The sequence below is a fragment of the Impatiens glandulifera genome, chromosome 6, assembly GCF_907164915.1.
Source record: "Impatiens glandulifera chromosome 6, dImpGla2.1, whole genome shotgun sequence".
NCBI classification, from domain to species: domain Eukaryota; kingdom Viridiplantae; phylum Streptophyta; class Magnoliopsida; order Ericales; family Balsaminaceae; genus Impatiens; species Impatiens glandulifera.
Window position 1 is genome coordinate 13,059,594 of NC_061867.1, and position 72,089 is coordinate 13,131,682.

Below are 72,089 nucleotides of genomic sequence, written 5' to 3' on the forward strand. Positions count from 1 at the left end.
TGAGATTTGGTGGTTAGTTTGTCGAGTGATAAGAGGCCGATAATATTAGTTTTCCAAGGATATGAGACTTGTGAAAGTATGGTTAAGATGTGGTTTGTCGAGGGATACGAGGCGTGTAAAAGTGTGATTGAGATTGGTGATTGGTTTACCGAGGGATAAGAGATGTGTAAAAGTTTGATTGAGATTTGTGGTTGGTTTACGAGGGATAAGAGACGTGAAAGTATGATTGGGATGTGGTTTGCTGAGGGATAAGAGGTCCATAACAAAGGATCGTGAGGTCACAAGATTAGAAGTTGATTAAGATTGGTGGTTAGTTTACCGATGGATAATAAACTGGTAATATTGGGATTGAGATGTGGTTTGCCGATGGATAAGAGGTCGATTGAGATTTGGTGGTTGGTTTTCTAAAAGGGATAAGAGGCAGATAACATTGGTTTGTCAAGGATAAGAGACTTTTGAAAGTGTGATTAAGATGTGGTTTGTCAAAGAATAATAGGCGTGTGAAAGTGTGATAGAGATTCGTGGTTAGTTTGTCAAAGGATAAGAGATGTGTAAAAGTGTGTGAGATGTCGGTAATAAAGGATCATGAGGTCACGAGATTAAAGGTTTTGATTGAAAGAGATTAGTAATATGAAAGATTAATTGGAAAACAAAAAATATTAGTGATTAAATATATGAATGAGATTGTTGGTCTGTTGAAAAAGTTAAGGTAAAAAGGTTAGTGATATGATAAGATTGTTGGTTTGTCAAAAGTGAAGGTAAAAGATGTTGGTACTCTTGAGATAGTTGAGTGCATAAGTGAGGTTACAACATTATTTATATGAGATATCTATTATATAATAATTAATAAATGATATTTTTAGTTGACCGAGAAATGAGGGTAAAATTAGTGAACTAATGAGAAAAAAGTTAAATGAATGTATCTTTATCAAATTTGTTATCTTTTTTTATGAATAATAAAAATAACGATTAATGAGAGGAATAAGACGACCACTATGTTTTAATGCGAAGTTCTTCAAAGACAATTGGTCGGTTGTGGATAAAGATATTACTGATGGAGTTTTAGAGTTTTTCAAAAATAGGAAGATGTTAAAGCAATGTAATACATCGGTTCTGACCTTGATCCCCAAAACTACGGTGCTCGAAAAAGTACAAGATTTTAGACCAATTTTCTATTACAATGTGGTTTATAAAATCATTTCTAAACGTTTTAAAATGTCATAGGAAAAATAATAAATCTTAATCAATCTGTATTTATCCCTAGTAGAACAATCTTTCATAATATTCTTTTTCATGCAGAGCCTTCTAAAAGGCTACGAGAAAAAATATCCCCGAGAGTCGTTTTCAAAATAGATATCAAGAAAGCTTTCGACTCTATTAGATGAGAAGTCATTCGTGATTTTCTAATTGTATCAGTTTTTTCTATGATTTTTATTGATTGAATTATGCAATGCATTTCTTAATCATATTTTGTTGTTAGCGTCAATCGAGTCCACGGAGGTTACTTCAAGGGTGAAAACGGGATAAGGTAAAGGGGACCCCCTCTCTTCTTACCTTTTCGTAGCTATCATGTCGATCTTTGAGAGCATCTTCGCGATGTTCCGAAAGAATCTTCCATACATCTTTCACCCTTTTTGTGAGATAGAGGAGGTAACCCATTTATGCTTTGTTGACGATTTATTCACTCTAGCGCACACAGACGTTGATTCCATTAAAACTATTAGGGTTGCACTAACGTTTTTTTAGGTTACATGTCTTACTATTAATGAAATAAAAAGTGTTGAATTTTATGCGGGAGTGAAGGACGAAACAGAGTTGGACATATTCAACATCATGGGCATTGTGGAAGTCAGTTTTCCCATAAGGTACTTGGGGATTCCGTTAACCGTGAAATAGATCGAGATCTCACACTACAAGTCGCTGATTGAAAAGGTAAAAAACATGATATCTAGTTGGGCGGCAAAGAAACTTTCTTATGTAGGGAGGATCGAGCTTATCAAAACCGTAGTCATGGGCATAATTGGATATTGGGTGCAGTAGATGGTCATTCCAAAGAAGGTAATGAAGGAGCTATACACGCTAATGAGGAACTTCATCTGGGGCAGTAGTGGGAGAGGAGGAAAGAAAATCAAATGGACTGCTCTCTGTAAGCCAAAAAAGGAGGGAGACATTGGCTTGAAGAACTACGTCGAGTGGAACAAGACTCTAACCTTCAAGCATCTGTGGGCATTGGAACGCAACCAGGAATCATTATGGATCAAATGGGTACACGCGCGATTTATGAAACAGGAAACTAGTATTTGGACGTGTAAAATCAATGAAGGTATGAGTTGGTCACTAAATAAAATTCTTAAACTGAGAAGTGATATTGCAGACCTTTATAACATTCGGCTAGGGGATGGGAAAGATACTATGTTCTGGCACGATCCCTGGTTTGAAAACCATCCAATCATTCATAAAGAGGAGTTCAAAAATACACGTATCAAAAGGGATTGTGCAGTGGCGAAAATTAGAGACGTAAAAGACGAAGACTAGGACTCGCTTTTGAGAAGAAATCCAGAAGGACAAAGGATACTAGATCACATCAGTAACATGCAACTCCGAGACAGACCCGACATTCATGAATGGAATGCAGAAGACAATGGAAAGATGGTCTCAAAGAGAATATGGAAGGTAATCCGAGAAAAAACATTGAAAGTAGAATGGGCTCCTCTTGTATGGTCAACCAAGATCATTCTTTCACACCAGTTCATCCTCTGGCTTGCCTTCTAGGAAAGACATCACTCGTGACTGTATCAGCAAGTATATGAGCATCCATGACGTGAGCTGTCCTCTATGCAATGAAAGTGAAGAAATCATTGATCACCTGATTAGGAAGGAGCTGCAGTATAGTATTAGAAATTTGGGACAGATTTTCTAAAAACCTGGAGCTGATCAGTTTCCCGAAGGAATGGAAAGAAATCAAAGAAGCAGCACTACTCAAAGCCAAAGGAAACAGATTCGCAACAAACGTATTTAAGTGTGGGTTTGGAGCAGTAGTTTATAATATTTTGTAGGAACGTAATGCGAGAGTATATGGCAGAATCCATAGAAGTGTTGAAGAATTATGAAGATACATAGTCTCGGATTGTGGCGCACTTGCGGGAACGTGGAGAAAAGTTTCAAGTACAGAGCAGAATTGAAATATCAACAGGAATTGGAATTTACCGTTTACTAAAATTATTATAAACGAAAACATTAGTTCAGTTACGTTTTTGCTTTTATTCAGAATGATACGACTTCAAAATCATTTTAGGTCTGTCTAGAATGATCTCTTAAATTCGTGGGTTTTTTTTCCTGTTTTTTAGAATTTTTAATGAAATAACGTTAAGTCGTTTTTCAAAAAAAAAAATCAAGTAATATCAAATATTTGATAACCGTTGATGAAAGTCAACTACTCTCCTAAAATAACCGTATTTAAAATTCCACACAATTTGTTTGTCAAAATTTTTGATATATAGTTTATAGAAAGATAAAACAAGACTAATGAGTTCGAAATTTTAATATCAACAGTATCAAGGACCTTCCGAATAAGCGCAATTAACGTAAAATTCCATCTTTTAACAAACAATGAGAACCGATAAAAATGTTCAATAGTATCCATTATATTGTCCATAAGGAACGTCCACGCCTTCTTAAAATAGGCTAGAGTAAAATTGTCCCTAGTTATTTGTCACCACCACATGTCTTGGTAGCCTCCTCATTTACACAATATAGAAACGAGCTATGAAGGAGACCTTCTGATCTAAACTAATATAATATATATATAAAAAAATTAAGTCCAACTTAGGTATTACTTTGAACTATTCATAAAATAAAATAAGTCATTGTAAAATTTAACAATGTTTGCAGAAATGGTCGGTTTATGATCATACATAATACTCTGAAACCGTTATCGTTAGCAACATTCACCTCGTGTAAAGAAGAATCAATTGGCGAAGAAATATTGACAGTTGGATGGATGATTATAATGACATGTAGAAACTTACATCGAAGAATTTACCATAGAAGATTAAGCGATGCTAAAATGATAAACATGGTCTAAAAGAGAGGGAGAAAGAGAAAAAAAAAACACTATAAAATGTATAATAAAATATTCTAAAGATATAAATGTATAATAAAATTATTATTTTAAAAAAAAAATAAGAAAATGCAAAATGTTATAGTTACTCATTTATGTATTAAGTTTGAAGTAATGGCTTCATTTATGCATTCCTGTAGAGCTCTTATTTCTGAAAATGGTACAAATCTGATAACTCGAATCTAGAACAACAAAAGCTCCAAAAAAACAAAAAAGGGGTCAATTTTTATTTTTATATCTCTTCCTAATTTTCTTGATTTAATTTTGATTTATTAGGTTGTTGGGAAAACATATTTTATATGTATTTAGCTATTTTGACCAATATTAGTTAGATTGTATTTTCTTAAAAAAAATTTTAACAACTATTATTAAAAAATATTGTTTGATCAAAATAATAGAAAGAATTTAAGCATAAGAAAAACTAAAATAAGAACCTAAGAAATAAAAAAAAAATGTTACCTAGTTCTAAGATGATAAGTGATAAGCGGAGAGAAATTTGGGAAGGGAATGATATCACATAAAGAACATTTCATTAGCTAAAAAAACGAAAAATTACAAGGGGAGAGAACGAGAGATATTTTTTTTCATTCTCTATTCAAATTCACTCACCCTATCATTTCTCATATAAGATACTAAGTCAAGCGGCATCCAATTAAACATATGAAATAACTATTTCTTGCGATTATACAACATTATATTAACCAAAATAAATTTCCAAAATTCATATTTAAACAACTCAACACGAAGATGTAAAAGTTTATATCTCGCTGAAAAATCGTTAATCATTTTTTATTTACATATAAATTTGATTAAATAGAGTTGATGGATAGGATACACATAAATTGTGTAAACTTTAAATGACTTATGTACACCATCTAATCATTCAATTTACCTGAAAATTGTACAATTAATTTATCTCTTAAAATAGAAGTATAACCCGAACCAGTGGAATATCAACCTAAAGATCAATTGTACCACCAACACAATTTTTAGGCTTACCTTACCATTTATAATCTTCAATGAAAAAACGACACAAATTTAACTAGTAAATAAAAACAAACCACAAAAATACAATAACAAAGAGGATGAACAATAAGATAGATATGCTCATTGTAATGTAAAATCGTCAAGATCAACTAGTATATGGGACATTCCTTGGAGCTTGACTGATTGATATACAATTAGTTATGCTAGAGACTATTGTTGTTGTTGGACGTCTAGCTTTGATTGGTGTGGCTTGGAAGGTTAGCCTAAAACATTGGGTAATTTGATCGTATATTTATAATCTTCTAGCGGACTATCTGATTAGAAATAAACTTAGAACCCGTATGGTCCTCTAGGAGGACCTCTCATATCGGTAGTTCTTTATACTTCCTCACTTTTTCATTTCCCGACTTTCTTCATAAGTCTTATTTCTTTCTTTTGTTACACAATAATTTTTCTTTGTGCATAGCCATTTTCAAAAGAAAATGAAATGTAAATTCATCAAGAAGGTCAAAATAATCAGATAATTGGCTAAAAAAATGAACCACTAATTAATTTTTAGTGTAACATGGTTCCACTTCTTTATCAAGAGAAACACCTTTCCCCATCTAATACAAAGACTCCCAAGTTCGATAATGATATTTTACATAACCAAGTCCAGATTGAGCACATTTCTCAACAACCATTAAACATCTCCAACTAAGGAACATTGAAGCGAGATGTGGGCCGTGAATTCGTCGTACTAAAGAAGTGATAACACCTGTTTATCAATCTAAAAATATTATCGCTTGAAAAATCTTCGTGGTGATTTTGCACTTTTGATTTTGTTATTAAGTTTATGAATTTTCTTTCTTTTCTCTATTTTTATTTTATTTTTCTTCTGCATTCTTCATTCATGTACATACTCTTGTGGTTGTGCACAATAATCTTTTTTTATGGACCATTTTCAAAAATGAAATATATATATATATATATTATCACTTAAAAAATCTTATATTTGTTTTCTCTTCCTCTTTCTAGATCAATTTTCATCAACTAATTTGAAAATAATGCCCACTGGTCCCATCCTATTTACACATAAAAAATACAAAATTATTACATAAATTCCTGGAGAAGACCAATCAGAATATCTTAGGCTTACAGCAAGATTCATTTAGTACTGGTTCAACATTCTTTATATACCCTCACTTATCTACAAACACACCAATATATATATATTGGGTATCAACAAAAACTCTCAGAGCTATCTATCTAGGTTAAACATAAGATCATGAAGGTACAATTCTGTCAGAAGACTGGCTTAAAGAAAGGTAAGTGGAGTCATGAAGAAGATCAGCAGCTCAAAGCTTATATCAAGAGATATAGAGTTTGGAACTGGAATGAAATGGCAAAAGCAGCTGGTAATTAATTACCATGCCCCCTTCCTTTTTTAATATAATTTTTATATTTTCTCTTATAAATAGTTTGATAGATCATGTTATGAGTTTTAATTCATTGTTTGATTGATTCTTGATAGATTTGCTAAGATCAGGTAAAAGTTGTAGACTTCGCTGGATGAATTACTTAAAACCAGATTTAAAGCACGGTAATTTTACTAAGGAAGAAGATGAGATTATTGTAGAAATGTATAATACCATGGGAAGCAAGTAAGTTCACTCATTCTACATTAAATCATAGGCAATATGAATGTAATTGACTTCCACAACTTGATAAATAAAATTGACTTTTACAGCTTAGGGCATGAAATAGGTATGTTCATTTCATGATGAAATTTATTGTTATATTTGATCATTTCAGATGGTCTAGAATTGCAAGTAGACTGTCAGGAAGATCGGACAACGAAATCAAAAATCACTGGCACACCAACTTGAGAAAACATGGAGATCGACACAATAAAATTAAAAAGAATCATCAAAACAAAGAAAAGATAACCAAGTCATATTATGAAGACCAACAAGCCTCGAGATCAGAATTCAACATCGCAATGGAGAACAACCTGCCTTATAATATATTTGAAACAAACTTTACCTCGGTCGAACCATTTGTCATTGAACAACAACCTCTATCGGTGGAAGATTACGATATTGAAGAATCATGGAATATAGTTATTGCAGATCACACCCTATCCTCATCTCAACTCGTGTATTCTAGCAGCACTTCTTCGTCGTCAATTTCCAATAATCAATATGAGGAAGAAATATGCGCTTCTACGACAATTCAAGAAAATTATGAAAATAGTTATTGGGATACAATGCTCATGATTTCAGGAGAGGAGCTTCCACAATTTGAGGGGACATTGCATGAAATTTTCAATGATTGGGAGTTCTACATGCAAGTTTGACAATATAGAGATGAAGAGTTCATAATTAGTAACCTATTGGTTTCTTAGAATTTGACATATATTGGATTATTTGTTAGCAGTTGATCACTTGATCATGATAACTAGGTTAAAAGGATTTCTTTTTAAAAAGGTTATACTTTTCATTAAGGTATCTTTTACCATATTACAATACAACAAACACTAAATTAAATATTTGTTCAAATCAAAGAAAACCAAATCGCTCCAAATGAATAACACAATGAAGAAAACAATGACTACCAATGACCTTTGCAATTGATCGCCTACCACTGAAACTCTACATTTCATTATTGAGTTTAGGTTCTTAATTATTTTCGTTGATTATTGAGTTTTGAGATTTTTTTCTTCTATTCACTTAGTTTTGAGTTATGTGGATCTTTGTTTAGTTTAGTTAATTCTTCTATAATACTCTCATTTTTGTAGTGTGGATTGAAATTAATTTGTGATAAATAGTCAGAACTTCTACTTATTTGTTTTGTTGAATTTTCTCTGATCTTTGCTGACATATATTATATGGATTAATGAAATAGTTTAGTCTTTTACAATAATTAAGTAGACCCTCGGAATTTCAATGATATTCGTTCTGTAACACTTAAAGCAACTATGAAACATTTGTTAAAAAAGTCGAGCTTCAAGTTGATATTTGATTTATAACACAAAAACCAACTATGAAACATTTGTTAAAATAGTTGAGTTTCATGTTGACCTAGCCTCTTTTAATTTATAAACAATCATTTTTAAAACAAAACCAGTACCATGCGTCAAAAGAATTAATTTTGCATTCCAACATATATATATAGGTTCATTGTTTCGATCACATTTCACGATATACTTTTATAACCAAAGACGAAATGAAATATTTATGGGCATTCAAAACATTTGGTATTCTCTTTATCTAAATGAGATAACAGTAAATTTTATTCATGCTAACTTAAAAAAAAAAAAAAAAAAAAAAAAAAAAAAAAAAAAAAAAAAAAAAAAAAAAACTCTAATAAAAATCTATTTGGTCAAAATTCTGAACATTATGGGATAAAAAAAATACTAATTACATCTCTACTCAAGCATTTTGAGATGCCTATTGGCTTTGATGAGATATGAATAGAGGAAGACTATTTTATTTTTTTGGAAGCTCTTGAAGAAATGTGGATCAATTATGAAAAGTTGTTTCTTTCAAAGACAACTTGATAAATTAACTGGCTTTTATTCAAAGGATTAGATATTGATGTAGTCATTCTTTTGTAGCTATTAATTGTAGATTTGCCACCAATATATAATTCTCCGTTCCATTTCTTTTATTAATTGTAGATTTTCCACCAATAGCTTCACATCCCATCTTACCTCATTTCCCCCCTCTCTTTTTTGTTGCTTAATCTCATCTTCACCCATTTGACATTTGACATTTGTGTGTTTTCAATAAAATAGGTTAGATTTATGATTTTCTTTTCTATGGTTTTGAGATATTCAACAAATTGAGTATATTTTATCAAGTTGATGTGGACTACTCTTTCTCATATATAATGAATATATTTTGTTTCTAATTGTTGTTTTTATCACATTAGTATATAACATCTCATTTTCTCCTATATACAAGTTTATTTTCTCTCAAATACAATATATTTGAAAATGTCGGACTTTATGTCATGAAAACCATTATCGAACTATAATTTTCTCAAGAACCTTCCAATGACCACGAACTTGACTTTCTTCCAATATTGTTTTGTTTTTAGAAACTTTTTAAAATAAAAATTGATTTGTTGATTTTTGAAACAAATATTATGAATATTAAATCGAGAAACATAAGCGTGATTGGATCGTGCACATACCTCTAGTCATTGTACCTCAATTTGTTTATCCTATGAATATCATCTTGAACATGATGTTCAAGCTTTAGAGATTTTTTTAAATTTTTGTCTTCCCTAACTTTCAAATTCGTAATAGTATAAACAAGTCTTATTTGTAGAGTTATTAATATCAAATAACTATAAGAACTTATTTGTATAAATATAATCTACCTGGACCCTATTTTATTTAATTCCATAGGAAGATTATTGTAACTAGGGCTGCAAATGAGTCAAGTCGAGCTTAAGTCAGTTTGAACTCGAGCTCGACTCAATTAAGTATTTATTAGCTTAGCTCGAACTCGACTCAACTCGAAAAGCTTGAACTAAACTTGAATTTTCAAGTTCGAGTTTGAACTCAAATTAAAATTTATTTTTAAAATGAAAATATAAAACATCAATACATATTCAACATTCAAAAACTAATGAAGATGCATTAAGGAATATGAGCAGCCTTATAAATTTTTGAAGAAAGAGAAGAAAAAATATTTGTTTTAAATTTTAATATTAAAATAATAATAAAAAATATTATGTATTATGAGGGTCAAAAAATCTCGACAAACCATCGATGAAGTATTATATAAGCTCCAACTCGACTCAAATATTAAACGAGTCGATTCAAGTTCGGCTCGAACTTAGTCAAAGTCAAGTTCAAGTCGAGTTTTGACCGAGCGGCTTACGAGTCGCTCACGAACTTGACTCCTTTACTTTCCTAATTGTAACCATGCATACAATTTAATTAAATTTAATTAAAATATATTAAATATCATAATAGAGAATAACTTTCTACATTCAAAGTGTTCCAAAAATTCAAACTTAATTTGTATACATTATAAAAATAAAACAATTTACCCTTGAATGTGTATTTATTTTTTTATTTGCTACATGAAATTAATACTTACATTCTTTCATTTCTAGTACTGTCTACGTTACCATTTGATTGTGATGATTAGTATTTTGTATATTTATTGTAATCCCATATTTTAACGAAAATGGATAATCAACACAAACGATCACGATCTCATCGTTGTTTTGGAAGAAAGGTGTTTTTAATATAATTGTAAAGAAGTGTTCAATTATTTTCACATATTGAAGTTTTCTAATGTAAAAAAGGTTTGTCAAGATTTAAAAGTTTTTTCTAATAATAATATGGAGTTTTTATTTTCAAAAACAAATTATCTCAAATTTAAAATTTTTAAAATATGCAGACATTCATTTTAAAAATAACCATAAAATATTAAAAAAATTAGATTCGTTTTAAGCATAACGAAACAAATATGACGTTAAAAAAAATTAAAATATATAAAAGATAATAAATGAATAAAAATAAAGATTGTAGGTCACGGATATTAAAAAGGATTAACATGCACAAAAGTTTTTAAAAAATGTGATGAACTCCCCAACTGACTCAATAGGTTTTCAAGGATGAATTAGATAGTGTTATAATAATAACATTATGAATTATACGCATTATTGAATATAAACACTAAAAATAGGATGATTCCTTTATATATAACCAAATAGTTCATCAAAAGATAATAGATATAGTCGATTCAGACTCGCTATATCAATTGTCTCGATACAAATCGTCCAATAACTATCGAGAAACTAAGACATCACTCACTTAATTCTAGTCATGTTTCAAAGAAGACTCCAAATATCTGTCACCCCACGACAATTAAAAATAAGGTGAGACACTAATTCAACCTCCATAAGACAAATCAGACAACGAGTAATCATAATAAAACATTTTTAAAGATTATTGTTGGGGATCACAAATATTTGGAGAAAATCCAATTTATGCAGACGGGAGATTCTGAGAATTATGTTCAATAGGACAACTTAATTGTACTTACTTGCAAGATTATTGTTGGGGATTAGTCCTATAATGAAATAATATACATATTGACAAGGATAAGTATATCGCTTTTAATGATTATTTATGAGCAAAGAGATCACTTATATGAGGGAGAAGTGGACCCGTTTCGAAAGAATTGCACTGCTCAATTGTATACCTCTCATAGAACTAGATGTGTGTTCCATGGTCAAAACGGACAGAACCATGAGAGTTTTACATGTATCAAGAAGAATTCTATGTGAAAGTGTGTAATCATTTACACAAAATTTGAAATAGTTTAAGGACATCGAGTTTACAAATCAGCTAGTAAAGTTATAGACGTTCATCAGGGAAGATTCAAATTGTTCACCTACTTATCTTATGTAAATCTTTCACTGGGTTAATCTTTCAATTTCCATTAATGTGAGGATTATTAGAATTCAAATAATTTCATTAATTAAACAGAAAGGAAAATTTTGGTAAATAAATTAAATGAAATTTAATCCAAATAAATATAAATTCACACCAAATTCAAATATCAATTTCTGGTGAAATGTTTATGCTAATGGATAAGATTGAATGACAAAAGACAAGATAAAATTCTAAGAGTCTAGAAATGACAACCGTTTGATTAATTACTAGTCGTTGGATTGATAAATGAATTTGCAGTGGTTTAATTTCCAACTATATATATCACTCCAACTATTTAAATATATCTCTTTTTCATCCATTTCATTATCTCTCTAGAATTTTAAGAGATAATTCTCTTTATAATTTTTCTACAAATTTGGTAATCGATTCATGTTCTTTGTCAAGTTTACTGCGTAGTAATTTCAATGCTGAATCACTACTAAATATGTTGTATCATGAGAGACAGTCATCTGCTATAAACTCTAGTACAAAGGGAGACGATTAAACTGTTTTAAGGAAATGTGTTAGGCACATGTCTCAAACCAACCTCTTAAGTCGGTGACGTCGTTCTTTATATATTTTACTTTATTTATTTATTTGTAACATTATATATATATACCTATTTTCAATTATCCAAGACAAAATATATAAATAAAAACTATTAATTGATAAAGTGATAAGATAATGGAATAATAATTTATTTTCCAGTATTATTTTAACATTATAGTTATTGTAGCTCAATATTGAATTGAATCCAACCATTTGAACCAAATTACTTAAATAAATTAATTTTTATGTCAAATAAAATTTTAAATTAGGAATTAAATATGATATTTTACGAAATATTTGACTAATTTTGTCTTTGATAATAAGAAGGGGCCTTCTATGACAGGTGATCATGAGTTCCATCACTATAGTTCATGTTTAGGTTTGATACCGAGCTTCAATTTTCAAGAGGGTCTTGTCAAAATGTTGGGACTCCATTAGCCTTTGTCGCCATTTATGAAGCCATTTATTTGGTCCATATCCATATGCTTACACATATTGTCTTGCTTTTACGTTATCAACACTAAAAAAACGATTAAATTGCAACATATAGGTAGAAAAAACAAATTTTTTAACTATATTTTCATCAAAAACGTGTTTTTATCGAAAAATAATTTGAAAAATATATATTGCAAAATATATCACTAAAATAGAAAATGTAATATTTTTTCTAAATTTCTATAAATATATAACTAGTAATTAAAGAAGCCAATGAATAAAGCTGAAAATATCACTAAAATATATTGACATCAATGTTTGCAAAATCGTTTTCTAATAAAATATATTTCCATTAACTATTTTAACAAATATTATATAAATAAGGCTTTAATTATTGCAAAATAAATTCTAAAGTAATTAGACTAATTTTGATAATGAAATTTGTTATATATATATATATATATATATATATATTGTATTAAACACAAATAAATAATCTATTCATATTCACAACTTGTACTCTGCATTTTTATTATAATGTATTACTAAAATTATATTACAATTATATTTAATAGTTTTATAAATATTTTTCAAAATATTCATAATATAATAGTATTAAGTTAATGGTATTAAGTTATGCATTAAGTTTTATATGTAATCTTTTCACAACTAGTTCTGCAATGATATGATATAATATTATTGAAAATTACATTACATAAATATTTAATAGTTTTAAAAACATCGTTTGACATATTCGTAATATACTAGTATTACGTTTTGAATTAAACATTATATATAATCTCTTTGCAAAAAAAAAATATGTAATTGTATGATATCATATTGTTGCAAACTACATTACAATAATATTTAATAATTTTGAAAACATATATTAGTAATCTAATAGCAATACGTTTTGCATTAACAATTATAGATAATATTTTAACATTATAATGTGTATTAAACTATATGAATTTGTACATAAATCATAACTTTTAAAATATTAATAAACATTCAATGCAAAATTAGTTACGGTTCATATTAAATTATGTCTTCTCGATTCTCGTTTTACCATAATTTCGGTCAACCACTTGTGCCATTTTGTCTCTCACACGTCATCAATATATCATCCCATTGATTTTATTTCATCACTCTCTTTAACTTATTTTCCCATATGTTCAAGATTTTTTATCATATCAAACAAACTTTCTATACAAAAATATCATTCTTCATTCACTCTCTTCAACCCATTGTTTCTTATCAAATCCTCATCATGGTTTCTACTCGTTCTACACTTAATAATATTTAATAATTTTGAAAACATATATTAGTAATCTAATAGCAATACGTTTTGCATTAACAATTATAGATAATATTTTAACATTATAATGTGTATTAAACTATATGAATTTGTACATAAATCATAATTTTTAAAATATTAATAAACATTCAATGCAAAATTAGTTACGGTTCATATTAAATTATGTCTTCTCCATTCTCGTTTTACCATAATTTCGGTCAACCACTTGTGCCATTTTGTCTCTCACATGTCATCAATATATCATCCCATTGAATTTATTCCATCACTCTCTTTAACTTATCTTCCCATATGTTCAAGATTTTTTATCATATCAAACAAACTTTCTATACAAAAATATCATTCTTCAATGACTCTTTTCAACCCATTGTTTCTTATCAAATCCTCATCATGGTTTCTACTCGTTCTATACTTAATTGATAGCTCCTCCACTCCTCGATTAGTTTTATATGGTGAGGATACTTCATGCTACGACTAAACCTCCGATAGTGAGGACCAAATGACACTAGAGGTTGACATATCCTCTAAAACCACTATGCTCCAAATGGTGAAGGCGGAATTTGTAGCAGCTATTTCCAAAATAGCAAGTCTACAAGCTCAGATGGAGGCTATGAAGGTTAATGCCACCGAAAATCCAACATCTTTTTAATAAATTGCGCATTCTACAAGGGATATGCGAACAATCAATAATACAACTATTTGGGTTGTCAAAGAGATGACCACAAATGTATTTCATTTGCAGATCTTTTAAATTCTTTATGAATATGTTACCATATTTTAGTTTTGATGAATATTTTTTTATTTTATTGATTTCATAGATAAAAAATGTGTTATTGGTTGAGAATAACTTGATAGATTATGTGGTGGGTTCCTTGGATGCAAAGAAGATTGAAAGGAGCATGGATTAACCATAAAGCTTAGATGGAGGCAAGAAAATAAAGAACAATTAATGGAATTTAATTTTTTTTATTGATATTTTTTAAATTCTTGAATATTTGTCTTTTGATTATGCTTGTTATTTTTGGGTTCCTTAAACATGGTGCTTGTTTAATATTGAACAGTTTATGGTTATGATTATTTATGTTTTTTAGTTTACATAATTTTTTAACCGTTTACACTTTTTTAGGCATATTTTCCATTGAAATTATTGCGAGTAATATTTCTAATCGATGTCTAGTTTTGGTAATATGAATGTGTAATAACTTTTGCATTAATCTAGGTTCATCGCCACATTGTTGTAATTTTACAATAACAATAATACGTATTATTGCATAATCTATTTGGATCGAATATCATATTTTGTAAATATTTTTTTAACTCTTGGGTATTATTCCCCTGTATGAAAGTGCAATAATCCACGTTCATCGTCAAATTGTTGTAATCTTTGCAATATCAATAATACGTTTTATTGCGAAACCTAGTGCAAATCGAATGACATATTTAATAAATATTTTTCAACTCTCGGATAGAAATTCTTTTTTGAGAGTGCAATAATTTTTTCACTAAACCTTGTTCAACGCCACATTGTTTTAATGTTTGCAATATCGATAATACTTATTATTGATCGAATGACATATTTAGTAAATATTTTTCAATTCTTGTATAGAAATACCATGTTTGAGAGTGCAATAGTATCTGCACTAAACCTTATTCAATCCCACATTGATTTAATATTTGCAATATCGATAATACTTATTATTGTGAAACCTAGTGCAAATCGAATGACATATTTAGTAAATATTTTTCAATTCTGGTGTAGAAATACCATGTTTGAGAGTGCAATAGTATTTGTACTAAACCTTGTTCAATCCCACATTGATTTAATGTTTACAATATCTATAATACTTATTATTGTGAAACCTAGTGCAGATCAAATGACATTTTTAGTAAATATTTTTCAACTCTCGGGTAGAAATCTCATGTAGTTTGAGAGTGCAATAAGTTTTGCACTAAACCATGTTCATCGTCAAATTGCTTTAATGTTTGCAATATCGATAATACGTATTATTGTGAAAACTTGTGTAGATCGAATGACATTTTTAGTAAATATTTTTTAACTCTCAAGTAAAAATCCTTTATATGAGAGTGCAAATAACATTTGCACTAATTCGTGTTCATCGCCAAATTGTTGTAATCTTTATAATATCAACAATATGTATTATTGTAAAACTTATTGCGGATCTCTATTTCACGTTAAAACTAATTAAACTAGTAATAATTTTAGCGTTAACAAAGCATTTAATATTTCTAACTACCACCAACTACCAATGTACTTGTGTACTTACTTCATTCACTTCATCTTTTGCATTTTATACATTTTAATATCTCTCCATTTTCTATCTTCATCTTTTGATCAAAAACATCAAGTTTTTCAATTTATTACATTTAACATCAAGATATATATCTCTATCTTTTATATATATATATATATATATATATATATATATATATATATATATATATATAAATAAAAGAATATTATATTCTTATTTTCATGTATGTCTCCATGATGTATCATATTTTTTTGGAATTTGTCATCCTTTGATCAACAGAGATTAATATATATATTTAATATATTTAATATATTTAATATATTATTCTTATATTGTCTTTGATTATATATATATATATATATATATATATATATATATATATATATATATATATATATATATATATATATATATATATATATTTTGTAGATTACAAAATGAGAGAGGATCGAGTTTTGATGTACAATAATAAACCTGAATGCATTGAAATGTTTTAAAAAGGTTTAAAAGAGTTCATTTCATTTACCACAACTCAACTTTCTTATATGGATGGTTAGAAAATCAGGTGCTCTTGTCAAAAATGTTGTATTCAAAGATTCATTGCGTCTGAATTATGCCATAATCATTTGCTAAGACTTGGATTCATAAAAAACTATTATACGTGGGCTGCTCATAGGGAACCAATTCAAAACTCAAAGGTATACAACTATCAACGTAAACGGCCTTTGTTAGGTTACAATGAAAGATTAAATTATTTTCCCAAGAAAAGATCAAATGCGTATGAGTCAATGATATATGACATGGTATCAAGTTACCAACCAAATGTGGGGAATGAAGCTTCTACCAATTTAAATAACATATTTAATCTCAAAGGTTCTAGAAAGTATTGATAGCAGCACATCAACCAATCTGGCCTGGTCATCAAAGTGAGAGTAAACTATCAGGTACGATAAAACAACTTAATATGAAATTCGAGAACAATTTGTCCAAGCATTCAATAATCTTACATATATATTATCTTATTATCTAACATCTCTCCTCAAACTCGAGATGGAAAACGCTTGAATAGCTTGAGGTTGAAGACGAAATGATGAAATGTTGATGTTGTATTCTTCAAGCTTCAAAAACTCGTGAGCTTCATCCAGTTACAGGATGGCAGTGTGTTGATGGATAAACCAGCGAAGAGTTAGAATCCCATGGAAATAGAATGCTTGGATGAAACAACAATCGAATGAACTCCGAAGTTATTCGCGAGTCTCAAAATCCATCCAACGACGGGATGGTAGTGTGTTGCATTACAGAAAACCAGCAAAGAAGGTATGTAGAATCTCAGGGAATAGAATGCTGGGTGAAACAACACCTATAAAACTCATTCTAAAGAGAGAATGGAAGTGTGTTGACTAAATAACTAGTAAATGAGCACATATGATTGAATTAACACCAAAAAAATATGACATTAACTACTGGGATAAAACAACAACTGAAAACAAACTCAGATAATACGATTGCCGAAGAAAGTAAGAACATCTACATAATTATTTGAAAGAAAAAAAATATCAAGAGAATTATTTGAGTCCTCGATCAATTACTAAGGTAACCATTGATTGAGGCAGCGGAAGACTAAATTTGTGCTTAAAAACAAAATGTTGACTCTGATACCATATTAGAATTAAGAGAAGATTATATTTAATGATATGATTAAGTTATATAAGTTATGTCTACATTACAATATATTAATAAGAAAAATAATATAATAATATAATATAATATAATAATAATATAATATAATATATTAATGATATTATTACAATTTATATAATATTTTAATAATATATTACATATATAATAATGTTATATATTCTAATATGCGTGCTCTAAGCACTGAAGTTCTATTAGGTAGATCAAAGATAGAGGTTGACGAGACGTGAGTATTTATTATTTCAATTTTATATATGTCCTATTTTATATTATTTTGTTAAATATGTCTTAAAATAAAAACACATTAGAGTTCCATTAAAACTTATATTTTTTTTTATAGAACTTTGTTAAAAGAAAATGATTAAGGAAGACAAATAAGAGGAACAATAATGGGTTTTTGTTCGGTTTAAGTTATTTAAATAATTCAAATTAATCCAATTTTATTTTAGTTTTTTCTAATTTATTATATTACTTAATTTATTAATTAAAATACTAAAATATTATATATTTTTAAATATTATATATTTTTAAATATTATTTATTATTATTTATTATATATTAATAATTTTTATATTTTTTATAAAAAAAAAATTATTATTACTTCATCAAAAAAAATCACCCCACTCATTAATTAATTGTCCTGCTTTATTTAAATAACGTAATCCGAATCAAACCTTGTTTTGTTTTGACTAATAAAAAATGGTGGTGGGTTAGCGGTCAGCCTATCACTGTCAATTTTTTTGTTTGTTCAAATATTTAATATTTGAAATTTGAAATTTGAAATTTTGGATTTATTTAATTTCTTTTATTATCATTTTGGATTGGGTTCATTGTATTGAATTATCGTTGAACTTCAAAATATGTGTGCTTGTTGAATGTCTTTCAAAGTGACGTATGTTTGAGGCATTTAATAAATATTATATGTAAGATCGGTTTCATTCAGTTTATATATATAAAAACAATTTGATAATAATCAACTTATTTGAATAATAAATGTTGGATATACATAGAAGGTTTAATCGCTTCACTAAATAATTATGTCAATTTGATTTTATTTATTTACGTTACCTTATTTACTCAAATTATACTTTAACAATTTATTACAAAATGACAACTTATTCAAACTTATACGATGAATTAAACTATAAGCTTGAATAAGTTGGGATGACGTAATAAGTTCTTACAATAGTGTATGCGAATAAAGTTATAAGCATAATTAAATTTAATTTAATAAGATAGTTGAAATAAAAATAGTTACGGCCAAAAATCAAAAGTTAGCTTTCTAACTTTTAAAAATCAAAGTTAGCTAAATTAAATAAGTTGTAATATATAAATTCATGATAAGAATGTTATTATTAATTTGTGAAGAAAATAATTATGACATTTTAGTATTTCACAATAAACATTAAACTCCATATACTCACAAGAATATATGTCTATAGCAGGATATGGATAGCCTAAATTAGTTTAAGTGTTAGGAATTATTCTTAAAAACTAAATATTATTGTTTTGTTTGTTACTTGGAAAACACATTAAATTAAGTTTAGGTAAACTATAGATCCATAAAGAAATATCCAAATAAAAAAAATTGAAAAAGAAGAATATTGGTGAAACCTTTTAGACCAATATAGAGTTAGGAATGTTGTTGGGTCTTTCAAATATTTTGTCACATTTTATTTTTAACTATTCAATCATTCTATTAATTAATTAAATATAAATAAAATTTATAAAATTTAATTTTAAATATTTTAATTAATTAAAAACTAATAATATATATTATTTTTAGAAAATAAAAATTGAACCTAACATCAACGTCTCTCAAATTCCCAACAATAAAAGTAATCAATAGTTTTAGGCAGTTTGTTTTTCTTTAAATGAAGTCTAATAGTTATATTCGGTTTATAAGTGTGTATATATAATTGTGATCGTGCAATAATTTTATTGAATAAGTTATTATTGTATATAAATAAATTTAAAAATATCTTAATTTTTACCGAACAACCTGAATAATATTTTGAACCAAAACAAATGTTAGAAGCGATTCAACATATATATTAAACAAATTTAGGTAGGTTGGAATTAATATTTTTCTTTTTTTCTCTTTGGAATCAAGATTTCTTGTAGACTTTTAATTAGTTTTTTTTCTTCATTTCAACCTTTATTGTCAAATTTACAATTGATTTTCATACTACAAATCTAAAAATAATATCATTTCAAAGATATATGGTTATGTTTTCTCTTCCTCTCTAGATCAATTAATATAATGCCCACTACACCAAACAAAAAATAAACATGTTGGAACATTGATTTTTACAAATTAATTAGTAAAATATTTATAATCTATATATAATAATACTTAACAAAATAAGTACAACCTTTTAACCAAATAAACTAATAACACTTTATATTTTAAATTTAACACTAAACTAGATGAACTCGGGATATTTTAAGAATATAAGTTCAACTTTTTAACTAACTAATCTATATATATAATGATGCTTAATTTTTAAAGTGTCTGGATTGTTGGTTCGAAAGTTGTGGTTAATTTGGATATATATATATATATATATGAGAGTAAATAGATACTTGGGTCAGATTGTGGGTTGATCCGCCCATAAACTTAAAATGGTTTAAAATAAAATAAAAAATGTTATATGTATGTTTCTCAACCTAACAAAACAAGTACAATTTTTTAATCAACTAGACTAATAAGATTTTATATTTTAAATTCAATACCAAATTTAATAAACGCGGGACTTTTTAACAATGTAAGTTCAACTTTTTTACTAATTAATATATATATATATATATATATATATATATATAATGATGCTTAATTTTCAATGTATCCGGATTGTCGGGTCGAGAGTTATGATTAATTTGGATATATATATGAGAGTAAATTAAAAATATAATCACATTTTAACAGTAATTTGTTTTTCTCGGTTTTATATATTTACTCGTGTAAATGCACGAACTACATGCTAGTTTATTTAATAACGTTTAAATAATTTAAAACACTAAGTATAACGTGGTACAAATTTGAATTTAAATGTCCGGTTATTATGTTATAACATATTTATCAACACATTTAGTTATTCAATTTGTTATTTAAAATAATTAATTTATTTTGTAACTATTTTTTATTAAAAATGATATAAATTTTTACAACTAAATTGGAACACATTTTGTAATTTAATTTATAATATTGTTGTTTTTATTATTTGACACTCATTTTGTAATTTAATTTGTAAAATTATTTCAACCTTAGTTTTATCGTATAAAATTTCAAATATAATTTCATTAATTTGAAATTTGAATAATATTTATCTTTTTTTTCAACAAGAAGTTAGCAATTTTATTAACATCTTAAACTTGGTATGTTAAATATTTTAGTAACAATATTTATTGAATTAATTATAATAAGTTGCAAAGTTTAACGGTTTAGTTTATTGTAACTATAATTGACGATATGAATAACTTTACTCAGTTTAAAATTTTTCAACGAATATTTTAAAATCCCTAGGAATATTTTTCAACGAATATTGTAACTATAACGGACCTAAGCCCTAGGAATCCGATCCTAAGGCCTGTTTGGTTCCACTTTTCAAAATCCAAAATTATTTTTGTAATTTAGAGCTCTAGTCCATTTTCAAATAATCCCGAAAGAATGAAAATGATTTTAAAATATTTTTGGGATATTTCCCAAACAAATATTTTGACTAAGGCCCCGTTTGGTGTTTATTTTTAAACTCTAACTCATTTTTCTGACATTTTTCAGATTCTTACTCAATCTTTTACAACACGCAATTGCAGATACGCACCTTTAAATAATTTTGTGTAATTATTTACGTAATCCAAATTTATCCTTGTTTAGGACCTCGGGCTACTAATTTAAGAAAATAAATGTTATAAATAAATCTTTTACAAGCCACTCTTTTAAAAAAATAAAATCGTTTTTAAACGGGCGCGGAGGACATAGCACGTAAGTCCTTTTCCGAGCGTAACTAAACAACGGATCCCTTATGGAAACTCTGATATTTTTACATGTACACCAAAAGATTTATTTTTAAATCTTCAAACTAAGCGCCAAAGCTATATTTTTATACCAATCATTTTCTTAAATAATATTTTATTTAAAATAGATTTTTTTCATGTAAACCAAAGCTATATTTTTATAGATTTGACTGGCTAAGGTCCAACTTTTAAGTAGGAACCTAAAAATCTCGAAGAACCGGATCGTAGTGGCCGGGTATCATTGGGAAGGGCGCGTACAACAATAAATGATTTTTTCTGTACATTAAGAAAAAACAGTAAGTAGAGAGCTATAGAAGCTTCTATAAAGGAAGAAGTAGACAGAGAAACACAACCTTCATACTGGTAGTATAAAGATCCACAAAGAAAGATATGAGTCCATGTATTACTACTTTATAATCAATGAAAATTATATAGTTCAAAATTCTTTACAAGTTTTTAAACTTAAGTTTAGTTTTCAAACCTTTCTTTTATATATAAATATATATATATATATATATATATTCTAATTGATGTTGACAGGTCTTTCTCATTTACATTGAATATATTTTTGTTCTAATTTGGTTTTTTTTTTTCACAATAGTATAACATATCATTTTATCATATGAAAGTTTATTTTCTTTCAAATAAAATGTATTTGAAAATGTTGGGAAAATCAATAAGGACTCGTCCTTGAACAAAACCGACCAAAATATTAGTTTTACAAAAATAAATGACAAATATAGAAAAACATAAAAACTATTAGGTGACCATATATAATTTTCTCAAGAACCTCCCATGACCAAAATGTCATAAGTTTAATTGTGATGGTTAGTCTTTCTTATATTTGATGTCATCCCAGATTTCTCGATTAGAAATTAAGATTAATTTGAATAAAAAATTAAAACTCATTTTTACAACAAAAAAAATTGTAAAGAATTTTTAGAATTTTATTTGCTTGGAGTCACTTTTAAATTGACGAAAAAAAGGATAGTCAATCGGATTAATCACTCAAAGTTAGCTTCAGTCAATTATGTATTGAACTGAAGCAAAAGCTTTAGTAATGGTACGTGATTCCTCCTAGACAATAAAATATGTTGACATGAGGAGGAACATATTTACTAGTTATATCATCTGCAATCGCCTGAATCTCGACATAGTATGAACTATCGGAACATAACTTTGTTTAGGAAGAATGTTTTCTTTGAATATGATTGGAAATAATTGGTCAATTGTTTTTTCATGTGAAGCTTTCTAATGTCAATAAGGTTGGTCAAGATTTAAAAGTTTTTTACTCATGGAGTTTTTTTTCAAAAAACAAATTATCTCAAATTTAAAAATCTGAGATAATATGCTTACACATTAAATAAACATAGTTTATAAAAATGAAAAACATGTACATAATGGAGAAAACAAAACCATTGAGTGCCCATAATCAAATTGATTAGATTATAATTATTCTTTCATCTCAAGTACATGTTGAAGAAAAACCTGGACCTCCAAAATAAATATGTGTTCCCATCATAGTTCGGGGATTTTTAAACATATTCAAATTATAACACGATGGAGTAGTCACTAGTTTCGTCAAGTGTCCTGGTTCTCTGGGAAATAAACCGGAATCAGCCACTTTTAGTTGGCGAATGTAACTTGATCTATGATAGCCTTCACCAGAGAAATGACCACTACCCATTTGAGTAGTCGTATGGTGTCCACTAGATCTCGAATTCAAAATCTCCCCACCCCATTTCACACTAGTAGCATGATCTGCCAAGCCTGTGAAGATAGATTTAGGCCAGTACCCTACAACGTAACCCGAAATTACAAGCCACCAATTTCCCGAGGGTATGTCCTACAAATATTTTCATTTCCTCGTTAATTTATCGTTTGTATAAGTCGAATATTTCAAAACCCGCCTTAAAATTATATGTGTACGTACCTTGAATATGTTAACAGATACTTCATGTAAATTGCCACCATATGTGGAAGTTGGTGTTATTGTAGCCCCAATGGCATAGTTTCTATGTGTTTGAACAAAACCGGGGCAATCAAAATCAAAGCAACCTGTCTTCTGGTAATTATCCGCCTAATTACAAGCAACAATATTAATTATCTAAAATTGAAAATATTATTTATACATAAGAGACTTGATGGAAATAAGGAACTTACTGTCCAGTATATGAAGAAGTGTGTATGTGTATTACCATATTTATTTGGATAAACCTTGAATATACACAAATATATAAAAAAACAAAAACAAATTGTCATTATATGTAATATCTTTAGCAACAAACTATATATATAGATTAAAATTGCTTGTGGAATTTCTTTTGAAACTTACCATCCATCCCACTTCAATAGTATTTAGTTTTGGAGACGATGAAGTTATCCACAACTGAGACGCACTAAATTCGTTACCCTTGGTTAAAGGGTTCCAAACATTAAATACTGCTTGTGTGCCATAGTAAGGACTACCTTCATCAATAGCCATAGCATACTTGAAAGGAAGAAAATAAGGGTGAACAAGATTAGAATTTATATTTACATACACATTAAAAAGTTTGAAGAAAAATGTTAAAGTTGAGTTGGTTCTACATATACCTCATATCTTACTTCTGATCTTTGAAGACTCTGATTACCTTGATATTGCATCGTGAAAAAAGATTTTTTGTGGTAATCTTCGTAATAGCTTGTGTTTGAATTTCTTCTTATTGGTATTGTGCCTTCGGGGCATTCTTCATTTTTATTCCAATCTTGACGAATCTCAAACTCAATTTTTGGATCTTGTTTTATTCCATCGGGATATGAACTAGGTTTCATCTGCGTGTACAAACATAAATGTTATTGTACTTTCCTTATATCGTGGTTCAACCGTAAGAAAAAATATAGAACCTGTAAATCATTTATTAAAGGATTATCAAATGCAGGTTGTTTATGGATATCAACACAATCAATTATGTCACCGTTGTCTCCCTGCAAAAAAGAAACTATTATCAATACTTACATAATTATATTTATCAATATGATAAGATAAACATACAAATTACTTATACATGATAAATAATGAAAATCATAACTAGTTAACAAACCTCTATGGTTTTTATAGTCCCTTTGTGCTCCAACCCATTTGCTTCTTTGATTGTTCCATTGCCATAAACAAGGTATATGGATTGAAATGCACTCAAGACAACTAGTAACAATGAACAAATGATCAAATGTTTTTTAAAGGCCATTAGAAAGTTTGTGCTCCAGTGGATCTTTCTTTTAATATTGAAAGAGTAAATAGATTGCTCATTATATATATACAAGGGATATGTAAGCATTAATGGACATTTATTTTTTTTCTCCAAAAAAACTTCATGGATAGATCTTAAAGCATAACGTATTTGAAACAGAAAATTTATGTTTTAGGAATATTTATTATCCCATATAAAGAAAAGTGTTTCACCTTTTAAAAGAAAAATATATATTTATTACCCATATCTAACTTTACTAAATATTATGGATTTAATTTCCAATTAGGTTTAAATAATTCCAAAAAAAGAAAAACTTTACTAAAGATTTGTGTAGAAAATGCACCATAATAATTATTATAGTCAACGTGTGTTAGAAGTGTGTTATTCTAAGGTAAAAAATTAATACAACTAGTTAGGAATTAATACAACTAGTTAAACCTAATTGTGAAAATCCATAATGATTTATAAAACCGTACGTATAATAAAATATGTATTATATGAGGTTGATTAGATGAATATTACATTGTTTTTATATAAAAAGCAATTCAATATTTATGTAATCAACCTTATATATATATATATATATATTCACATATATATATAAATATATATAATACATATTTTATTATATATATAATACATATTTTATTATATATACAATATAAAAAGCAATTCAATATTTATGTAATCAACCTCATATATATATATATATATATATATATATATAATACATATTTTATTATATATACAGTTTCATAAATCATTATGGATTTTCACAATTAGATTTCAATAATTGTATATATTATATATGAGGTTGATTAAATGAATATTGCATTTCTTTTATATATATATATAATAGATTGTGTTTTTGAGTTTAAAAAGTTATAAATTATTTTTAAAAGGATTTGTAAATTGTTCTTCTTTATCTGTAGTTTTAAAAGCTAGTTCAATATTGTTAAAATTAAACTATATTTTTTTTAGTGTAAATAAAAATAAGAATATAATAATTATAGTTAATGTCTGTTATTCTCAAGTAAGAAATTAATACAATTATTTAAATCTAATTGTGAAAATCCATAATGATTTATGAAATCATGGTACATATAATAAAATATGTATTATATATGAGATTGATTACATGAATATTCATCGCTTATATAATATATATAATATATATATATATATATATGATAATAAAATTTATGTGGATATGTTCAATGAAATTAAAATAGTGGGTTTGTTATATAATTAAAAAATATAGCTAATATGGTGTTGCTTGATATTTTTTAATTCAATAATAGTTTGTTAATTCAAAAATCTTTTCTATTTTCAAATATCATCAAGCAATGAAGGTTGTGTATTTAATTAACCTTTGGAGGTTAAAATGCAATCAAGAGTGACTTCTAGCATTGAAATGCCAATGAAATAAAGAATTAATAAAACAGTTTAATAAACTCTTAATTAATTAATTTTAATATTCTTAGTTAGTTTTATTAGTTATAGTTATACTTAATATTGAAACTCATATAAATTAGGAATGAAATTATTTTATAAATAATTTTAATAATAATAATTTATTTTTCAGATTCTATTCTTCTTTTTTCGAGAATTTAACATGGTATCAAAACGATCATGATTTTAAAGACAATCATTCTCGTATTGATTTTATTATATTAATGTTAAATAAGAAGATAAACTATCAAGATTATGATAATGTCATCGAGAATGATCAAATATCGAAATGAAGATCAAATTAAATTGATGGATTTACTAAATTAGTTGTGTGGTTTCATATAGTATAATATGGACTAAAAAAATGAATAATAACTTTTGAATTTCCAATTGAATAAATCAATTTCGATTGAAATTTACATGCACATCTCTGTCGCAAAATTTCGTAAAAGTTTTGATCGAAATTTCTTAAAGAGTCAATGTTTCAGCAATAACTTTGGGTGGATATTATAAATTATATTTATAAAAATATATTTAAGTTCGTATATATAATTTAAAAATAATAATATATAATTTTATCTTTGAAAGTAAAAAACTAACCATCTCTTGTGCACTATGACTTTGAATATATATATATATATATATATATATATATATATATATTAATGATATATACAGCACTCTTATACAACATATTCGCATAATAATTACCTTATACAGCATCTTTGCATAACACTTACCTCATTTGGAAAGAAAGAAAAACAAAATTTTTCTCTCTTTTATTTTTTTTTAAGATATATTTTCTCCTTCTTTCCAAATGAGGTAGGTGTTATGCGAAAGTGTTGTATAAGTGTATAAGGGTGATATATATATATATATATATATATATATATATATATATATATATATATATAATTTATTAATTTATAATTTTAGACAAATTATTAAAATTAAAATATTATATTTTTACTTAATGGTTGAATTATAAATTAATAAATATTTTTTAAATTATATAATTTACACACAATTGATTTTAAATTATATTAAGCATATGTAAAAACAATTACATATTAGTTAATTTGTTACCTAATATATTATTTAATTAATATATTAAATAATTTAGTAATAATAAATGAAAAGAGTAAAGTTCTATTTTTTATTTTATTAATAAATAGAAAATCTTAACAGAGAATAAGGTTAATGTTTTTATATGCCTTTACTTTTTATTTGAGTTAATTTTATGTATTATTGGCCATAAAGGTGTTATTCTCTCTATTATTATTCTATTTTTATTGAGTATTTATTTAATTTATATTTAGTTTAATATTATTAATTAATTTTTAAGAATTATTAATTAATATCAATGTGAAATTAGAATTTTACATTCACTATTTATTTGTTTTAATAATATTAATTGATATTAATATAGAGTTTAACATTAAAATAAATACTACTAACTAATATTTTTAACTTTTCAATTTATTTATATTTATATATAATATTTAAATTGACAATTATAACATTTAATCATGAACTAATTCCTATTTTATATGGTTATATTGTTAAAAATTATATATTTATCTAAATTTTAAATAACAAAAAATGTTGAAGAAGAAAAAAATTATTGATATGGTAGAGAAAATTATAACATTAAAGTTGGCACGCATTAGGTATACCAATATTTAATTATATATATATATATAATATTACAAAAAATAATAATTTTTTTTATTGAAAATATTGTTATATTTTAATTTTTATTTAAAAAATATTACTATCCACTCAAACATATTTTGAATGGTAAAAGTTATTATTTATTATAATTACTAGGGAGGGACAAATCTATCGATCTGATTCGATCCGGTATTTCGGATTAGATATCTGCCTCTATTTAAAAAAAAATACGATACGTATTCTGAAAACACCGGATCAGATCGCAAGACAAATACCTGTCGATCCGATTTTTTTCATATTTTTATTTTTTATTTGATAATTAATTAAATATTATTTTAATTAACTAATGTTATTTGTTTAAAATTACCAAAATATTATTTCAGAAAAATAATAAAAATAGACTAACTATTGTTTAGGCCTTTAATTTTTATAAATATGTTATTTAATTTTTAAATTTTAAAACTTACCGGATCAAATTTGGGTATTCAAAATTTTGTTTTGCCCGATCTGTATCTGGTCCGGAAATCCGGTAAAAATATGAGATCGAATCGATATCCGTATCCGATCCATCGAATTCTAATTTTTTCGGATCGGATCGGTCAAATCAACAGATCGAATCTTTCGGAACAGATTTTTTGGCCACCCCTAATAATTACTATTATAATTATTTTTTAAAATGGTTAGAAATATAAAATAAAAGTAATTTTCTTTAGTGTATATATATGAAATTAGGATTGAAATAAATAAAAGAAACCAATTAAATAAAAATGAAGAGAAAATGATAAAGATGTATGTACATAAAAAAAAATTAAATAGTAAATTTTACTAAAAAATTAGATGATATTTTTTGTGTCAATTTTTATTTAGTTTTTTTTAATGTTTGTCACTTTGAAAAACTGAAAAAATGGATACCAACAAAATTTAAAAGCCTGTTTGGAAACGCCTAACTCTAAAGCTGAATTTGGGCTAACTTTTTTTTTTAATTTACTTAAAAATAATATTTTATTAAGATATTTAATTAAATAAAATAATATTTTGAAATATACTTTAATTATATATATATATTAACAAAGTTTATTAAATTTGTTCATGCAGTATTTCTAAACAGGAACAATATAATTATAATATTCAAAAATCAAAATAATTTTAAGAATATATTACAATATAAAATTTAAAATTAAATAATAATAGTGTAAACACTAAAAATCTCCACATTCAATTTATATTATTAGCTTTGGCACACGACAATGTTGTTGCTGATGATTAAATAAAACGTTTTACAGTACTTTTTTTCCTTTCTTCTCCGCTATTCTCTCTCGCTTCGTTCGGCTGCTCTCCCTCGCTTGTCATCTCCGATCGATCTGTTGTTCAGTAGCCGATTAGTTTAGTCAACGTTCAGTCGTCGATCATTCGTCGTTCAGACGTCAATCAATCGTTGCTCTGTCTCAACGTTTCGCCGGTTGTCGCTCCTTTTCGGTCGCCGCTCATGTCTTCTCCGATCAGTCGTCGCTCCTCTCTTCTCCGTTCCAGGTAATTACAGTCTGTAAATGATATTTTATTTACTATTTAGAATATTTAGTATGTTAGGATATTGTTTAGTATGTTAGGATATTTAGTTTGATTTAGGTTGATAGGTTATATGATAGATTGTTTGATCTATTTCCAAATAATATTGGTTGTTAATATATTTGATAAGTTATTGAAAAATTAGGTTATTTGATAGATTTTTTGATAGGTTATTGAAAAATTAGGTTAGTATGTTGATTAGTTGTTTATATATTGATATTAATTAAACTAAATAGATGTTAATTGTTTGTATGCTGATATAAATTTTTTGGAACTATAGATTAAGTTTTGTAATTAGTTAAAATGGAAGTTCACGATAAAAATTGGATGACTTTACGCCGATATAATCTAAATTATATTCAAGGGGTTGAAATATTCATAGACTTCGCGAATATGTCAACTAACAGAAATTAGGTTAGTATATTTATGAATGATCTTATTTTTGCTAATAGTAGTAGATTAAATATGAAAGAGGTTTAATAAGAATAAGAAAATGTCAAAAACCCAAGAGCAAGGATTATTAGTGACGGCGTTAGGGGAACGCCGACGTTGATAATTAACGATATCAGTGACAACGTTAAGGGAATGTTGACGTTGATAATTAATAATATCAGCGACAGTGTTAAGGAAATGTCGACGTTGATAAGAGAGGATTATCAACGTCGACGTTAAGGACGTTGATAATTAAAATATCAGCAACGACAAAAGAGAGAATGTCGTCGCTATGAATTAAAATATAAAAGACGACGTAGACACAATGTCGTCGCTATTATTGTTAATTAGCAGTGACAGAATTCCCCATTCGCCGTCACTAATATTTTAATTATCAACGTCGGCCTATCGTGGTCAATAAAAACCATTATCTTTTAACGACAATTTATTTAGCGACGAATGGCAATGGTTTTGTTCACCAACACTAATCAATATATATTATGATGCTTAATTTTTAAAGTGTCTGGATTGCCGGGTCGAGAGCTGTGATTAATTTGGATATATATGAGAGTAATGGATACTTGGGTCGGATAGTGTGTTGACCCACACATAAACTTAAAACGGTTAAAAATAAAATTAAAAATGTTATAGTATGGTTCGAACTTGCAACCTAATAAAACAAGTACAACATTTTAACCAAAGAGGCTAATAACACTTCATATTTTAAAATCAACACCAAATTTGATGAACGCGGGTCATTTTAACAATATATGTTTTTACTTTTTAACTAACTAATCTATATATATATAATGATGCTTAATTTTTAAAGTGTCCGGATTGTCGGGCCGAGAGTTGTGGTTAATTTGGATATATATGTGAGAATAAATGGATACTTGGGTCGGATTGTGAGTTGACTCGCCCATAAACTTAAAACGGTTAATAATAAAATTAAAAATATTATAGGTATAGTTCAAACTTGCAACCTAACAAAACAAATACAACTTTTTAACCAACTAGGCTAATAACACTTTGTTAAATTCAATACCAAATTTGATGAACGTGAGACATTTTAACAATATAAGTTCAACTTTTTAACTAACTAATCTATATATATATATATATATATATAATTAAGCTTAATTTTTAAAGTGTCCGGATTGTCGGGTCGAGAGCTATGGTTAATTTAGATATATATGTGAGAGTAAATGGATACTTGGGTCGGATTGTGGGTTGACCCGCCCATAAACTTAAAACGGTTAAAAATAAAATTAAAAATGTTATAGGTATGGTTCAAACTTGCAACCTAACCAAACAAGTACAACCCTTTAACCAACTAGGCTAATAACACTTTGTATTTTAAATTCAACACCAAATTTGATGAACGCGGGACATTTTAACAATATAAGTTCAATTTTTTAACTAACTAATCTATATATATATATATAATGATGCTTAATTTTTAAAGTGTCCGGATTGTCGGGTCGAGAGTTGTGGTTAATTTGGATATATATGTGAGAGTAAATGGATACTTTGGTCGGATTTTGAGTTGACCCGCACATAAAATTAAAACGGTTAAAAATAAAATTAAAAATGTTATAGGTATGGTTCGAACTTGCAACCTAACAAAATAAGTATAATCCTGTAACCAACTAGGCTTATAACACTTTATATTTTAAATTCAACACCAAATTTAATGAACGTGAGACATTTTAACAATATAAGTTTAACTTTTTAACTAACTAATATATATATATATAATGATGCTTAATTTTTAAAGTGTCTGAATTGCCGGGTCGAGAGCTGTGGTTAATTTGGATATATATGTGAGAGTAAATGAATACTTGGGTCGGATTGTGGGTTGACCCGTTCATAAATATATTTACCGTAATATTTTTTTACAATTTTTTATATTATTACACATGCAAATACACGGAATATATGCTAGAATTTATTAACAACGGCACAGTGACTTTTAGCCACATATATATTTTCCACTAGTCCACTAGTGTATGAAATTATGATTGAAATAAACAAAAGAAAAAAGTTAGAGAAAAATAAAGAGAAAAAGGTAAAGATGTATGTACATGAAAAAGTATTTTTTTTAAATAGTAAATTATACTAATAAGTTATATGATATTTATTTTGTCAAATTTTTTTATTTTTTTTAATGTTTGTCACTTTAAAAAATGGACACCAATAAAACTTAAAAGCCTGTTTGAAAACACTTCTAAAGTTGAATTTTGGTTAAATTTTTTTCATTTACTTAAAAACTATTTTTTAAATATTTTTTTGAGATATTGAATTAAATAAAATATTATTTTATAATATAATTTAATTTTAATATATATAAATATATATATTAACAAAGTTTATTACATTTGTTCAATCCAACTCAACTCAAATAATTATAATATTCAAAAATCATGACAACTTTAAGAATATAATACAGTATGAAATTTAAAATAAAATAATAATATTGAAAGCATTAAAAAATTATACACTTAATTTATAAATTTTAAAATAATTATTTTAAATATTTTTTAAAAAATAAAATCAAAATAATTAATTATAAGAGCAAAACATAATTAAAAAATTAATTAGATTAATTATTGTAATAAGTAAATTATAATTAATTAAGGATAATGGTCAAGGAAAATGAATAAAATAATTTGAAATAAATGTTGTACTCATTTTATCTCAAATTAAATTTTTTAAAATCGAAGAGATTAAAATAAATAATTTAGGATTAATGTTTTATTCATTTCTCAAATAAATTATTTATTTAACCCAAAATAAAATAAAAAATAAATTAAAAAATTAGTAAAATATTTGTCATATTTATTTTAAATGTTGTGTGTATTTTAAAGATTTAAAAATAAAGCTAAAAAGTTACAAGAAAAATCGATTTCAAATAAATCTTTAAAGTTTTAAATAAAAAATTAAATTTGTAATCTTGTGTGGTCGGATTCGAAAGAAACGATGCAGTAGGAACCAAAGACATCGGATAGGTGCTGGATTTTCATCCAATGTCCAGAAGTTGCCCGCATCGCCCGCTGCAGCAAAAGAAGACGCGCACGAAGCAGCAGATCACCAAACGACCGCTACCATGTCGTCTCCTCCAACGCGAACGAAACGCTTTGCGTCAGCGATTTCGCTTGAAACGATGTTGTTTCGCTTGGGATCTTCTTCTTCATCGTGACACTAGATAAATAATCATCCGTAGCCATCTTTCATTTATCAAAGATGGAACTTCGTCGTTTCTAGATGGTTTGACTCCATTCAAAAACTCAAATGATCACCCTACTTCGGTGATCATTTTCCCTAAGCCTAGGATCGCCATGATGGCCTACATTTGCAAATGGCTGAAAGAACATCCAAAACACCATGAATGGTGTCTAACTAATTCAAGCCCACTTGGCTGATAACCAACTTTAGGAGGCTATATATATAGCCTCCCTTGATGATTATGAAGGTACGAGATCAACTCTCAAGCCCTCAATCTGAACATTTTGAAAATCCGCCATTGAAGCTCAAAGATTTTGAATTTTTGAAAATTTTGTATCAGACTTAAAGCTTAGATCTAGACATCCAAAAGCTTCCTTAAGGTCTAAAAGGTGTTCTCCAATCATCCTTTAAGTCAATCTTCCCTTTTGAAATTGAAATTTGGATATTTCAGTTTTTATAATTTTGTATATTGTCTAGTTATTGAATTTTTTGATTGAAAAACGATCTTGGGATCATTTACAAGTATTATGTGAAGACTAGAATCAATGACCAATCAATTGATCTTAAACAGAAAAGCCAAATTTTAATTTGGAAAAATTCAAAATCAGGTTTTCTATTCTTGAGCTAATTCTCAAGAACGACCGCCTAGAAATCTTTTTAACATGTTTCTAATGATGTTGGGAACTTATTTGAATCATGTTTAATCTATCCCGATCATGTTTGATCAACATCAAAATTTTCAAAATAAATGAAAGTTTTTATTTCTTGAAATGGTCGAACTGAACAGATATTGTTCATATTTTTGTACCAATCAATCATATGAAGTATAAGGATGTTATTGACAATCTCCTTACACTTTATTACAGCTTAAAAACCAAAAACTCGATTTTGGTCCATAAATTGTTTTGATGAAATTGAACATCAACCAGGTTGAAGCAAACCTTGAGATGATGTTCATAACATTCCTAAGAGCTTTGTGAATATACCCAAGCCCTTGGATCAACGAATCCAATATCAAATCAAAACTACAAAAATTGTAGTTTTGATGTTCTTGAGGACCAACAGGTCCGATCAGGACCGAGAGGTCTGACCGAAAAATTTAAGCCATGACTAAGAGGTCCGACCGAGGCTTTCCAGCTATGACTAAGAGGTCCGACCGAGGATTCTTACATCCGACCAAGAATTCTGGCACCCGGTCAAGAATTCTAGCCAAGGACTGAGAGGCCTTAGCACCATGATCGAGAATCCTAAGCCGGTACCGATGGAGTTCCAACCTAAGACCAAAGGTTTTAACTTTCGACTGATAAAACAAAACCAGGACCGAGGGACACTAGTCCTAAGGCCTATTTGGTTACAATTTTAAAATTTCTTTTTTTTTTGTAATTTTGGAACCTCAAATAGGGCGGTGTAAAAAAACCGGAAAACCGGTAACCCAACCGAACCGATAATTAACTGATTCCATTTTAATGGTTTATTGGTTAACCGGTTTTAGCGGTTCCGTTCATCCGGTTTTTTACCGGTTAAACGGTTCGGTTATTTCACCACAGCATTCTATTCCCATGGGATTCTACATACCTTTTTTACTGGTTTTCTTTAATGCAACACACTATTATCCCGTCGTTGGATGGATTTCGAGACTCGCGAGTAACTTCGAAATTCATTCGGTTGTTGTTTTACCCCAGCATTCTATTCTCATGGGATTGTACCTCTTCGTTGGTTTATCCGTCAACACACTGACATCCTTTAACTGGATGGAGCTCATAAGTTTTTGAAGCTTGAAGAATACAACATCAGCATTTCATCATCTCGTCTTCAACCTCAAGTTGTTCAAGCATTTTCCATCTTGAGTTTGAGGAGGGATATTAGAATGTAAGATAATATATGTAAGATATTATCACGTATATATAGCGTTCAAGCGTTTGAGGATGGAAAATGCTTGAACAGCTTGAGGTTGAAGACGAGATGATGAAATGTTGATGTTAGAATAAAGAAGAAGATTGTATTGAATGATATGATTGAGTTAAATAAGTTATGTCTATTATATAGACATTATTACAATATACTAATAAGGAAACTAATATAATAATATAATATAATAATGATATAATATAATATATTAATGATATTATCACAATTTATATAATATTGTGATAATATCTTACATATATATTATCTTATATTTTAACATACCTCCTCAAACTCAAGATGGAAAACGCTTGAACAGCTTGAGGTTGAAGACGAGATGATGAAATGTTGATGTTGTATTCTTCAAGCTTCAAAACCTCGTGAGCTCCATCCAGTTACAGGATGACAGTGTGTTGATGGATAAACCGGCGAAGAGTTAGAATCCCATGGGAATAGAATGCTGGGGTGAAACAACAACCGAATGAACTCCGAAGTTACTCGCGAGTATTAAAATCCATCCAACGACAGACTGACAGTGTGTTGCATTAAAGAAAACCAGCGAAGAAGGTGTGTAGAATCTCATGAGAATAGAATGCTCGGTGAAACAACACTTGTAAAACTCATTCTAATGAGAGACTGGTAGTGTGTTGACTAAATAACCAGTAAAGGAGCACATATGATTAGATTAACACCAATAAAAATATGGCATTAACTACTGAGATAAAGCAACAACTGAAAACAAACTCAGAGAATACGATTGCCGAAAAAAGTAAGAACATCTACATAATTATTTGAAAGAAAAAAAATAATATCAAGAGAATTATTTGAAAGAAAAAAAAAATATTAAAAAATATAATAATAATAATGATTAGAGCTCTCCATCAAAGACTAAGGTAACCATTGATGGAGGCAGCGGAAGACTAAATTTGTGCTTAAAGACAAAATGTTGACTCTGATACCATGTTAGAATTAAGAGAATATTTTATTGAATGATATGATTGAGTTACATAATTTATGTCTATTATAGACATTACAATATACTAATAAGGAAACTAATATAATAATATAATATATTAATGATATAATATAATATATTAATGATATTATCACAATTTATATGAATAAGTAGATGAGACACCGGAATACTCTGAGCACTGAAGTTCTATTAGTTAGACCAAAGATAAAGGTTGACGACGAGATTTGAGTATTTATTATTTCAATTTTATATATGTCCTATTTTATATTATTTTGTTAAATATGTCTTAAAATAAAAACACATTAGAGTTCCATTAAAACTTATATTTTTTTTTTATAGAAATTTGTTAAAAGAGAATAATTAAGGAAGACAAATAAGACGGACATTCCTTATGGATTTTTTTTGGGTTTAAGTTATTTAAATAATTCAAACTAATCCAACTTTATTTTAGTTTTCTCTCCTTTATTATATTACTTAATTTATTAATTAAAATACTAAAATATTATATATTTTTAAATATTATTTATCATTATATATTAATAATTTTATATTTTTTATAAAAAAAATTATTATTACTTCATCAAAAATCATCCCACTCATTAATTAATTTTCTTGCTTTATTTAAATAACGTAATTCGAATCAAACCTTATTTTGTTTTGACTAATAAAAATTGGTGGTGGGTTAGCGGTCAGCCTATCACTGTCAATTTTTGTTTGTTCAAATATTTGAAATTTTGGATTTATTTGATTTCTTTTATTATCATTTTGGATTGGGTTCATTGTATTGAATTGACGTTGAGCTTCAAAATATGTGTGCTTGTTGAATGTCTTTCAAAGTGACGTATGTTTGAGGCATTTAATAAATATTATATGTAAGATCGGTTTCATTCAGTTTATATATATATATAAACAATTCGATAATAATCAACTTATTTAAATAATATATATATATAAACTTGATTTTATTTATTTACGTTAACTTATTTACTCAAATTATACTTTAACAATTTATTACAAAATGACAACTTATTTAAACTTACAAGTTGAATTAAACTATAAGTTTGAATAAGTTGGGATGACGTAATAAGTTTTTACAATAGTGTATGCGAATAAAGTTATAAGCATAATTAAATTAAATTTAATAAGATGCTTGAAGTGAAAAGAGTTACGGCCAACAATCAAAAGTTAGCTAAATTAAATAAGTTATAATAATAAATTCATGATAAGAATGTTATTATTAATTTGTGAAGAAAATAATTATGACATTTTAGTATTTCACAACAAACATTAAACTCCATATACTCACAAGAATATATGTCTATAGCAGGGTGTGGATAGCCTAAGAATTGTTCTTAAAAACTAAATATTATTGTTTTGTTTGTTACATGGAAAACACATTAAATTAAGTTTAGGTAAACTATAGGTCCATAAAGAAATATCCAAATAAAATAAATTGAAAAAGAAGAATGGTGAAACTTTTTAGACCAATAGAGAGTTAGGAATGTTGTTGGGTTTTTCAAATATTTTGTCACATTTTATTTTTAACTATTTAATCATTCTATTAATTAATTAAATATTAATAAATTTTATAAAATTTAATTTTAAATATTTTAATTAATTAAAAACTAATAATATATATTATTTTTAGAAAATAAAAGTTGAACCTAACATTACCTCTCTCAAATTCCCAACAAAAGTAATCAATAAATAGTTTTAGGCAGTTTGTTTTTCTTTAAATAAAATCTAATAGTTATATTCGGTTTATAAGTGTGTATATATAATTGTGATGAGTATAATTGTGATTTTGCAATAATTTTATTGAATAAGTTATTATTGTATATAAATAAATTTAAAAATATCTTAATTTTTACCGAACAATTTGAATAATATTTTGAACCAAAACAAATGTTAGAAGCGATTCAACATATTAAACAAATTTAGGTAGGTTGGAATTAATATTTTTCTTTTTTTTCTCTTTGGGATCAAGATTTCTTGTAGACTTTTAATTAGTTTTTTTTTCTTCATTTCAACCTTTATTGTCAAATTTACAATTGATTTTCATACTACAAGTCTAAAAATATTATCATTTCAAAAATATATGGTTATGTTTTCTCTTCCTCTCTAGATCAATTTCATCCATTAATATAATGTCCACTGCACCAAATAAAAATAAACATTTTTGGAACATTGATTTTTGCAAATTAATTAGTAACTTTTTTTTAATATATATATATATATATATATATATATATATATATATATATATATATATAATAATGCTTAACAAAATAAATAAAACCCTTTAACCAATTAGGCTAATAACACTTTATATTTTAAATTCAACACCAAACTAGATGAACGCGGGATATTTTAAGAATATAAATTCAACTTTTTAATTAACTAATCTATATATATAATGTTTAATTTTTAAAGTGTCTGAATTGTTGGTTCGAGAGTTGTAGTTAATTTGGATATATATATATATATATATATATATATATATATATGAGAGTAAATTGATACTTGGGTCAGATTGTGAGTTGACCCGCTCATAAACTTAAAACGATTTAAAATAAAATTAAAAATGTTATATGTATGTTTCGAACTCACAACCTAACAAAAACAAGTACAACTTTTTAACCAATTAGATTAATAAGATTTTATATTTTAAATTCAACACCAAATTTGATGAACGCGGGACTTTTTAACAATGTAAGTTCAACTTTTTAACTAATTAATATATATATATATGTATATATTATATATAATGATGCTTAATTTTCAAAGTTTCCGGATTGTCGGGTCGAGAGCCGTGGTTAATTTGGATATATATGTGAGAGTAAATTAAAAATATTATCACATTTTAAGAGTAATTTTTTTCTCGATTTTATATATTTACTCATGCAAATGCACGGACTATATGCTAGTTTATTTAATAACATTTAAATAATTTAAAACACTAAGTATAACGTAGTACAAATTTGAATTTAAATGTCCGATTAGATATCATGTTATAACATATTTGTGAACACATTTAGTTATTCAATTTGTTATTTAAAATAATTAATTTATTTTGTAACTATTTTTTTTTATTAAAAATGATATAAATTTTTACAACTAAATCGTAACACATTTTGTAATTTAATTTATAATATTGTTGTTTTTATTATTTGACACTTATTTTGTAATTTAATTTGTAAAATTATTTCAACCTTAGTTTTATCGTATAAGATTTCAAATATAATTTCAATGATTTAAAATTTAAATAATATGTATCTTTCTTTTCCACAAGAAGTTAGCAATTTTATTAACATCTTAAATTTGGTATGTTAAATATTTTAGTAACAATATTTATTGAATTAATTATAATAAGTTGCAAAGTTTAACGGTTTAGTTTATTGTAACCATAATTGACTATATGAATAACTTTACTCAGTTTAAAATTTTTTAACGAATATTTTAAATTAGTTGCAACATTATTTTTATAACTTATATACCTTATAAGTTTAGGAATGAGTTCTATAACCTCGTTTATTATATTGTAATATAATTGATAATAGTATTGTAAATTGATTATCATGTAACATTTTTATAACACAATTTTTCACACATTTTTGTAATATTTATAATTTAAAAATAAATTTAATTTATTAATTTATCAATCCATATTTTAATATATTAATTATATTTGAATAAATATTTAAATATAAATAAAAGCTAAATATAAATACATATTATATAATTGTATCAAACAATATCACCTGAACATCAAATAAAATAGTTAAACAAAGTTAAAAAAAATTTATAAAATTATACTAATATAAAAGCAAATTGTTTTTCTCACCCCCTCTATTATTCTCATCTCTCGGTTCCACTCCTCACTCACCTACAAAATTACTTATTTATCCCTAACACTTTTATATATTTACCTTTTTTATTTTATTTATTTTATTTATTTTATTATTAAATATAATTAATTAATTAATTTTTAATATGTTTTTTTTACTTTATTTATTTAATTAAAAATATAAAATATTATTATTTTTATATTATAGTAGTTTAAAATATATAAAATATTGAAATGCGTTCTAATTTAATAAAATATAAATATTTAATATATATATATATATTTAATATAATAAAATATTAAATATTTATATTTTATTAAATTAGGACACACTTCAATATTTAATATATTTTAAACAATTATAATATAAAAATAGTAATATTTTGTATTTTTAATTAAAAAAATAAAGTAAAAAAATATATTAAAAAATTAATTAATTAATTATATTTAATGATAAAAAAATTTTAATAAATAAAATAAGAAATGTAAATATATAAAAGTAATATGAATAAAAAAGTAATTTTGGAGGTGGGTGAAGAATGGGATCAAAGATTAGAATAACATAGGAGTGGGAAAAGCACCTCCCATATAAAATTATAACATTTATTTAGAAAATTATTTTCTTCAAAAACATGTAGATAACAATCCTTCAAAATCGGTTAAATTAGAAACTTTTCTATTTCAAAACATTCATCACCCCTTCAAAATTTGGTTCAAATATCAACTTGGAAACTTCATGTTAAAATAAAATTGAACATAAATTAATATGTTTATGACTTCAAATAAATGTTTAAATTCTCTCAATTATAGACATAATATGTAAATTCTTTATAGATTTGATTCATACTCATTTAGAAACTTAGTTGATTAAAAATCACTCCATTTTAACATATACATAATATTATAATCTTCACATATATATTGAATTATTGAAATCATGAACTCAAATTAACATTATAAAAAAGAAAAACGATCAGATCAAATTTAACACAATTTCATAAAACATTTTCAGCCTAATTTTAAATAAGAAAGTTGTTCATCAATTAATCTAATAATTCTGAATTAAAGAAACATATACTCTTTCAAATGATACACAAATTCTAAGTGAACAATTTTAAGTTAATTGAATCCTACAAGTATGTGATAAGGTTATCAATTAAATATAATAAATTCATTATTTATGACCCATGATCCTCCTCACATTAAACTTAGGTTTTCAATTTAAATAAAAATAAAAATAAAATAATTCAGAATTATTTTAAAATAAAATAAAATAAAAGACAAAACAAATATAAAATTAAAATTAGAAAACAAATAATCTAAATATAATATATATTTGGTACTAATTTGAAGATTGCTTCATGTAGGGACGTATCTAGAATTTCGAACTAGGGTGTGCTTGAAAAAAATTTAAGATGGGCTTAAAATATTAACGAGAAAATTTTGAAAAAAAATATATATATAAAAGTAAAGTTTTATCATTTTTTAATAATTAAATAAAAAAAACAATGAATTATATTAAATTTTTTTAAGAAATGAAGGATAATGTCATATTTCTACCGTAAAAAATATATATATAAATTTATTTATTTTTTCGGGGTGGAATTCAGCCCACCCGAGTCCCTACATAATTCGTCCCCGTTCCCATGCATAAAATGAGCTGATGCCTTAGATTCTGTTCTCACGGACAGATGATCGATTAGAAAAGCATACAAAGAAAGATAGAGATTAGGGTGATTGGTTTGATCCTTTAATATAACACACAAATTAAATAAAATTAAATTAAAAAATTAAAAAAAATTAAAAAAAAAACTTCTTTTGAGGTTGCTTCCATGCTGACAAACAAGCTTGGGTGGTGGTTTTGCTATAGGGACAAAAGGAAGAAATAAATAAAGTTTATAAAGAAAGGTGGCTTGTTTGATCCTCCGGGACCAACGATTTTATATATTGACATGCAAACAAAGGTAATTATCAATTCATGTTTAAATCTTTTTGTATTTATTTAAATTTCAAATTTTAATACTATTTATAATTATGATTTAAACAATGTGTAAAAAATAATATTTTAAAATTGATCAAAAATTTAAACTAGAGTGATTGTCACGGATGGTAAGCGAGAACTCTTTCTGAGTGTAAACAAGTTTCGAACCAAAACAGAATATTTAAAATACGTTTAATTATTCAAAACATTTTCTTAATTTAAAAAAAATATAGTTGACAACTCTATAATCTAAAAAGTCAATTCCCGATTTATTTAAAATATTTTATAAATCAAATTCGAAAATAAAAAAGTATTAAATAAAATTTTAAAATAAAGAGTGAGAAATTTTAATGCCAGGGGACATTGAAAAGTTAGCTTGAAACAAAATTAACATCATTCAAAACAAAATTTAAAAATTATTTTATATTTATTTAATTGATTTACTTAAATCTTTAAATAAAAAAATTCAAACATATCTAATTAATTTATGTAAATCTTTAAATAAATAAATATATTTTTTTAAATTTTATTTAATTAATTTACGTAAATATTTAAATAAATAAATAAAAATACTTGAAACTTATCTAATTGATTTACGTAAAACTTTAAATAAATAAATAAATATTTTAAACTTTATTACATAATATTTAAATAAAAAAATTATGAAGCTTATCTAATTGATTTACGTAAATTTTTAAATAATAAAAAAATTCTTGATCTAATTGATTTACATGAATCTTTAAATAATAATAATAATCTTTAAACCCTAAATTTGAATTAAAAATTTTGAAATTTTGAAATTTGTGTTCTTGTGCTTTTAAGCTTAAATTTTTATTAAAATAGGTGTCTAACATGTTTGTAAACATGCAAAGATGAGTTTCAAATCATAAAACATGCATCCCGATCATGTTTGATCGAACTGAAATTTTTAGAATAAAAAAGTTTGAATTTTAGTTTTGAATTATGTTACAGATCTTGCTTGATGTTCTTGTTTGTGTCGTATTCGAATATAAACATCATTTCGAAGTTGTTGGAACAAAAATTAGGGCATGAGATGGCCTAATTCAAAAGTTCTCAAATCTTGTCCTAGAAATCAATTCAAAAATTTGATTATCCTAGGGCTTGATTGATCGATTATATGATTAGGGATTATGATCCCTACCTCCTAAAGAATAATTAGTAACTTACAGATCATATTTGCATGATATGTAACAAACCTGCAAATTCTTGACCAAATGAAGAACATTCGGTTCTCTTGGACCGAGTCTTTTAGGACCGAGGACCAAGACCAAGGACCGAGAATCCTTGGTCCGGACCGAGACCAAGGACCGATAAATCTTGACCTAGAATCGAGAAATCTGACCGAGGATCTTGACCTAGGACCAAGAGACCGACATGTGTTCTTAAACTAGGACCGAGAGATCCGGTCGAGGATCTTAACCTAGGACTGAGCCCTTAGACTGATGTTCTTGACCTAGGACTGAAAGATCTAACCGATTTTCTTAACCTAGGACCGAGAGATCTGACCAAAGATCTTGACCTATGACAGATCCCTATGATTGATGTTCTTAACTTAGGACCGAGAGATCTGACCGAGTATCTTGACCTACGACCAATGCTCTTGACTTAGGATCTTGACATAGAACTGAGCCCTATGACCGATGTTCTTGACTTAGGACCGAGGAATCCAACCGAGCCCACCTAACCCTAGGACCGAGCAAACTAACCTTAGAACCAAGCCTTCGGTCTAGATTGAACCTCTCCGGTCCCCGACCGATGAAAACGGACCCAAACCTAGGAATCCCGTCCTAAGGCCTGTTTGGTTCCACTTTTCAAAATCCAAAATTATTTTTGTAATTTTAGAGCCCTAATCCTTTCAAATAATCCCGAAAGGTATGAAAATGATTTCAAAATATTTTGGGGATATCTCCCAAACAAATATTTTGACTAAGGCCCCGTTTGGTGTTTATTTTTAAACTCTAACTCATTTTTTTGACATTTTTCAGGTTCTTACCCAATCTTTTACAACATGCAATTACAGATACGCACCTTTAAATAATTTTGTGCAATTATTTACGTAATAAAAATATATCCTTGTTTAGGACCTCGGACTACTAATTTAAGAAAATAAATGTTATAAATAAATCTTTTGCAAGCCACTCTTTTAAAAAAAATAAAATCGTTTTCAAACGGGCACGGAGGACATAGCACGTAAGTCCTTTCCCGAGCATAACTAAACAACGGATCCCTTATGGAAACTCTGGTATTTTTACACATACACCAAAAAAATTATTTTTAAATCTTCAAATTAAGCGCCAAAGCTACATTTTTGTACAAATCATTTTCTTAAATAATATTTTATTTAAAAGAGATTTTTGGCATGTAAACCGAAGCTATATTTTTATAACTTTGACTAGCACTGGTCCAACTTTTAAGTAGAACCTAAAAATCTCGAGGAACCGGACATAGGGGCTGGGTACCATTGAGAAGGGCACGTACAACAATAAATGATTTTTTTCTGTACATTAAGAATAAACAGTAAGTAGAGAGCTATAGAAGCTTCTATAAAGGAAGAAGTACACAGAGCAACCTTCATACTGGTAGTATAAAGATATCCACAAAGAAAGATATGAGTCCATGTATTACAGTGAAAATTATATAGTTCAAAAATTCTTTACAATAATGTTTTTAAACTTAAGTTTAATGTTTTAAAACCTTTCTTTTATATATAAATATATATATATATATATATATATATATATATATATATATATATATATATATATATATATATATATATATATATATATATATATATATATATTCTAATTGATGTTGACAGGTCTTTCTCATTTACATTGAATATATTTTTGTTCTAATTTGGTTTTTTTTTTCACAATAGTATAACATATCATTTTATCATATGAAAGTTTATTTTCTTTCAAATAAAATGTATTTGAAAATGTTGGGAAAATCAATAAGGACTCGTCCTTGAACAAAACCGACCAAAATATTAGTTTTACAAAAATAAATGACAAATATAGAAAAACATGAAAACTATTAGGTGACCATATATAATTTTCTCAAGAACCTCTCCCATGACCACAATGTCATAAGTTTAATTGTGATGGTTAGTCTTTCTTATATTTGATGTCATCCCAGATTTCTCGATTAGAAATTAAGATTAATTTGAATAAAAAATTAAAACTCATTTTTACAACAAAAAAAATTGTAAAGAATTTTTAGAATTTTATTTACTTGGAGTCACTTTTAAATTGACAAAGAAAAGGGATAGTCAATCGAATTAATCACCCAAAGTTAGCTTTAGTCATGTATTGAACAGAAGCAAAAGCTTTAGTAATGATCGGACGATAATAAAAAGCCATAGCAAAACCCGTACGTAGGTACTTGTACTAAAAAACAAGTAAACGTGATTCTTTCTAGACATTAAAATATGTTGGCATGAGGAGGAACGTATTTACTAGTTATATCATCTGCAATCGCCTGAATCTCGGCCTAGCATGAACTATCCGAACATAACTTTGTTTAGGAGGAATGTTTTCTTTCCATATGATTGGAAATAATTGGTCAATTGTTTTTTCATGTGAAGCTTTCTAATGTCAATAAGGTTGGTCAAGATTTAAAAGTTTTTTACTCAAAAAAATGTGGAGTTTTTTTTCAAAAAACAAATTATCTCAAATTTAAAATCTGAGATAATATGCTTACACATTAAATAAACATAGTTTATAAAAATGAAAAACATGTACATAATGGAGAAAACAAAACCATTGAGTGCCCATAATCAAATTGATTAGATTATAATTATTCTTTCATCTCAAGTACATGTTGAAGAAAAACCTGGACCTCCAAAATAAATATGTGTTCCCATCATAGTTCGGGGATTTTTAAACATATTCAAATTATAACACGATGGAGTAGTCACTAGTTTCGTCAAGTATCCCGGTTCTCTGGGAAATAAACCAGAATCAGCCACTTTTAGTTGGCGAATGTAACTTGATCTATGATAGCCTTCACCAGAGAAATGACCACTACCCATTTGAGTAGTCGTATGGTGTCCACTAGATCTCGAATTCAAAATCTCCCCACCCCATTTCACACTAGTAGCATGATCTGCCAAGCCTGTGAAGATAGATTTAGGCCAGTACCCTACAACGTAACCCGAAATTACAAGCCACCAATTTCCCGAGGGTATGTCCTACAAATATTTTCATTTCCTCGTTAATTAATCGTTTTTATAAGTCTAATACTTCAAAAAAAATTATATGTGTACGTACCTTGAATATGTTAACAGATACTTCATGTAAATTGCCACCATATGTGGAAGTTGGTGATATTGTAGCCCCAATGGCATAGTTTCTATGTGTTTGAACAAAACCGGGGCAATCAAAATCAAAGCAACCTGTCTTCTGGTAATTATCCGCCTAATTCCATGCAACAATATTAATTATCTAAAATTGAAAATATTATTTATACATAAGAGACTTGATGGAAATAAGGAACTTACTGTCCAGTATATGAAGAAGTGTGTATGTGTATTACCATATTTATTTGGATAAACCTTGAATATACACAAATATAAAAAAAAAAAAAAACAAATTGTCATTATATGTAATATCTTTAGCAACAAACTATATATATAGATTAAAATTGCTTGTGGAATTTCTTTCGAAACTTACCATCCATCCCACTTCAATAGTATTTAGTTTTGGAGACGATGAAGTTATCCACAACTGAGACGCACTAAATTCGTTACCCTTGGTTAAAGGGTTCCAAACATTAAATACTGCTTGTGTGCCATAGTAAGGACTACCTTCATCAATAGCCATAGCATACTTGAAAGGAAGAAAATAAGGGTGAACAAGATTAGAATTTATATTTACATACACATTAAAAAGTTTGAAGAAAAATGTTAAAGTTGAGTTGGTTCTACATATACCTCATATCTTACTTCTGATCTTTGAAGACTCTGATTACCTTGATATTGCATCGTGAAAAAAGATTTTTTGTGGTAATCTTCGTAATAGCTTGTGTTTGAATTTCTTCTTATTGGTATTGTGCCTTCGGGGCATTCTTCATTTTTATTCCAATCTTGACGAATCTCAAACTCAATTTTTGGATCTTGTTTTATTCCATCGGGATATGAACTAGGTTTCATCTGCGTGTACAAACATAAATGTTATTGTACTTTCCTTATATCGTGGTTCAACCGTAAGAAAAAATATAGAACCTGTAAATCATTTATTAAAGGATTATCAAATGCAGGTTGTTTATGGATATCAACACAATCAATTATGTCACCGTTGTCTCCCTGCAAAAAAGAAACTATTATCAATACTTACATAATTATATTTATCAATATGATAAGATAAACATACAAATTACTTATACATGATAAATAATGAAAATCATAACTAGTTAACAAACCTCTATGGTTTTTATAGTCCCTTTGTGCTCCAACCCATTTGCTTCTTTGATTGTTCCATTGCCATAAACAAGGTATATGGATTGAAATGCACTCAAGACAACTAGTAACAATGAACAATTAATCAAATGTTTTTTAAAGGCCATTAGAAAGTTTGTGCTCCAGTGGATCTTTCTTTTAATATTGAAAGAGTAAATAGATTGCTCATTATATATATACAAGGGATATGTAAGCATTAATGGACATTTATTTTTTTTCTCCAAAAAAACTTCATGGATAGATCTTAAAGCATAACGTATTTGAAACAGAAAATTTATGTTTTAGGAATATTTATTATCCCATATAAAGAAAAGTGTTTCACCTTTTAAAAGAAAAATATATATTTATTACCCATATCTAACTTTACTAAATATTATGGATTTAATTTCCAATTAGGTTTAAATAATTCCAAAAAAAGAAAAACTTTACTAAAGATTTGTGTAGAAAATGCACCATAATAATTATTATAGTCAACGTGTGTTAGAAGTGTGTTATTCTAAGGTAAAAAATTAATACAACTAATTAAACCTAATTGTGAAAATCCATAAACAACTAGTTAAACCTAATTGTGAAAATCCATAATGATTTATGATGCCGTACATATAATAAAATATGTATTATAATGATTTATGATACCGTACATATAATAAAATATGTATTATATATGAATATTGCATTGCTTTTATATAAAAGCAATATAAAAAGCAATTCAATATTTATGTAATCAACCTCATATATATATATATATATAATACATATTTTATTATATATACGGTTTCATGGATTTTCACAATTAGATTTAAATAATTGTATATATTATATATGAGGTTGATTATATGAATATTGTATTTTTTTTTATATATATATAAAATAGATTGTGTTTTTGAGTTTAAAAAATTATAAATTATTTTTAAAAGGATTATAAATTGTTCTTCTTTATCTGTAGTTTTAAAAGCTAGTTCAATATTGTTAAAATTAAACTATTTAGATATTTTTTTTAGTGTAAATAAAAAAGAATATAATAATTATAGTCAATGTCTGTTATTCTCAAGTAAGAAATTAATACAATTATTTAAATCTAATTGTGAAAATCCATAATGATTTATGAAATCATGGTACATATAATAAAATATGTATTATATATGAGATTGATTACATGAATATTGCATTAGTTATATAATATATATTATATATATATAATATATATTATATATATATATTATAATATATGTTATAATATATATATATATATATATATTATAATATATATATATATATATATATATATATTATAATATATATATATATATATGATAATAAAATTGATGTGGATATGTTCAATGAAATTAAAATAGTGGGTTTGTTATATAATGAAAAAATATAGCTAATATGGTGTTGCTTGATATTTTTTAATTCAATAATAGTTTGTTAATTCAAAACTCTTTTCTATTTTCAAATAGCATCAAGCAATGAAGGTTGTGTATTTAATTAACCTTTGGAGGTTAAAATGCAATCAAGAGTGAATTCTAGCATTAAAATGCCAATGAAATAAAGAATTAATAAAACAGTTTAATAAATTCTTAATTAATTAATTTTAATATTCTTAGGTAGTTTTATTAGTTATAGTTATACTTAATATTGAAACTCATATAAATTAGGGATGAAATTATTTTATAAATAATTTTAATAATAATAATTTATTTTTCAGATTATATTCTTTTTCGAGAATTTAACATAGTACCAAAACGATCATGATTTTAAAGACAATCATTCTCGTATTGATTTTATTATATTAGTGTTAAATAAGAAGATAAATTACCAAGATTATGATAATGTCATCGAGCATGATCAAATATCGAGATGAAGATCAAATTAAATTGATGGGTTTACTAAATTAGTTGTGTGGTTTCATATAGTATAATATGGACTAAAAAAATGAATAATAGTTTTTGAATTTCCAATTGAATAAATCAATTTCGATTGAAATTTACATGCACATTTCAGTCGCAAATATTCGTAAAAGTTTTGATTGAAATTTTTTGAAGAGTCAATATTTCAGCAATAACTTTGGGTGGATATTATAAATTATATATATATATATATATATATATATATATATATATATATATATATATATATATATATATATATATATATATATATATTTAACTTCGTATATATAATTTAAAAATAATAGTATACAATTTTATTTTTGAAAGTAAGAAACTAACAATGTCTTATGCACTATGACTTCGAATATATATATATATATATATTTAAAATAATTTATAATTTTAGACAAATTAAAAAAACGAAAATATTATATTTTTACTTAATGATTGAATTATAAATTAATAAATATTTTTTTTAAATTATATAATTTACACACAATTGATTTTAAATTATATTAAGCATATGTAAAAACAATTACATATTAGTTAATTTGTTACCTAATATATTATTTAATTAATGTATTAAATAATTTAGTAATAATAAATTAGAAGAGTAAAGTTCTATTTTTTATTTTATTAATAAATAGAAAATCTTAACATAGAATAAGGTTAATGTTTTTATATGCCTTTACTTTTTATTTGAGTTAATTTTATGTATTATTGGCCATAAAGGTGTTATTCTCTCTATTATTATTCTATTTTTATTGAGTATTTATTTAATTTATATTTAGTTTAATATTATTAATTATTTTTTTAAGAATTATTAATTAATATCAATGTGAAATTAGAATTTTACATTCACTATTTATTTATTTTAATAATAATAATTGATATTAATATAGAGTTTAACATTAAAATAAATACTACTAACTAATATTTTAAACTTTTCAATTTATTTATATTTATATATAATATTTAAATTGACAATAATAACATTTAATTATGAACTAATTCCTATTTTTATATGATTATATTGTTAAAATTTATATATTTATCTAAATTTTAAATAACAAAATGTTGAAGAAGAAAAAATTATTGATATGGGTAGAGAAAATTATAGGGAAATTTGACGAAATAACCTTACAAACCGGGTTATTTGACCCGGTGGAAATTTATAATTTTTTTTGCGCTCGTGGTGCTCTATTTTTTTTTATACGATTTTGCCTTGTCGCGAAACGCTAAGTCACTTAGCGTTTCGCGAAGTGGATTAGGGGTTTGTATAAATACCCAAATAATTTCATTTCCCTAAATTTCTTTCTCTCTCTTCTCCAATTCTCTCCTTCACTCACGGTGGCCACGACGGCGGCCGGCGGCGACGACGGCGGCCGGCGGCGACGACGGCTCCGTTTCCTCCAATATTCATACAAATCTATACCGATCAGAGCTCTTCTAACCTAACTAATTCATTTATGTTTATCTATTGCCGATTTCTAACTCTAAATCTATTTTGCATGCAGGTTTCTTATACTAGGGTTTATGTGAGGTCTCCGATTCTAACTATTTGAAGGTCGTCGAGGTAGATCTTCATTTCAGATGTCATAAACAGTTATGTTCTAGTTTACATTTTCTTCATTTCAAAAACCTTTTCATATTTCCTTTATGTCCATCATTTTCTCCGTTTTGTTGATTCTTATTTCTTATATGGTTCATATTGGTTCATGTTTGAGCATTTCGTTAGGTTATTATTTGTTATTCGTTCATATTTGCAGAAAATCTTTGTCTGATAAGAGCGTATGTGTTTCCGTTTCAGATCTGCTTACCGTTTCGCTACGGACTTACCGTTTCGCTACGGAATTACCGTTTCGCTACGGACTTGCCGTTTCGCTACGGACTTACCGTTTCTCTAAGTAGTACCTCGCGATTCGCTAAGTATCAAGATTTTTTGTTATTTATAGTTAATCATGAACTTCATTTGACAAGGTATCTACATCACTTCATGGTTATGAAGAGAACCTGTGTTAACAAAACAAACATTCTAATTTTACATTGGAAACATTTAGATTCTTCAGAAAATGCCTTTGAAGAATCTATCATTGACCTCCAGATAAGCAAAGATTGGCTGACTTTGATTTCGTTAGTCGTTAAGCTAAAGAAATAAATTTCAAACAATTTTCTCTTATCTGGAGTTCAACGATCGCTTCTTCAAAGACTTTTTCTGAAGAATCTAAATGTTTCCATGTAAAATTATAGGGTTTGTTTTGCTAACACATGTTCTTTTCAAAACCATGACTTTGTTGTTGATACCTTGTCAAACGAGATAGATTACCTATGAAACCAATAAAAAATTTTGTACTTGACGATTCGCTAAGTATGGTTTTAACTTACACATTCGGTAAGTACTACGAGCTCTAGCTAGGAGAATGGTTTGAATTCGATTTCGTTATTAATTATAGTAGCGAAAACGTATTCAGACCATCTTCTCTTAACTAGAGCTCGTTGACCTCGCGATTCGCTAAGTACCTCCCGATTCGCTAAGTCCCTCCCGATTCGCTAAGTCCCTCCCGATTCGCTAAGTGCCTCCCGTTTCGCTAAGTTCCTCCCGACTCGCTACGGAAGTTGAAGAGACGCGCGTACTCACACGCGCTAGACCTTATGTATTCAAAAATTTCAGAACATTTCATTTCAACCGTCCGACTCTCTCTCTCATTCTAACCCATTTTCTCTTCACTGAATCTTGTCAAGCCCGATCATTTCTACTTTCTTCTCGTTCGTCATTAAGGTTTGTTCATTATCATTTTCTGCTTTTTTGTTCATGGGTGGTTTTTGCATGTTAGTGTAATGTTAAGTGTTTCTGTTCAGTATATATTTTTTGCCATTAGGGTTTCTGTTCAGTATATTTTTTTTGCCATTAGGGTTTCGCTAGGTACCTTCTGATTCGGTAAGTACCTAGCGATTCGATAAATACCTAGTGGTGGCCGATCATTTTCTGGTTTTTTGTTTATGGATTTTGGTCTTTGCATGTTAAGTTTAAGTGTTTCTTTCAGATTTTTTGTTTTGGGTTTTTGCATGTTAAGTTTATTGTTTGTTTCTGATTAGTTTCGTATGGTTAATGCTGTCTTATGTTCAGTTAACGGTTTCGCTCGGTACCTCTCGATTCGCTAAGTGCCTCCCGATTCGCTAAGTACCTAGCGATTCGCTAAGTACCTCCCGATTCGCTAAGTACTTAGCGAATCGGGAGGTACTTAGCGAATCGATAGGTACCTCCCGATTCGCTAAGTTCTTACGTTGTATGTGTTTGTTCTAACATTTTTGATGATGTTGTTTCCTTTTGTAGATGTCAGAAACAACTGTTACTGAGTTTCCCGGTCGGATTTCGTGGAAAAGTGCCCTCACCCTGAAGAAGATTGTTAATAAGTTCGAGGAAATGGATCTTCTGGAGAGTGTGTACAATACCCAGTTCAGATCATTATTCACAGCCCCCCTCTTGCAGTTCTCAGGAAGTATTGTACATCAAATGTTGATGAGGAGGTTAAGCTCAAACTTCAAGGAGATAACTTTCATGGTGAATGGGCAAAAGCTTGTATTTGGTATGAAGGAGTATGCGTTGGTTACCGGCCTATGTTTCGGCGTTTATCCTGAGTTGGACCAAGAAAAATTGCGCTGTTGTCCACCTCTCTCGGTGAAATACTTTAAAGGGAGCATGAGTGTGAAAATGTGCGACTTCGAGAAGGCTTTTTTCAAATGCAAAGACAAGGAAGATGCATTCAAGATGGGGCTGGTATGCCTGATTTGCCAGTACCTATTCACATTTGACCCAAAAAGAGTTATATTTCCAAAAATACTCAACATGGTGGAAGACAAGGACACTTTCCTCCAATATCCATGGGGAAAGGTCACCTTTAGAGCCACCCTCAAGGGTTTAAACAAGAACATGAAACATCTTTGTACCTCATTTTTTGACAAGAAGGAGAAGGCTGAAGAACCTTATGCTCCTTTTGCATATAACATCTATGTGTTCGCATTGGCACTTCAAGTGTGGACGTATGAGGTCATCGAAAACTTTATCCCTAAATTCGCCAGAAGGAATCAGATTAATGACCCTCTACGCCCAAGGTTGTTACTCTATCATTCCAACAGGAAAAACACATCGATGGAGGTAAAGACTACCCTAGAGACCACGGATGTGACTGAGATGGAAGAGTCCTCCATGGAGAAGAGGTTATACAGTGGTGATGTATTTGAGCAAATCGACGAGACAGCTGATGATTTTTTTGAGGGATTTACTGATGGGAAGGTAATAAAAGATGATTTTGATGAAGATGAAGAAAGTGAACATGAAGAAGTTACTCCGATTCCCCCCAAACCTGCCACGAGGAAGAGAAAGGTTGATGCTACTCTTAAAGAAGCATCCAACTTGAAGAAGAAGCTTGCTTATGAATCGATTCCGGCCCGCATTCTTACTCCCTCCTCCGCGACCTCAAGTCCTCAGGCTGACACACCTTCTCCTCGGGCTCCAACACCTTCTGTTGGATGTGAATTTAATGAGATGAAGGAGGAGCTGAAAGAGGAGATGAAAAAGCTGAAAACAGAGCTCATCAAAGAGCTAAAAATCACAATCCAACAAACTCAAGCAACTCACCTTGAGTCGTTCAAGAAGATGGTTTTTAATATGTCCAATCAGTTGTTAGATAAATCCAACAAAAGGATGTCCATATTATTAACCAGATTAGATGATATGGAGGAGAATATAAAGAAGAAGAAGAGTAAGAAGAAGGATTCTAAGAAGGCTGTGAAGGTCGAAGAGGAAAAGAATACTGAGGTATGGAGATATTGAATTTTACACTTTACATTTCATTTCGTTAAGTACATATCTGATCTGACCAGTACCTATTTTGCAGGTTAAGGATTGTAAGAAGGATGTCGAAGTTGAGAAGAGCAAGGTTGAATAGGAGGAGGAGAAGAAAGAGGTATTCTGCGTACTTTTCGTTTCGCTAAGTTAGTATTTTTCGTTTCGCAAAGTACTTTTCGTTTCGCTAAGTTAGTATTTTTCGTTTCGCAAAGTACTTTTCGTTTCGCTAAGTTAGTATTTTTCGTTTCGCAAAGTACTTTTCGTTTCGCTAAGTTAGTATTTTTCGTTTCGCAAAGTACTTTTCGTTTCGCAAAGTACTTGTTGTCGATTCGCTAAGTTTGTACTGACCAGAATTTTGTCTATTTTATAGGAGATGATAGCGATGCAGGAGATTGTGGGGGATGATGAGAAGGTGAATGATGGGAATGATGGGAAGAAAGACGATGTAATGGAGGACAATAAGAAGGTGGAGGATGAACAAAAAGAGGACGGTGAGAAGGTGGAGGACGCACAGAAGGTGGAGACCGATGAGAAGGTGGATGATGATGAAAAGATGGATGAGGATAAGGTGGAGAACGATGAGAAGGTCGATGATGATGAAAAGGTGGAGGATGAACGAAAAGACAACGAGGAGAAGGTCGATGATGATGAGAAGGTGGAGGATGAAAGAAAAGACAACGATGAGAAGGTCGATGATGATGAGAAGGTGAAGGATGAACGAAAAGACAACGATGCGAAGGTGGAGGACGTAAAGATGGAGGTTGAGGCTAAAGTGGAGGACGGTGAGAAGCTGGATGGTGTGGCTAAGGTGGATGATGTGGAGGTTGATCTGAAACTGAAGGTGAAGGATTTGAAAGTGAAGGTGAAGGATGAAAATTGTGGGGGATGTGAAGGCACAGACAAATGATGACAATGATGACAATGACGATTTCCAGTTATACAATACTCCTCCTAAAGGAAATTATGGGAGGAGAGTGAGGAAGCCGAAAAAAGATGACTCGTACACCAACCCTTCCTTGTCAAAAATGCCCAAGACAAAGGATCCTATGAAAGTGAATCACCTTCAAAAATTTGAAGATGAGGTGCTGGATAAAGTAAAGGCGTGGTTGGATGATCCAGAAACCGATAATTTGACAACAGATTTACATACTTGCCAAACAAAGAAGGAAGTGTTGGTTAGAGTTGTAACAAGGTTGACATGGCTTGAAGACACTGTAAGTCGTGCAAATCAATTCATTATTCATTAATAGTCTTCGTTTCGCCAAATACTCATCGTTTCGCCAAGTACTTGTCGTTTCGCCAAGTACTTGTCGATTCGCTAAGTACCTCTCGTTTCGCCAAGTACTCTTCGTTTCGCTAAGTACTTAGTCAATGTTGTTTGATATATACTGAATGTATGTTGTATGCTCCCATTGTGCAGGAAATCGATGCATTCTGCCATCTTTTGCGGAAAAGGATTTCCTGCTATCCCAAGACATATAAAAATTCACATGTGGCAATTGGGGATTGCGTATTGTCGGATAGAATCAGGCGACAGCACAGGGCTTTTATTAAGGATCCTGCCAAATATCCAGTCGCCGAATTCAAAGACTATTATATGGGCGCACCACATAGATATATGCCAGAATGGTCAACAATTGACGATGTCTACATGCCTGTGAACATTAACCAGAAACACTGGATTTTGTGTGTAGCACGTCTTCAAAAGTACCGCATTGACGTGTACGACTGTGATGCCTATATTTATAAGAATCTGGATCCTTATTAAAAACCCTTCTGCGACATGATTCCATTTATATTCGCAAACACAATCACTCCTAGTGAGAGGGTAAGGTATCCTAATTTCAACTTCGAAGGCCCCATCCAACCAATGACTTACAAACGGTTTCCACACCCCAAAGTGAAAACCGCTGGTGCTAAGGTTGGAGAAGTCCCACGGGCAACAGAGAGCGGAGACTGTGGGGTCTTCACGCTAATGTACATGGAACACTTGACCGTTAATCAACCCGTGCATAATGTGACCTCAGAAAACATGGGGTTTTTTAGGCAGAAGATGGCGGTCCGGTTATTCCATCAGATTATGGAACCTTAAACATTATTTTGTGTAAATTGGATAACTTATTTTGATGTATTGTAAACCTTGATGAATATTTTGGAAGTTGGATTATGTATTGTAAATTATTTTGTGTAAATTATTTTGTGTAAATTGATGTATTGTAAATTGACCCTTCAACCTACAAAAAAGATAAGTTAGTAGCCTTCGTTTCGCCAAGTACTCTTCGTTTCGCCCAATACTCTTCGTTTCGCCAAGTACCCTTCGATTCGCTAAGTCCCTCCCGTTTCGCTAAGTGCCTCCCGATTCGCTAAGTGCCTCCCGTTTCGCTAAGTTCCTCCTGTTTCGCTAAGTTAATACTCATCGTTTCCCTACTCATATACTACTACTACTAGAACATACAACATAAACATTAAACCTGAATTAACAACATACCAGTACCATAGTTCAATTAACAACATATATTACAACATAGTATCTATCAAGCTAAAGGTTCATATTGTTGAGATGATGAGTCATGCTGCTTAGATGATGAGTCATGCTGCTTAGATGATGAAGCTCTTGCAGTAGATGGTACAGGCATCACTGCTTTGCATGTTGCCCTATTATGTCCAAGCCCAGCACATGAGCTGCATCGTCTCGGGATCTTACGGACCTCACCCTGGGATGACCTACGCTTTGTTTGTGGCCTGCCTTTCTTAACCTTCACATTTGGTTTAAGACACGAACGTTGCTTGATATGTTCAGGAACATCCCAATTTTCTTCATCACCGGGAGGATAACATGTCTCGGCATATGAATTTATCCAACACTCAGTTGTGTAATACCTGTGTGTAGGGAAAATATAACGAATTATTAATTGGTTAAACAGAATGAACACGTGAGCTAGATATTAATACCTTGAACAGAAGTCATAAGAAACCAAATTCCGACTACGGGCAGCAGCCATTGCATGCGTACAAGGAAGACCCGAAACTTCGAATACTCTACAAGTGCAGTTCATGTCTTTCAAATTGACTTTGAAATGGGACTGATTGTCATGCACATAAAACTCGAATCGGTTAAGCGATTGGACTGTATAAAATCTGGCCTTCTCGAATCCCTCACGTAACACCTTCTCATAATTTGGAGATAAAACTTCTTCGTGATTAGACGCTCTTTCTCTTCTATCGTTAAACCATTGTTGTATTGTGAATCTTAAATACTCAGCCATTTCTGAAATGGGATACTTTCTGGCTTCCCTGCTCTGACTATTGAAACTCTCAGCATAATTGCTTGTCAGTTGATTGTATCGCTTACCGGGAAAAAATGTTCTACTCCATCTTTGGAACCCAATTTCTTCCAAATAGGCAGCAATCCTGTGATCTTTAACCTTAATCTTCTCAAACTACCGATTAAATTCGTGGACAGTGTACGCCCTTGAAGCCGAATCAAACTCCGCATGACACTTATCACTTTTGAATTTGGCCACAATATTCGTCTTTTGTGATATGTGCACGCACCGTGGTCTGCTTCTGGGAAAACAGCAGACAAGGCATTAGCGATGCTTGAGTGTCTGTCGGATACGAAGACGAGATCATCAACTAATCCAATTGCGTCTCTCAGTTTTTGCATGAAATAAGTCCAAGAGTTATTAATCTCTGAATCAACAACGCCGAATGCGACAGGATATAGTTGCTCATTCGCATCCAATGCAATAGCCACCAATAATTGACCACCCACCTTGTGCTTAAGAAAACTAGCATCAACACATAATACAGGACGGCAAAAGGATTTGAAACCCCTAATTGAGAGGCCTAGGGACATGAACATATACTTGAAGTGACCGAGCTCGTCTGTCTGTATGTCGGTTATGGTACCAGGATTACACTTCTCCAACATGTAAAGGTATGATGGCAGTATTCCATATGAATCCTCTACCGTTCCTCGCACCGCTATTAAAGCATTTTCCCTTGCCCTCCATGCCTTATTATAAGTCAAAAATATCTCATAAGTTGTTTGCATGTCTTCAATTATTTTCTTAGGCAAGTGGTTTTGATGATGGTCCATGTACTTGCTCTTCACGCACTGCCCAATAACCCATGCTGGTGTTTGCATTTTTTTCTTGGGCCTCGACAAAGTTGAGCATGAGTGTTGATGTTCAAATGTCCGGATCTCAAACATCTCAGAAAACTTACCTTTCACAGCCCGCAAGCTCCACTTGCATGTCTCATCCAAACATTTGAGTTCCCAAAGATTTTTTCTTGACTTCTCCACTTTGAATTCAAAATGATTGGCCATCGCATATTTATATAGAGCAAGTTGAAGTTCTTTTTTATTTTCAAACAACGAACCGACTTCCAATACGGTTTCACTAGTTAATGCCATCGCAAATGTGGGGTCTGGCGGTGATGTGTCTGTCGGGTCTGTCGATGGTGTACCCATTGAAGATCGTCTTGCACTAGATGGTGTACCCATTGATGATCTTCTTGCACTTGTTGGTGTACCATTTGATGCCTTTTTTGCACTAGTTGGTGTACCCAATGATGATCTTCTTGCACTTGGTTGTATAGGTATTGATGCTTTTTCACCACTATTAACATGCAAGTCCTAAGTAAGTGGGATGTGAGGCAAAGAGGTTTCTCCGGCTTCATTTTGACTTTCAACAAAGAATTCCAAGGGTACAACAGGTGGAACAAATTTCTGAGTAAGTTGTGGTGGTAGTATACTTTCTTGAGTTGGGTATGTAAGTAGTGGTATCTTTTCTTTAGTAAACGTTGACTTCTCCACTACAGATACACACAATGGTGACACTGTTCGACCCAAAATCAAGCGTGATAGATATGTGTTCAAATCCCCATCATTATCAATAAAAACAGGTTTTGGATTTCTGATATTCGGAATATCATACTTCACTTGGAGCACTAAATCGTATGCTGATATCTGGAGATTAAGTCTATCGTAGAGTATATCAAGTAATTCAGCATAACGAGTACTTTGGGGTAGATCAAATGTTTTGATTGAAGATGCATCAAAATACAGTATTCCATCAGCATCAAGTTTCCACTCTCCATTATAGAAAACGAAAACTTCAGCTGCAATATAAAAACATGATTTGATTTAGAGACGGGTAATTAATACTTCGTGAATCGCTAGGAACTTAGCGAAACGGGAAGGCCTTTGCGAATCGTAAGGCACTTAGCGAAACGAGAAGTCCTTCGCGAATCGCTGGGCACTTAGCGAAACGGGAAGTAAACCCTAATCAATCTCAGAAACCGAACATCAATAAAACATGCTTCAAATAGACGTACCTATTGGAACAGTGCTCGTGCACGTCGTCGAGCTCATAGTGGATTTCGAACAAACTTCGCCGCCGAGATCTCCGACGAGTTCGCCGCCGCCGCCGCCGGAGTTTAGAGAGAAGGAGGAGAAGAGCGGGAAGAGAGAGAAGGAGAAGAAAAGAAATGAAAAAAAAGTACGGAGGTTATATTAAATAGTAAGGGCAATCTGGACATTTCACATATCGTCACTTCGCGAAACGCTAAGTGACTTAACGTTTCGCGACAAGGGCAAAATCGTCCAAAAAAAATAAAATCACCACGAGCGCAATTAAATTATCAAATTTCTACCAGGTCAAATAACCCCCTTTGTAAGGTCATTTCGTCAAATTCCCCAAATTATAACATTAAAGTTGACACGCATTAGGTATACCAATATTTAATTATATATATATATATAAAATATTACAAAAAATAATAATTTTATTTTATTGAAAATATTGTTATATTTTAATTTTTATTTAGAAAAATATTACTATCCACTCAAACATATTTTGAATGATAAAAGTGATTATTTATTATAATTAATATGGATGGACAAATCTATCGAACTGATTCTATCCGGTATTTCGGATCAGATATCCGCCTCTATTTAAAAATAAATTACGATACGTATTCTGAAAACACCGGATCGGATCGGCCAAACAAATTCCTGTGGATCCGATTTTTTTTATATTTTTAATTTTTTGTTTGATAATTAATTAAAATTTATTTTAATTAACTGATGTTATTTGTTTGAAATTACCAAAATATTATTTCAGACAAATAATAAAAATAGACTAACTATTGTTTAGGCCCTTGATTTTTGTAATTTTTATAAATATATTATTTAATTTTTTAATTTTAAAATTTACCGGATCGGATTTGGGTATTCAAATTTTTTTTTGCCCGATCCGTATCTGGTCCAAAAATCCGGTAAAAATATGAGATCGGATCGATATTCGTATCCGATCTATCGAATTCTAATTTTTTCCGGATCGGATCGGTCGAATCAACAGATCGGATCTTTCGAAATATATTTTTTGGCCACCCCTAATAATTACTATTATAATTATTTTTTAAAATGGTTAGAAATATAAAATAAAAGTAATTTTCTTTAGTGTATATATATATATGAAATTAGGATTGAAATAAATAAAAGAAACAAATTAAATAAAAATGAAGAGAAAAAGGTAAAGATGTATGTACATAAAAAAAATTAAATAGTAAATTATACTAAAGAATTAGATGATATTTTTTGTGTCAATTTTTTTTTTATTTATTTAATGTTTGTCACTTTGAAAATCTGAAAAAATGGATACCAACAAAATTTAAAAGCCTGTTTGGAAACGCCTTACTCTAAAGCTGAATTTGGGCTAATGTTTTTTTTTTAATTTACTTAAAAATAATATTTTATTGAGATATTTATTTAAATAAAATAATATTTTGAAATATACTTTAATTATATATATATATATATATATATATATTAACAAAGTTTATTAAATTTGTTCATGCAGTATTTCTGAACAGGAACAATATAATTATAATATTCAAAAATCAAAATAATTTTAAGAATATAATACAATATGAAATTTAAAATCAAATAATAATATTGTAAACACTAAAAATCTACCCACTCAATTTATATTATTAGCTTCCGCACACGACAATGTTGTCGCTAATGATTAAATAAAATGTTCTACACTTCTTCTTTCTTCTCCGCAATTCTCTCTCTCGCTTCGTCCGGCTGCTCTCCCTCTCTCTCGCTTGTCATCTTCGATCGATCTGTTGTTCAGTAGTCGATTAGTTTAGTCAACGTTCAGTCGTCGATCATTCGTCGTTCAGACGTCAATCAATCGTTGCTCCGTCTCAACGTTTCGTCGGTTGTCGCTCCTTTCCGGTCGCCGCTCATGTCTTCTCCGATCAGTCGTCGCTCCTCTCTTCTCCGTTCCAGGTAATTACAGTCTGTCAATGATATTTGATTTACTATCTATAATATTTAGTATGTTAGGATATTGTTTAGTATGTTAGGATATTTAGTTTGATTTATGTTTGATTTAGGTTGATAGGTTATATGGTAGATTGTTTGATCTATTTTCAAATAATATTGGTTGTTAATATATTTGATAAGTTATTGAAAAATTAGGTTATTTGATAGATTTTTTGATAGGTTATTGAAAAATTAGGTTAATATGTTGATTAGTTGTTTATATATAGATATTAATTAAACTAAATAGATGTTAATTGTTTGTATGCTGATATAAATTTTTTGGAACTATAGATTAGGTTTTGTAATTAGTTAAAATGGAAGTCTACGACAAAAATTGGATGATTTTACGTCGATATAATCTAAATTATATTCAAGGGGTTGAAATATTCTTAGACTTCGCGATTATGTCTAAAAACAGAAATTAGGTTAGTATATTTATGAATGATCTTATTTTTGCTAATAGTAGTAGATTAAATATGAAAGAGGTTTAATAAGAATAAAAAAATGTCAAAAACCCAAGAGCAAGGATTATTAGTGACGGCGTTAGGGAACGTCGACGTTGATAATTAACGATATCAGTGACAACGTTAAGGGAATGCTGACGTTGATAATTAACAATATCAGCGACAGCGTTAAGGAAATGTCGACGTTGATAAGAGAAGATTATCAATGCCGGCGTTAAGGAAAGCCGACGTTGATAATTAAAAGCCTGTTTAAAAACACTTCTAAAATTGAATTTTGGTTTAATTTTTTTTGACTTACTTAAAAACTATTTTTCAAATATATTTTTGAGATATTGAATTAAATAAAATAATATTTTAAAATATATTTTAATTATAATATATATATATATATATATATATATATATATATATATATATATATTAACAAAGTTTATTACATTTGTTCAATCCAACTCAACTGGGACACTACATAATTATAATATTCAAAAATCATGACAACTTTAAGAATATAATACAATATGAAATTTAAAATCAAATAATAATATTAAAAGCATTAAAAATTTAAACACTTAATTTATAAATTTTAAAATAAATATTTTAAATATTTTTTAAAAAATAAAATCAAAATAATTAATCATAAGAGCAAAACATAATTAAAAAATTAATTAGATTAATTATTGTAATAAGTAAATTATAATTAATTAAGGATAATGACCAAGGAAAATGAATAAAATAATTTGAGATAAATGTTGTACTTATTTTATCTCAAATTAAATTTTGTAAAATCGAAGAGATTAAAATAAATAATTTAGGATTAATGTTTTATTCATTTCCCAAATAAATTATTTATTTAACCTAAAATAAAATAAAAAATAAATTAAAAAATTAGTAAAATATTTGCCATATTTATTTTAAATGTTTTGTGTATTTTAAATATTTAAAAATAAAGTTAAAAAGTTAAAAGAAAAATCAATTTCAAATAAATCTTTAAAGTTTTAAATAAAAAATTAAATTTGTAATCTTGTGTGGTCGGATTCGAAAGAAACGATGCAGTAGGAACCAAAGACATCGGATAGGTGCTAGATTTTCATCCAATGCCCAGAAGTTGCCTGCATTGCCCGCTGCAGCAAAAGAAGACGCGCACGAAGCAGCAGATCACCAAACGACCGCTACAATGTCGTCTCCACCAACGCGGACGGAACTCTTTGCGTCAGCGATTTCGCTTGAAACGATGTTGTTTTGCTTGGGATCTTCTTCTTCATCGCGACACTGGATGAATAATCATCCGTAGCCATCTTTCATTTCTCAAAGATGGAACTTCGTCGTTTCTAGATGGTTTGACTCCATTCAAAAACTGAAATGATCACCCTACTTCGTTGATCATTTTCTCTAAGCCTAGAATCGCCATGATGGCCTACATCTGCAAATGGGCGAAAGAACAGCCAAAACACCATGAATGGTGTCTAACTAATTCAAGCCCACTTGGCTGATCAACCAACTTTAGGAGGCTATATATATAGCCTCCCTTGATGATTCTGAAGGTACGAGATCAACTCTCAAGCCCTCAATCTGAACATTTTGAAAATCCGCCATTGAAGCTCAAAGCTTCTGGATTTTTGAAATTTTCGTATCAGACTTAAAGCTTAGATCTAGACGTCCAAAAGCTTCCTTAAGGTCTAAAAGGTGTTCTCCAATCATCCTTTAAGTCAATCTTCCCTTTTAAAATTGAAATTTTGATATTTCAGTTTTCATAATTTTGTATATTGTCTAGTTATTGAATTTTTTGATTGAAAAACGATATTGGGATCATTTACAAGTATTCTGTGAAGGCTAGAATCAATGATCAATCAATTGATCTTAAACAGAAAACCCAAATTTTAATTTAGAAAAATTCAAAATCAAGTTTTCTATTCTTGAGCTAATTCTCAAGAACAACCGCCCAGAAAGCTTTCCAACATGTTTCTAATGATGTTGAGAACTTATTTGAATCATGTTTAATCTATCTCGATCATGTTTGATCAACATCAAAATTTTCAAAATAAATGAAAGTTTTAATTTCTTGAAATGGTCGAACTGAACAGATATTGTTCATATTTTTGTACCAATCAATCATATGAAGTATAAGGATGTTATTGACAACCTCCTTACACTTTATTACAGCTTAAAAACCAAAAACTCGATTTTGGTCCATAAATTGTTTTAATGAAATTGAACATCATCCAGGTTGAATCAAACCTTGAGATGATGTTCATAACATTCCTAAGAGCTTTGTGAATATACCCAAGCTCTTGGATCAACGAATCCAAGATCAAATCAAAACTACAAAAATTGTAGTTTTGATGTTCTTGAGGACCAACAGGTCCGACCAGGACCGAGAGGTCTGACCGAAAAATTTAAGCCATGACTAAGAGGTCCGATCGAGGCTTTCCAACTAGGACTAAGAGGTCCGACCGAGAATTCTGGCACCCGGCCAAAAATTATAGCCAAGGACTGAGAGGCCTTAGCACCATGATCAAGAATCCTAAGCCGGTACCGATGGAGTTCCAACCTAAGACCAAAGGTTTTAACTTTCGACTGATAAAACAAAACCAGGATCGAGGGACACTAGTCCTAAGGCCTATTTGGTTACAATTTTAAAATTCCAATTTTTTATTTTTTTAATTTTGGAATCTCAATTCTCAAACCACTGCATTTTCTTAAATTCTCAAAAAAAATAGAAAATGATTTCATAATATTTTTGAGATATTTTTTAAAAAAAAAAATATTTTGATAAGGTTTTGTTTTGAATTTATGTTTAAAGTTTAATGCTTTTAAAATTGATGTTCTTTAGGTACTTTCCTCCTTAATTATAATCATCAACAAATATTATTATTTAAATATTGTTGTTATAATTTTTAAATATGCAAAACATAAGCATGTCTATGACCGGAAGAATAATGGGTTAAAATAAAGCATTATACAAACTGATTTTTAAAAGCTAAATTTATAATTAAATACCGTTTTTAAAATGGGTACAGGGGATGGAGCGCGAAAACCCTTTCTCGAATATAACAAAATTAAGAACTTATAAAAACTCTAGTGAAAAATATGTTTGTATACGTACACTTTTTATTGATTTTAAAAATAAATTGTTGTTTCAAATGAATAATTTTTAATTAATTTAAAAAAAAAATTTAAAAAATCAGATTTTAATTTAATTATTTCAAATCTGAAATATTATTTAATGTTGAAACTCAAATTAATTATTTTTATAATTAATTTAAATTGTTAAAATTTAATTTTAAAAAAATTAAATAATATTTTATTTAAAAAATATTACTACACGTAAACCAATATTGAAATTTCACCGATTTTTTGGGTTACAAATATGAAATACAATTAAAAATAAAGTTTTGTACTAAGGTTAATTGATTTAGTTTATATTATGCTTTTTCGCTCAAAGCTTATTTTCAATTACGTTTAATAAGATTTTGATAAGATTTAACTTATAAACACCAAATATGTTTGATAATTTTTTATATTAATTTATTATTCAAGATTACTAAATTCGATTATTATACAAACGTTAATAGTTCAATCAAACTTACCGTAAATGAGGTAAAATAATATTACGTTTTAACCCTTATATTTGAATAATTAGTTTTTGGAGCTAATTTGATGTCGGTTGTGTCTTATTTCAATTTAATAATTATCTTATTAATTAAAATATTTATATAAAATTTATATAAAATTTTAATTTTAAATACTAAAAAAAATATTTAACTCAAATAATTTATTTTTAAAAATCATGTCAATCATCTTTTTCATAAAGTCAGCGTTCCACCCCCACGTTTTCACTGATGCAGTAGTATTCTGCGTTGACTATAGAAACGACGTCGTTGCTGCGTATCTTGACTCTGGATTCCTACCCGCGTCAATCAAGCGTGAAAAAAGGACTTCTCCGGACTTGAAACCCAAATTATCCCAAATTTCTGCTTAATATTATTTTTCAAATCCGTCTCTCTCTTTCTCTCTCAATCACGTACTAGTTGCAGGTTTTTGGTGGTGAATCGATAAACAAACGAAGAGAGAAGAAGACGAAGAAGAAGACCGACAAAGTCAACTGGAAGAGGTGTTTGATCGACTCGATTTCAGGGGAAATCACTGAAAAACGTTAGTTTTCTGGCGATTTTAGGGTATGCCAATGGTTGATGAAAGATCGTCTTCAGACGGAAAGGTATTACGCTTATTCAGGCTTCCGTTTCGGAACGTCGGCGGCAACAGTCACGTTGCAACATCATCGTCGTCTTCGCACGCAGCGAACAATCACGGTTCTTCTACCTCTGTAACTTCCGTTGCTAGATCTTTTCTTTCACGTCGTCGTCGTCTCCGCCTTGATCCGGCTACTAAGCTCTTTTTACCATGTATGAAAGCTTTTCTTTTTATCTTTAATTTCAGCTTAATGTTTATGATTGATGAAATTATACAACTGCAACCAAATTGCTAATTGCTAATTTCATATTGATCTTATTTCAATGTTAAATTTGCTTTCCCGATTATAGGTATAAGAAATCTTGCTGGGTAATGAGCTTTTTAATCATCTGTTAGGGTTCAAGAAATTCAATGTTTCTTTATCTTTTTTCAATTGATTGAATTTTCTGTTGTTGTTTGCTGGGTTGTTAGGGTTCTTTCTGATTGCTGATTTCCTTTTGAAATAAAGCTAATTTTTTATTTAAGGTTGCTGAATTTGCTCTTAGTGATCCAATTTCTTACTTATTTCGACAGATGAACCTGGAAAACAAGTGAGAAGTGCTATTAGCATAAAAAATACAAGCAAATCCCATGTTGCTTTCAAGGTATATTTTGAAGTTACAACAGGAAAAATTCAGATATGTATAGCTAGCTAACCTTGTTTTTTCTTTCTAGTTCCAAACAACAGAACCGAAAAGTTGTTTCATGCGACCGCCAGGTGCTATTCTTGCTCCTGCAGAAGGTCTCATAGCTACTGGTATGATTCTGCATATTCAATACCATATTTATCACCTTATGCACACTTGAGTTTGATTGTTGGCTTTCAATGGATATTTCAGTATTCAAGTTTGTAGAACAGCCAGAAAACAATGAAAAGCCAGTTGATCAGAAGTGCAAGGTGAAGTTCAAGATAATGAGCCTTAAAGTGGATGGCACAATAGACTATGCACCTGAATTGGTTAGTCTTGCATACTGATTTGTCTTTTTTCCATAATAATACCTGTTTTGTCGTAATTGATCCCATCAATCATAACTCACAAAACCGGGGCTTTTGTTGGGCAGCTTTCCAAATATCAATTTGGTTATCACAGTGTTGTATGCTTGACATTGTTTCCACTTCTTTTTTTCGTGTTAGATGGGCAAACTGTTGTTTTTTGATCTTGATACAGAGACATTTGGAAACTAAATTGATTTTTGTTTGTGTATCAGTTTGATGAATTGAATGATCAAGTGGCTGTAGAGCAGATATTGCGGGTTGTTTACCTAGACCCGGAGCGACCAAGTCGAGTGAGTGCATATGGACATTATGCATGATATGAATAACATTTATTTTTGTGGGTATTTGAACTTAACAAACAATTTTTTATTATTTGAAGGCTCTTGAAAAACTGAAACTTCAGTTGGCAAATGCGGAGGCTGAACTTGAAGCTAGAAAGAAACCGACAGAAGATAATGGATCAAAGATCATAGGAGAAGGACTTATCATTGATGAATGGGTGAGTAGTTTCGCAATTTCCTTCATTTTGGAAAATTCTTCGATTTTTCATTTAAACCTAACCAATCGTTTTCCTTCTTTAGAAAGTTCGAAGGGAAAAATATCTGAAGAGGCAAGAAGAAGACTCTATTTGAAGTGGGAAGAGCAATTACGCTCGTTTTGTTTTTTCGAGTTTGGTGTTGTAAAATGTACTTTGTGCTTGTTTTTGGGCTATTTGTAGATAATATTGGTTGTAGCCTAGAATTTATTTTGCTTATGAGTGACTTTGCAAGGAACAAATATTAAATGTTGGTTCTTTAACATAACTCTCTAAAGCTTCTTAATGATTTTTCTTTAAAATTATTTATAAATAAGGCTTTTTGTCAACATGATATAAACATATGAATCCTTAAATGATGGTAAACTAACTGAAGATTTTATGAGTAAAAAAAAATTACAATTTACACGATTTATGAAAGAGAATAAAAAAAGTTATATTTATAACTTTAAAAAAGTTATTATTTATTAATATTATTAATTTTATAAATATAATTATTTATTTAATAATATTATTTAATTAATTCTATATTAAATGATATTTTTGTAAAATATCTCTATGTTCTTTAAACAAAAACTTATCATTCATATTTGTTCGGATGATGTGTTTAGTTATATTTCGCTTCTTGTGTAATCGGATCAAAGTATAGTCCTAGTTTTTATAATTCGAACAATATTTCAAGAGTTGATGGGACATTTGGTTATTTCATCCTTTCTCTTAGCAATCGTTTTTTGAGTCCGTGTTCATCTCTACGAATATTTGTTGAAAGTCGTCCTACAACAACAAGTATCATTCCATTATTTATATATATATATATATATATATATATATATATATATATATATATATATATATATATATATATATATGAGTTTTTCATTTTCTTTATCATATAGGTGTATATAATGAATCATTTATCACTTAACATAACTTTGTTCAACTTTATTTATCAACCATGATAAAGGACAATTTTTCATTTCCGCTCAAAAATATTTGATAAAAATTCTTCCGACCATTTTTATTTAATTTATTAGGTTTATTTTACTTCATTGCTCATATTTATGAATTAAAGTATCTCAAAAAAAAATTAAAATTGTTAAGATTCTTTTTCCTTATAATTTTAATTATTGTATATATATTATATTATTTAAAATTTAAATTCAAATTTAATTATTTTAATTTTCTTAACATTATTTACCATCTAAGTAACTGTAACCCCCTAATTAAATTAATAAAAATCAACTCTTTTCCATAAATAAATTACCAATTTAAAACTAACAATAAATTATATAAAAAAAACTATAACCCACACTCACCTTAATTAAAACCACTACATTTCAAAACCCCAAAACATTACAAAATTTTCTTCTTCAATGATAATGGTTGAAGAAAATGAACTTCTTTGTGTCACCAAAGTAGAGGAAAATAAAATAATTTCAAACCCCTAGAACCCTAAAAACAATATATATTTTACAAATGTAACCCTATTATAATTTAAAATAATAAACCCTAAAACCTACTTATCCAAATATTCCACCGACGAAGAAAATAAGGCCACCGAAATTTCCCTCATATCTTTCTCACTCATCCTCCGGCGCCGGTGATTTCTCATCTTCCTCGGAGCATTTAAGATTTCACCATTCTCAATCTCGCCGGAATCATTCAAAACAATTGAATTTCTCGCCGGAATCTTTTTAGGTGTATTATATTCAAAATATTGCTTCTTAGCAATCAATGTCTGCAAAAAAAACCCAGAAACCAATTAAAATAAAAAACCCATCTTTATTAATTGAAGAACAAACATAAAAAAAACAAAAAAACAATACCGTTTCACGAATCAATTTGGAGACTTGAAAGAGTTGTTTCAGGTCACTATGATCAACCCCACATAAAACCTTAATCTGTATAAAATTGAAAGATTTTAAAAACACAATCTTGATTAACAAATAGATAAAAGAAATTTGTAAGTACTAACCAGGATTTCATCAGGAAGATCTTCAAGTCTTGACATTTTCTTAACACATTGTTTTTTCAAAACAGGGGAGTAATTATCAGTATCATTATATAAACTATTATTACTAACAATAGCAATTCTTTTCCCACTTACAGACCTTCTGTATTTCACAAACCCTAAACCTAAACCTAACCCAAGACCTAAACCTTCTTTAAACATCTTTCTTCTCTAATTGAAATTTCCTGCAAGATTTGATTTTTATCAGTTACCCAGATGAAGAACAATGGGAATCAAAACATAAATATATATAAAATTGAATTGAGAGAGAATGAAGGAACCTGGAAATGGGGTTTGAAGCTGCCTTAAGATAGATAGAGGGAGAGAGAGAAAGAAAGAAACTTGAAATGGGAGGGAGAGAGAAAATGGTGGGAAAAGGTTGAGATTTTAAAATTTTAATTATTTTATGAAAATAAAAAATTATTATTTTCTTATTGGGGAATGTGTAATATAGCCGTTGGAGATGACCTGGGTTGGGGCCCAACGCGTTTTTGGTGATGCGCCCAACATTTTGCAGCCTGCTTACTTTGACTCAATTCATTTAATCTGAATAATTTATTTATTTTTTTATTAAATCATTTAATTTGTTATTTAACATTTTACAAATTTTAAAATATTTTACTTTATTTTTTTATTTGAAAATATTATTTTTTAAATAATTTAATAACTATACTGTAAATAAATTATTATTATTCTTTCTAGAAGGGATTGAATATTGTAAACTTTAATCACACACTTAATTGTGGACTCACAACTTTGATATTAGGGAGGTCCGAATTCTTCTATCCTAACTTTAATAAAATTGTATATAAAATTTATAATTATATATATAAATATAATTTTTTATTTATTTTACTTATGTATAATGAGTTAGTCTATATTTAAGTATATATTAAAAAATTAAAAATTAATTGATTAGAATAATTTAAGTATGGGTCTTTGGTTACATTTTTTTTTATAGAAAACAATTTAATTGGAGGTGAGTGTAGTTAATGACATAATTTAAATTAATGTGGGTGGGTTAGTTTATTAATTTTTAAGAAAAAATCTTTTACTATTAATACAATATAAAACTGTTTATGGAGAATTCCCAAAATAATAGGTAAAAATTATTACTCAATATATACAGTACTTAATAAATAATAATGTTCAGAACATTTCATTTCTAATTAAAAAAAAATTGTTTTTAATTAGTGTTTCTTCAATTACATCTTAATTAATATTGGATTTATTGTCATTAAGGTTGTTAAATATATTATATTATCATATTGAAAATTTATATCTTATAATATAATATTAATATATAATTAAGAAAAAAATGCATTTAATTAATATATCATTTATTAGTATATTTATATACGTTATTCTCTTTATAAGCAAGTACAAAAAAGAATGTTTTGAATAAGAAATAAAATAATAAAATGTTTTACTATTTATACCTTTCTCTTTTCAATGACTGCGGTGTTTGGTTTATTTGTTTGTTAGTTAATAATTTTTATACTTGATAAATGATTTTAAGTGGAAAAATTGCTGCAAATTTAATAATGCCGTAAGGTATAATGAGACAAAATCGTTGAGACAACATAATAAAGACAAAGACAAAGTTTTAATATCGAGAAGTGAAATGAGTAATAAATTAAAAAAAATACACAACAAAGACAAAATTGTTGAAACAAAATAATAAAGTCGAAGGCAAAGTTTCATTAGAGAAAAACGAGAAAAACGAAGTTAAAATGATAAACAAAAAAACCTAGAGACCAAAAATACTAAAACAAACTTATACAAAACCTAAATAGCGGCAAATAAGATAAAGAGCAAAAATCAAAAACATTGTTATTATTACAAATCTCAGTTAATCATAAAAATTATTCACGTGGATATAAAAGGAAATGCTAAATATATTATATCTTATAATATAATATTAATATATAATTAAGAAAAAATATTAAATTTGATTATATATTATTTATTACTATATTTATATATCTCATTCGTTTTAGACTATTTTTAACCGAAAAACTCATTTTTAAACTCATTTTAATGTAAATATCACACTAAACAGTAATTCATTTCTAACTGAAAAACTTATTCTCAAACCCAAAATAATATTCTTATAATAATCTTCCTTATATAATTTTTATAACTTCTTAATATCACCTTATA

At 28.3% G+C, this 72,089-nt stretch overlaps 6 protein-coding genes across 7 annotated transcripts; 3 read left to right on the forward strand and 3 right to left on the reverse strand.

The window, feature by feature from the left end:
- The first annotated feature begins 6,374 nt into the window (after positions 1-6,374).
- Positions 6,375-7,445, forward strand: LOC124943191 (myb-related protein 305-like). Its single transcript, XM_047483742.1, has 3 exons — positions 6,375-6,504; positions 6,621-6,750; positions 6,902-7,445. Exons 1-3 carry the CDS (start codon positions 6,375-6,377, stop codon positions 7,443-7,445), a joined length of 804 nt encoding a protein of 267 aa, XP_047339698.1.
- Positions 7,446-23,301: 15,856 nt separating this feature from the next.
- Positions 23,302-33,714, reverse strand: LOC124943192. Its single transcript, XM_047483743.1, has 11 exons — positions 33,667-33,714; positions 33,490-33,552; positions 33,296-33,391; positions 33,183-33,243; positions 24,920-25,020; positions 24,723-24,803; positions 24,432-24,650; positions 24,172-24,327; positions 24,000-24,053; positions 23,770-23,916; positions 23,302-23,682 (listed from the first exon to the last, which is right to left on the reverse strand). The coding sequence occupies exons 1-11, from the start codon at positions 33,712-33,714 to the stop codon at positions 23,302-23,304; spliced, it is 1,407 nt and encodes a 468-aa protein (XP_047339699.1).
- Positions 33,715-45,959: 12,245 nt separating this feature from the next.
- On the reverse strand, positions 45,960-47,713 carry LOC124943193. Its single transcript, XM_047483744.1, has 7 exons — positions 47,570-47,713; positions 47,373-47,453; positions 47,082-47,300; positions 46,822-46,977; positions 46,650-46,703; positions 46,420-46,566; positions 45,960-46,340 (listed from the first exon to the last, which is right to left on the reverse strand). Exons 1-7 carry the CDS (start codon positions 47,711-47,713, stop codon positions 45,960-45,962), a joined length of 1,182 nt encoding a protein of 393 aa, XP_047339700.1.
- A 5,992-nt stretch (positions 47,714-53,705) lies between these two features.
- Positions 53,706-56,115, forward strand: LOC124943195 (nucleolin 1-like). Its single transcript, XM_047483745.1, has 6 exons — positions 53,706-53,727; positions 53,818-54,023; positions 54,718-54,813; positions 54,862-55,209; positions 55,283-55,561; positions 55,768-56,115. Exons 1-6 carry the CDS (start codon positions 53,706-53,708, stop codon positions 56,113-56,115), a joined length of 1,299 nt encoding a protein of 432 aa, XP_047339701.1.
- A 10,030-nt stretch (positions 56,116-66,145) lies between these two features.
- Positions 66,146-68,175, forward strand: LOC124942063 (vesicle-associated protein 4-2-like). Its single transcript, XM_047482473.1, has 7 exons — positions 66,146-66,556; positions 66,918-66,988; positions 67,059-67,140; positions 67,223-67,341; positions 67,593-67,670; positions 67,760-67,879; positions 67,962-68,175. The coding sequence occupies exons 1-7, from the start codon at positions 66,331-66,333 to the stop codon at positions 68,010-68,012; spliced, it is 747 nt and encodes a 248-aa protein (XP_047338429.1). The 5' UTR covers positions 66,146-66,330; the 3' UTR covers positions 68,013-68,175.
- A 1,010-nt stretch (positions 68,176-69,185) lies between these two features.
- LOC124944104 (F-box protein SKIP27-like) lies at positions 69,186-70,331 on the reverse strand. 2 transcript variants are annotated; one of them, XM_047484574.1, is made up of 5 exons: positions 70,208-70,331; positions 70,027-70,111; positions 69,891-69,929; positions 69,742-69,816; positions 69,186-69,653 (listed from the first exon to the last, which is right to left on the reverse strand). In XM_047484574.1, the coding sequence occupies exons 3-5, from the start codon at positions 69,924-69,926 to the stop codon at positions 69,432-69,434; spliced, it is 333 nt and encodes a 110-aa protein (XP_047340530.1). In that variant the 5' UTR covers positions 69,927-69,929; positions 70,027-70,111; positions 70,208-70,331; the 3' UTR covers positions 69,186-69,431. The 2 variants fall into 2 exon arrangements, with proteins under 2 accessions (XP_047340530.1, XP_047340529.1); XM_047484573.1 differs by having other exon boundaries at positions 69,891-70,111.
- Between the last annotated feature and the right edge of the window lie 1,758 nt (positions 70,332-72,089).

What these genes read in the sequence shown, in the direction of transcription:
- LOC124943191 (XM_047483742.1), top strand. Translation starts at nt 6,375, where the DNA reads ATGAAGGTACAATTCTGTCAGAAGACTGGCTTAAAGAAAGGTAAGTGG. An exon ending in TGAAATGGCAAAAGCAGCTG is followed by an intron (nt 6,505 to 6,620) that starts GTAATTAATTAC and finishes GATTCTTGATAG; the next exon opens with ATTTGCTAAGATCAGGTAAA. An exon ending in TATAATACCATGGGAAGCAA is followed by an intron (nt 6,751 to 6,901) that starts GTAAGTTCACTC and finishes TGATCATTTCAG; the next exon opens with ATGGTCTAGAATTGCAAGTA.
- LOC124943192 (XM_047483743.1), bottom strand. Translation starts at nt 33,714, where the DNA reads ATGGCGGATTTTCAAAATGTTCAGATTGAGGGCTTGAGAGTTGATCTC. An exon ending in GCGTTGGAGGAGACGACATG is followed by an intron (nt 33,244 to 33,295) that starts GTAGCGGTCGTT and finishes CTTTTGCTGCAG; the next exon opens with CGGGCGATGCGGGCAACTTC. An exon ending in GATCAGAAGTAAGATATGAG is followed by an intron (nt 24,328 to 24,431) that starts GTATATGTAGAA and finishes CTTCCTTTCAAG; the next exon opens with TATGCTATGGCTATTGATGA.
- LOC124943193 (XM_047483744.1), bottom strand. Translation starts at nt 47,713, where the DNA reads ATGGCCTTTAAAAAACATTTGATTAATTGTTCATTGTTACTAGTTGTC. An exon ending in GGACTATAAAAACCATAGAG is followed by an intron (nt 47,454 to 47,569) that starts GTTTGTTAACTA and finishes TCTTTTTTGCAG; the next exon opens with GGAGACAACGGTGACATAAT. An exon ending in CTATTGAAGTGGGATGGATG is followed by an intron (nt 46,704 to 46,821) that starts GTAAGTTTCGAA and finishes TGTATATTCAAG; the next exon opens with GTTTATCCAAATAAATATGG.
- LOC124943195 (XM_047483745.1), top strand. Translation starts at nt 53,706, where the DNA reads ATGGAGAAGAGGTTATACAGTG. An exon ending in CTCGGGCTCCAACACCTTCT is followed by an intron (nt 54,024 to 54,717) that starts GTTGGATGTGAA and finishes TCTATTTTATAG; the next exon opens with GAGATGATAGCGATGCAGGA. An exon ending in TAATGGAGGACAATAAGAAG is followed by an intron (nt 54,814 to 54,861) that starts GTGGAGGATGAA and finishes GAGGACGCACAG; the next exon opens with AAGGTGGAGACCGATGAGAA.
- LOC124942063 (XM_047482473.1), top strand. Translation starts at nt 66,331, where the DNA reads ATGCCAATGGTTGATGAAAGATCGTCTTCAGACGGAAAGGTATTACGC. An exon ending in TACTAAGCTCTTTTTACCAT is followed by an intron (nt 66,557 to 66,917) that starts GTATGAAAGCTT and finishes TTATTTCGACAG; the next exon opens with ATGAACCTGGAAAACAAGTG. An exon ending in ACCCGGAGCGACCAAGTCGA is followed by an intron (nt 67,671 to 67,759) that starts GTGAGTGCATAT and finishes TATTATTTGAAG; the next exon opens with GCTCTTGAAAAACTGAAACT.
- LOC124944104 (XM_047484573.1), bottom strand. Translation starts at nt 70,088, where the DNA reads ATGTTTAAAGAAGGTTTAGGTCTTGGGTTAGGTTTAGGTTTAGGGTTT. An exon ending in ATCTTCCTGATGAAATCCTG is followed by an intron (nt 69,817 to 69,890) that starts GTTAGTACTTAC and finishes AATTTTATACAG; the next exon opens with ATTAAGGTTTTATGTGGGGT. An exon ending in CCAAATTGATTCGTGAAACG is followed by an intron (nt 69,654 to 69,741) that starts GTATTGTTTTTT and finishes TTTTTTTTGCAG; the next exon opens with ACATTGATTGCTAAGAAGCA.